Raw genomic sequence first — 72,089 nt, forward strand, 5'->3', positions numbered from 1 at the left:
CATTTAACATTCCATTCCCCATTCTATTTCACTTTCCATTCCATTCCATTCCTTTCCGTTCCACATTCCATTCCATTCTATTCCACATTCCATTCCATTCCATTCCACATTCCATTCCACATTCCATTCCACGTTCCATTCCATTTCATTCGAAATTCCATTCCATTCCATTGTTTTCCACACTGCATTCCATTCAATTCCACATTCCATTAGATTCCATTCCAATCCATTCCATATTTCATTCCTTTCCATTCCACTCCATTCCACATTTCATTCCATTGCATTCCGCATTCCATTCCATTTCATTCCATTACCTTCCACATTCCACTTTCCATGCCGTTCCATTCCACATTCCATTGCATTCCATTCCACATTCCTTTCCTCATTCCAATCCATTCCATTCCACATTGCATTACATTCCATTCCACATTCAATTCCATTCCATACCACATTCCATTCCATTTCATTCCACATTCCACTCCATTCCATTCAACATTACTTTCCATTCCATTCCATTCCACATTCCATACCATTCCATTCCACATTCCATTCCTTTCCTTTCCACATTCCATTACATTCCATTCCACATGCCATTCCGTTTCATTTCATTCCATTACACATTCCATTCCGCGTCCCATTCCCTTCCAATCCACATTCAATTGCATTCCATTCTTCGTTCCATTCCAAGTTCCATTTCACGTTCCATTACACGTTCCACTTCAGGTTTCATTCCATTACATTCCACGTTCCATTACACGTTCCATTTCACGTTTCATTCCATTCCATGCCACATTCCATTCCACATTCAATTCCATTCCTTTCCACATTCCATACTATTCAATTCTTTTCCAATCCACATTCCATTCCACATTCCAGTCCATTCCATTCCACATTGCATTCCACATTCTATTCCACATTCCATTGCATTCCACTTTTCATTCCACATTCCATTCAATTCCATCCCACATGCCTTCCACCTTCCATTCCATTCCTTTCCTCATTCCATTCCTTTCCCTTCCATGTAACATTCCATTCCATTACACAATCCACTCCATTCCTTTCCACGTTCCATTCTACATTCCTTACCACGTTCAATTCCACATTCCATTCCATTCCGTTCCACATTCCATACCATTCCTTTCCATTCCCTTTCACAAATCATTACTTTCCTTTCACATTCCATTCCACATTCCATTCAACTTTCCATTCCATTCCGTTACACATTCCATTCCACATTCCATACCGTTACATTTCACATTCCATTGTATTACATTCCACAATATTTTCCACTTTCCATTCACTCCCATTCCATGTTCCCTTCCACAATCTATTCGACATTCCATTGCACATTACATTACATTCCTTTCCACATTCTATTCCACATTCCTTTTCACTTTCCATACCACATTCCATTTCACTCCATTCCACATTCCATTCTCTTCCATTCCACATTCCATGCCACGTTCCATTAAACGTTACATTCCACTCTCAATTCCACGTCCATTCCATTCCATTCCACGTTCCATTCCACATCCCTTTGCATTCCATTCCACTTTACTTTGCACTTTCCATTCCACATTCCATTCCACATTACATTGCTTTGCATTCCACTTTCCATTCCACATTGCTTTCCACATTCCATTCCACATTGCATTGCATTCCATTCCATTTTCCATTTCATTCCACTCCACATTCTATTCCACATTCCATTCCATAACAAATTCCAGTGCACATTCCATTCCAAATTCTATTCCATTCCATTCCAGGATGATTTCCACGTTCAATTCCACGTTCCATTCCACATTCCATTCCACTATCCATTCCCCATTCCATTCCATTCTATTCCGCATTCAATTCCACTTTCCATTCCACGTTCCATTCCACGTTCCACACTATTCCATTCCATTCCTTTCCATGTTTCATTTCACTCCATTCCTCATTCCAGTCCACATTTCATTCCACATTACATTTCACATTCCAGTCCACGTTACACTTCACTTTCCATTCCATTCCCCTTTCTCTTCCATTCCAATCCACATTCTATTCCATTCCACCTTTCATTCCATTCCTTTCCACCTTCCATTGCATTCCATTTCACATTCCATTCCACAATACATTCCATTCCACATTCCATTCCTCATTCCATTCCTTTCCATTCTATTCCACATTCCATTCCATTCCATTCAACATTCCATTCCATTCCATTCAACATTCCATTCCTTTCCTTTCCAAATTCCATTCCACATTTCATTCCACATTCCATTCCATTCCATTCCACATTCCATTCCATTCAATTCCACATTTCATTCCATTGAATTGCATTCCACATTCCACTCCATTACATTCAGCATTCCATTCCATTCCACTCCATTCTATTCTACATTCCATTCCATTGCATTCCACATTCCATTCCACATTCCATTCCGTTGCATTCCTCATTTCATTCCACATTCCATTCCATTCAATTCCACATTCCGTTCCAAATTTCATTCCATTCCACATTCCATCACACGTTCCATTCCACCTTCCAATCCACGTTCCATTAGACCTTCCATTCCATTCTATTCCTCGTTTCATTCCACATTCTATTCTATTACTTTCTACTTTCCTTTCCACATTCCATTCCACATTCTATTCCACATTCCATTCCGTTCCATTCCACATTCCATTCCGCATTCCATTCCACATTCCATTCCTTTCCATTTCACATTCCATTCCACATTTCATTCCACATTCCATTCCATTCCATTCCACATTGAGTTGCACATTCCATTCAACATTCCATTCCGTATTCCACTCCATTCGATTCCAAATTACATTCCACTTTCCACTCCATTGCATTCCACATTGCATTAAACAATCCATTCGACATTTCATTCCATTTCATTCCACATTCCATTAAACTTTCCATTCCATTTTATTCCACATTCCATTCCCCGGTACATTCCACATTCCATTCCTCATTCACCTGCACATTCCATTACACATTCCATTTCATTCATATTCTATTCCACATTCAATTTGACATTCCGTTCGATTCCATTTCACATTCCATTCCACATTCCATTCCATTCCATTAAACATTCCATTCTACATTGCGTGCCACATTCCATTCCATTCCATTCCACATTCCATTCCATGGTCCATTCCATTCCATCCCAAATTCCATTCCACATTCCATACCATTCCATTCCACATTCGATACCATTCCATTCCATTCTATTTCACAATCTATTGAATTCCATTCCACTTTCGACTCCACATTCCATTCTAGATTCCATTCCACATTCCATTCCGTTCCATTCCACATTCCATTCCACTTTCCATTCCGTTCCATTCCACATTCCATTGCATTCCATTCCACAATCCTTTCCACTTTCCATTCCATTCCATTCCACATTCCATTGCATTCCATTCCACAATCCTTTCCACTTTTCATTCCATTCCATTCCACATTCAATTCCATTCAGTTCCACATTCAATTCCACATTGTATTCCACATTCAGTTCCACATTCTATTCCATATCATTCTACATTCCATTCCATTCCATTCCACGTTTGATTCCAGATACTATTCCACATTTCTTTCCACATTCCTTTCCATTACTTTCCACATTTCATTCCACATTCCGTTCCACTTTCCATTCCACATTCCATTCCATTCCGTTGAACATTCCATTCTATTTTATTCCACATAGCATTACACGTTCCCCTCCACATTTCATTGCATTACTTTCCACTTTAAATTCCACATTCTATTCCAATCCATTCCACTTTTTTTCAACATTGCATTCCACATTACATTCCACTATATATTCCGTTCTATTCCACATTCAATTCCAAATTCCCTTCTACATTCCATGCCATTCCATTCCACATTCCATTCCACGTTGCATTCCACATTCCATACCAAATTTCATTCCATTCCACTCCACATTCCATTGCATTACATACCACATTCCATTCCACATTCCATTCCATTCCTTTCCCCATTCCATTTCACATTCCATTCCACATTCCATTCCATTACATTCCACATTCCATTCCATTACATTCCACATTCCATTCCACATTCCATTAAAAGCTAATTTCCACATTCCATTCCATGTTCAATTCCATTATATTCCATGTTTCATTCCACAATACTTTCCATTCCATTCCAATTTCCATTGCAGTTTCCATTCCACATTCCATTCCACTTTACTTTCTTTTCCATTCCACATTCCATTCCACACTCCATTCCGCATTCCATTGCATTCCATTCCACATTCCATTCCAAATTCCATTGCATCCAAATCCATATTCCATTTCATTCCACTCCACATTCCATTCCACATTCCTTTCCATTCCATAACAAATTCCATTGAACTTTGCATTCCACATTCCATTGCATTCCTTTCCACATTCCATTACACATTCCATTCGACATTCCATTCCGCATTCCATTCCATTCCATTCCACATTCCATTCCACATTCCTTTGCATTCCAGTCCACATTACATTCCTCATTCCATTGCTTTCCATTCCAAATTCCATTCCATTCCAAACCACATACCATTCCACATTCCATTACACTTTCCATTCCACATTCCATTCCACATTCCATTCCATATTCCGTTCCATTCCGTTTTACATTCCATTCCATTCCAATCCTCATTCCATTCCATTCTGTTCCACATTCCATTCCTTTCCATTATACGTTCCAGTCGACGTTCCATTCCACGTTCCATGCCACGTTGCATTCAACTTTCCATTCCATTCCATTCCACGTTCCATTCCACTCCATTCCACGTTCCATTGCACATTCCATTTCACATTCCATTCCACCTTCCACTCCATTCCATTCCATTCCGTTCCACGTTCCATTCCATTCCCTTCCACGTCCCATTCCATTAAATTTCACATTCCATTACACATTCCATTCTATTCCGCTACTCTCCATTCCATTGAACTTTCCATTCCATTCCTTTCCATTCCACTTTCCATTCCATTCCATTCCATTCCACATTCCATAATTTACCATTCCATTCCGCATTCCTTTTCTTTCCATTCCACTTTCCATTCTATTTCATTGCACATTCCATTCCATTCCAGATTCCATTCCATTCCATTCCACATTCCATTCCACATTCCATTCCACATTCCATTCCTTTCCCTTCCCCATTACATTCCACAGTAGATTACACGTTCCATTTCAAATTCCGTTTCACATTACATTCCACGTTCCATTCCATTCCTTTACACGTTCCATTCCAAGTTCCATTCCATATTACATTCCACATTCCGTTCCACCTTCCATTCCATTGCATTCAACGTTCCATTCCACCTTCCATTCCATTCCATTCCACGTTTCATTCCACATTCCATTCCAAATTCCTTTCCACGCTCCATTCAACATTCCATTCCATGTTCCATTTCACGTTCCTTTCCAAGTTCCATTCCATGTTCATTTCCATTCCATTCCACGTTCCATTCGACATTCCATTGCATTCCATTCCAAGTTCCGTTCCACACTCCCTTCCACAGTCCATTTCACCTTCCATTCCATTCCATTCCATATTCCATTCCACAAACGATTCAACATTCCATTCCACTTTCCATTCGACACTCCATTAAAGTACTTTCCACATTCCATCCCATATTCCATCCCACATTCCATTCCACATTCCATTCCATTCCTTTCCACATTCCATTCCACATTCCATTCCACTTTCTATTCCACCTTCCATTCTATTTCATTCCATGTTCCATTCCTCATTCCATTCCATTCCATTGTATTCCACATTCCATTCCATTGCATTCCTCATAGTGTTCCAGATTCTATTAAAATCCATTGCACATTCAATTCCACATTCCGTTCCTTTCCATTCCACATTCCATTCCAATCCATTCCATTCTGCATTCCATTCCATTGCATTCCAGAATCTCTTCCTCATTCCAATCCATTCCATTCCACATTCAATTCCACATTCCATTCCATTCCATTCCACATTCCATACCATTCCATTCCATTCCATTCCACATTCCATACCATTCCATTCCAATCCATTCCACATTCCATTCCATTCCACTTCACATTCCAGTACACATTCCGTTCAACTTTCCATTCCATTGCATTCCACTTTCCTTTCAACATTCCATTCCATTCCATTCCACATTCCTTTGCACATTCCTGACCACATTCCATGCCATTCCATTACACATTCCTTTCCATTACATTCCACTTTCCATTCCACATTCCATTCCAATTTCCATTCCATTCTACGTTCCTTTCCAATCAATTCCACATTCCATTCCACATTCCATTCCATTATATTTCGGATTCCATAGCATTCCATTCCATTCCATTCTACCTCCGCTATATTCCATTCCATTCCACATTCCATTCCATTCCTTTCCACAATCCATTCCATTCCTTTCCACATTCCATCCCATTCCATTCCACTTTTCATTCCATGTTCCATTTCCTTCCATTCAACAATCCATTCCATTCCATTGCACTTTCCATTCCACGTTGAATTACACGTTTCGTTCTGCATTCCATTCCACGTTCCATTCCTTTCCACTCCAAATTCCATTCCATTGCCTTCCCTATTCCTTTCCTTTCCATTCCATTCCATTCCACATTGTATTCCATATTCCATTCCCTTCAATTAAAGATTCCATACCATTCCATTCCATATTCCATTGCACGTTCCATTCCACGTTCCATTCCACGTTCCATTCCATTGCATTCCACATTCCGTTCCACTTTGCATCCCATTCCGGTCCATATTCATATCCACATTCCATACCATTCCTTTTATACATTCCATTCCATTACATTCCACATTGCATTCCACTCCATGTTGCATTCCACATTCCATTACATTTAACACTCCATTCCGTTTTCCATTCCATATTCCATTCCATTATATTTCGCATTCCATAACATTCCATTCCATTCCATTCTACATTCCACTACGTTCCATTCCATTTCACATTCGATTCCATTCCACATTCCAATCCATTCCATTCCACCTTCCATTCCACATTCCATTCCACATTCCATTCCATTATATTCCACATTCCATTCCACATTCCATTCCATTCCACATTCCATTCCATTCCGCATTACATTCCACTATCCATTCCACGTTCCATTCCATTCAATTCCACGTTCCATTCCACATTGCATTCCATTCCTTTCCACATTTCTTTACACATTCCATTGCATTCCATTCCCTTCCATTCCACGTTCCATTCCACATTCCATTCCCTTCAATTGCACGTTTCATTCCACATTCCATTACATTCCATTCCACATTCCATTCCACATTCCATTCCAAGTTCCATTCTACATTCCATTCTACGTTTCATTCAATTCCATTCCATGTTCCATTCCAAATTCCATTCCACATTCCATTCCACATTCCGTTCCATTCCATTCCACATTCTGTTCCACATTACATTCCATTGCATTCCACATTCCATTCCATTCCACATTCCATTCCACATTCCTTTTCACATTCCATTTCATTGCATTGCACATTCCATTCCATTCCACATTCCATTCCATATTCCATTCCATTCCTTTCCACGTTCCTTTCCACATTCTATTCCACATTCCATTCCATTCCAATACAAGTTCCATTCCACGTTCCCTTCCATGTTCCATCCCACTTCATTCCACGTTCTATTCCGCATTCCATTACTTTCTATTTCACTTTGCCTTCTACATTCGATTCCACATTCCACTCCGTTCCATTACACATTCCACTCCACACTCCATTCCACATTCCATTCCGCATTCCATTCCATTCCATTACACATTCTATTCCACATTCCATTCCACAAGACATTCCACATTCCATTCCGTTCCATTTCACGTTACATTTCACGATCTATTCCACATTCCATTTCATTCGATTCCACATTCCTTTCCACACACTATTACACATTCCATTCCACTTTCCATTCTGTTCCATTCCACATTCTATTCCACTTCCCATTCCACAGTGTATTCCACATTCCCTTCCATTCCATTCCACTTTTCATTCCATTCCATTCCATTCCATTCCATTACACATTCCATTCCACATTCATTTAACAGTCCATTCCACATTGCATTTCACATTCCATTCCATTGCCTTCCACTTTCCATTCCATTCCATTCCACATTCCGTTCCACATTCAATTGCATTGCTTTCCACATTTCATTCCACATACCATTCCACGTTCCATTACACTTTCCATTCTACATTCCATTCCACATTGCATTTCATTCCTGTCCACATTCCATTCCACATTCCATTCAATTAGACTCCACATTCCGTTCCACATTCCATTCCAATACATTCAACATTCCATTCCACATTCCATTCCATTCCATTACACGTTCCATTCCACGTTCCATTCCACATTCAATTCCACCTTCCATTCCACATTGCATTCCATTCCATTTCACATTGCATTTCACCTTCCATTCCATTGCATTCTACATTCCATTCACGATTCCATTCCCTATTCCATTTCACTTTCCATTCTATTCCATTCCACAATCCATTCCATTCCATTCCACGTTCCAATTCATTCCATTCCGCTTTCCATTCCACATTCCATTCCACATTCCATTCCAGAGTTCATTGCAGATTCCAATTCACTTTCCATTCCATTCCTTTCGATTCCATTACACATTCCGTTCCATTCCAATCCACATTCCCCTCCATTCCATTCCACGTTCCATTCCTTTTCACATTCCATTCCATTCCATTCCACATTCCATTTTTTTATTCCACATTACATTCCATCACATTTCACATTCCATTCCACATTCCATTCTACATTCCATTTCCTTCCATTCAATTCCACTTTCCTTTCCATTCCTTTCCACATTCCATTCCATTCCATTCCACATTCCATTCGAATTTATTTCACATTCCGTTTGATTACATTGCATTCCACATTCCATTCTATTTGATTCCGCATTCCATTCAATTCCATTCAATTCCACTGCACATTCCATTCCATTCCATTCTATTACAGATTCCATTCCATTCCATTCCACATTCCATTCCATTCCATTCCGCATCCCATTCCACATTCCATTCCACTTTTCATTCCACATTCCATTCCACTTTCCATTCCATTCTATTCCACTTTCCACTCCATCCCATTCCACATTCCATTCCATTCTATTCCACTTTCCACTGCATCCCATTCCACATTCCATTCCATACCATTTCACATTCCACTCCGTTACATGGCTTTCCAAATTCCTTCCCATTGCATTCCGAATTCCATTACATTCAATTCCATTCTATTTCACGTTCCATTCCATCCCGTTCTATTCCACGTTCCATTCCTTTCCATTCCACATAACATTCAACTACATTCCACATTCCTTTCCACATTCCATTCCAAATTTTATTCCACGTTCCTTTTCACATTCCATTCCACATTCCATTCCATTGCATATGACCGTCCAGTACACGTTCCATTCCATTCCATTTCACATTCCATTCCACTTTCTATTCCATTCAATTCCACCTTCCTTTCCGCATTCCATTCCACGTTCCATTCCACGTTGCTTTCCACGTTCCATTCCACACTCCATTGCATTCTATTCCATAATCCATACCATTCCATTAAATTCCATTCCACAATCTAAATCACTCCATTGCACATTCCATTCCACATTCCATTCCACATTCCTTTCCGTTCCCTTCCACATTCCATTCCTTTCCATTCCACATTCCATTGCATTCCATTCCACATTCCTTTCCACATTCCATTCCATTCCATTCCACGTTCCACTACAAATTCTATTCCACATTCCATTCCACTTTCCTTTCCATTCCATTCCTCATTCCTTTCCACCATCTCTTCCACATTCAATTCCACATTCCATTCCATTCCGTTTCATGTTCCCTTCCACATTCCATTCCAGATTCCATTACACATTCCATTCCATATTCGTTTCCAATCCATTCAACATTCCATTCAACATTCCATTCCACATTCCATTTCACATTCCATTCCACATTCCATTCCATTCCATTCCACATTTCATTCCATTCCACGTTCCCTTCCACGTTCCATTCCACGTTCCACTCCACGTTCCATTCCATTCCAATCCACGTTCCATTCCACAGTCCATTCCATTCCATTCCGCTCTACATTCCGCATTCCATTCCACATTCCATTCCACATTACATTCCTTTCCATTCCAGATTCCATTCCACATTCCATTCCACATTCCACTGTACCTTCCATTGCACATTCCATTCCATTCCTTTCCGCATTCCATTCCATTGCATTCCATTATATTCCACATTCCATTCCACTACATTCTGTTCCACTTTCCATTCAGTTACATTCCAGATTCCATTCCACCTTCCTTTCCACATTCTATTCCTCTTTCCATTCCATTCCATTGCACATTCTATTCCACATTCCATTCCGTTCAATTTCACATTCCATTCCATTACATTGCATTCCACTTTGCATTCCATTCGATTCCGCATTCCTTTCTATTCCATTTCATTATATTCCACATTCCATTCCATTCAATTCTTTTACACATTCCATTCCATTCCATTGCACATTCCATTCAATTACATTCCTCATTCTATTCCACATTCCATTCCACATTCTCGTCCACATTCCATTCCATTCCATTCCATATACTATTCCCTTCCATACCACATTCCATTCCATTCAATTCTGCATTCCTTTCCATTCCATTGTATTCCATATTCCATTCCATTCCATTCCGCTTTCCATTCCATTCCTTTCTATTCCACATTCCATTCCATTACATTCCTCGTTCTATTTCATTCCATTGCACATTCCATTCCACATTCCATTCCACTTTCTATTCCACGTTCCATTTCATTCCGTTCCAAATTCCTTTCCATTCCATTCCACATTCCATTCCATTCCATTCCACTTTCCATCCAATTCCATTCCATTCCATTCCATATTCCAACTCATTCCATTCCACGTTCCATTCCATTCCATTCCCTTCCACATTCCGTACTATTCCATTGCATTCCACATTCCATTCCTTTCCATTACACATTCCATTCCTTTCCATTGCACGTTCCATTTCATTTCATTCCACTTTCCATTCCATTCCAATCTACGTTCCATTCCTCATTCCATTGCATCACATTCCACTTTCCATTCATCTTTCCATTCTATTCCATTCCACACTGAATTCCTTTCCTTTCCACGTTCCATTCTATGTTCCATTCCACGTTCCATTCCACATCCCATTCCATTCATTTCCATTTTCCATTCCTTAGCATTACACGTTCTAGTACATTCCATTCCACATCCCACTCCACATTCCATTTCACTTTCCATTCCACTTTCCATTTCACATGTCATCCCATTCCTTTCTATTACATTCCACTTTCGATTCGATTCCACTCCATTTTCCATTACATTCCATTCCAAAATCCATTCCATTGCATTCCACATTCCTTTCCACATTCAATCCCATTCCAGACCACATTCCATTCCATGTTCCAATCCACATTCCATTCCACGTTCCATTCCACTTTCCAATGCATGTTCCATTCCACGTTCCACGCCACGTTCCATTCCACGTTGCATTCCATATTCCATTCCACATTCCATTCCATTTCATTCCACGTTCCATTCCTTTCCATTCCACATTCCTTTCCACATTGCACTCCACGTTCCATTCCACATTCCATTGCATGTTTCATTCCATTCCATTCCATGTCCCATTCCATTGCATTCCCCAATTCATTCCATTACATTCTACGTTCCATTCCATCTTCCATTCCTTTCCACTCCACATTCCATTTCACATTCCATTTCATTCCATGCCACGTTCCATTCCGCATTCCATTCCACGTTGCATTACTCGTTCCATTGCATTGCACTCCATGTTCCACTACTTTCCATTCCACGTTCCAATTTATTCCATTCCACATTCCTTTTGACATTCCATTACACATTCCATTTCATATTCCGTTTCATTCCAATCTTTTCCATTCCACATTGCATTCAATTCCAATCCTCATTCCCTTCCATTCCATTCCACGTTCCATTTCGTTCCATATTCCATTCCATTCCATTTCCTTCCACATTCCATTCTGTTCCATTCAACATTCCATTCCTTTCCATTCCACATTCCATTCCACAATCCATTCAATTCCTTTGTATTCCACATTCCATTCCGTTCCAATCCACATTCCTTTCCATTTTATTGCACTTTCCATTTGACATTCCATTCGACTTTGCATTCCCCTTTCCATTCCATTCCATTCCACGTTCCATTCCATTCAGTTCTACATTACATTGCATTCCATTAAACATTCCTTTCCATTCTACTCCAAATTCGATTCCACATCACATTCCCTTCTATTCCGCAATCCATTCCATTCCATTCCACGTTCCATTGCACGTTCCTTTCACGATACTTTCCATTGAATACCGCATTTCGTTCCATTCCATTCCACATTCAATTCCATTTCGTTCCGAAATTCATTCCATTCCTATCCATATTCCATTCCGTTTATTTCCACATTACACTACATTCCGTTCCACGTTCCATTCCACATTCCATTCCGTTCCATTCCAAATTCCATTCCACATTCCATTCTATTGCATTCCACATTCCATTCCATTACATTACACGATGTGTTCCATTCCACAATCCATTCCACATCGCATTCCATTCCATTCCACATTCGATTCCACATTCCATTCTATTCCATTCTACATTCCATTCCACATTCTTTCGATTTCATTCCGTTAAACTTTTAATTCCATTCCATTCCACATTCCATTCCACTTTCCATTTCACGTTCCGTTCGACGTTCCATTCCACGTTCCATTCCATGTTGCATTCCACGTTCCATTCCACATTCCATTCCATTCCATTCCACATTCCATTCCACCTTCCATTCCAGGTTCCATTGCACCTTCGATTCCATGATCCAATTCAATTTCCATTCCATGTCACATTCCACGTCCCATAACATTCCATTCCATATTCCATTCCACGTTCCATTCCACGTTCCCTTGCCCATTCCATTCCAATTTCCATTCCTCGTTCCATTCCACGTCCCATTCCACGTCCAATTCCAACCCATTCCATAATCCTTTCAATTCCACATTCCTTTCCTTTCCATTCCATTCCATTACACATTGTATTGCATTCCATTCCATTCCACATTCGATTCCATTCCATTCCACATTCCATTGCATTCCCTTAAATATTCCATTCCATGCCATTAAACATTCCATGCCATTCCATACCTCATTCCATTCCACAACACATTCCCTTTTATTACGCATTCCATTCCATTCCATACCACTTTCTATTACACGTTCCATTCTACGTTCAATTTCACGTTGCATTGCAAGTTCCATTCCACTCCATGCCGTGATCCGTTGCATTCCAATCAATCTTCCTTGCCATTCTATTCGATGTTCCACTCCACTTTCCATTCTACTTTCATTCCACATTCCGTTCCTTTCCATTCCCCATTCCATAACATTCCATTCCATATTCTTTTCCACTTTCCATTCCATTGCAGTCCACATTCCATTCCACTTTCCATTCCACATTCCATTTCACATTCCATTCAGTTCTATTCTTCATTCGATTCCTTTCCTAATTTTCATTCCATTCCACATTCCATTCCATTCTATTTCATATTCCATTCCTCGTTCCTTTCCATTCCATTCCACATTCCATTCTATTCCATTCCACATTCCTCTCACATTCCATTCCACATTCCATTACGCATTCCATTCAATTGCATTCCACATTCCATTCCGTGTTCCATTCCACGTTAAATTCTATTGCATTCCATTCCATTCCATTTTCCCTTTCATTTCATTCCACATTGCATTTCACATTCATTTCCACCTTCCACTTCACATTCCATTCCATTCCACATTCCATTCCACAATCCATTTCACATTCCTTTCCACATTCCATTTGACATTCGATTCCATTCCATTCCATTCCACATTCCATTCCCCTTTCCAATCCATAACATTCCACATTCCACAAGGCATTCCATTCCATTCCATTCCACATTCCGTTCCACATTTCGTTCCACATTCCATTCCATGTTCCATTCTACGTTCCATTACACTTTGCATTCCCTTCCATTCCACGTTCCATTCCATTCCATTCCACGTTCCATTCCATTACACTCCACCTTCCATTCCATTACACATTCCATTCCACATTCCAATCCATTCCATTCCACATTCCTTTACATTCCATTCAACATTCCATTCCACATTCCATTCCATTCCACACCACATTCCGTTCCATTACACGTTCCATTACACATTCCTTTCAATTACATTCCACATTCCATTCCATTCCATTCCACATTCCATTCCATTCCATCCACGTGCCATTTCATTCCATTGTATATTCCATTCCATTCCATTCCACATTCGATTCCATTCCATTCCACATTGCATTCCATTCCATTTCACATTCCATTCCATTCCAATGCACATTCCATTCCATTCCATTCCATTCCATTCCACATTGCATTCCATTCCATTCCACTCAACTTCGAATTCCATTCTACGTTTGGTTTCGTTCCTTTCCACATTCCATTCCATTCTATTCCACATTGCATTCCATTCCTTTCCATTCGACATTGCATTCCAATCCAATTGATTCCACATTCCATTCCATTCCATGCCAAACTACCCTGCATTCCATTACATATTGCATTCCATTCCATTTCATTCCACTTTCCATTCCATTCCAGTGAATACCGTTCCACATTGCATTCCGCATACCATTCCATTCCATTCCACATTCCATTCCGTTCCTTTTCGCATTCCATTATATTCCAAATTCCATTCTATTCCTTTCGATTCAATTCCAAATTCCATTCAAAATTTCATTACATTCCATTCCACATTCAATTCCATTCCATTCCACATTGCATTCCATTCCATTCCATTCCATATTCCATTCCATTCCATTGAATACCATTCCACATTCCATTCCAGATTCCATTCCATTCCATTCCACATTCCTTTCCATTCCATTCCACATTCCATTCCATTCCATTTCACATTCCATTCCATTCCATTCTACATTCAATTCCGTTCCAATCCACATTCCATTCCATTCCAAATTCCATTCCCCCTTCCTTTCCATTCCATTCCACTTTCCATTCATTCCTTCCATATTCCATTCCATTCCATTCCACATTGCATTCCATTGCATTCCATTTTCCATTCAATTCCACATTCCATTCCATTCCATTCCACATTCCATTCCTTTCCATTATACATTCCATTCCATTCCACATTCCATTCCTTTCCATTATACATTCCATTCCGTTCCACTTTCCATTCCATTGCTTTCCATTCAAATCCAAATTCCATTCCACCTTCCAAACCATTCCATTCCACATTCCATTCCATTCCATTCCACATTTCATTCCATTCCTTTCCATTCAATTCCAAATTCCATTCCACATTCAATTCCATTGCATTCCACATTCCAATCCATTCCATTCAACATTCAATTCCATTCCAGTCCTCTTTCCTTTCTGTTCCATATTCCATCACATTCCATTCCAGATTCCAATCCATTCCATTCCAATACATTCCACATTCCGTTCCACATTCTGTTCCATTCCTTTGCACTTTCAATTCCATTCAATTTCACATTCCATTGCACTCCATTCCACATTGCATTCCATTCCATTCCATTCCACACCTCATTCCATTGCATTCAATTCCAATTTCAATTCCATTCAATTCCACATTGCATTGCATTCTATTCCTTTAAACATTCCATTTCAATCCATTCCAAATTACAGTACATTCCATACCGCATTCCATTCCATCTTTCATTTCATTCCATTGTCGATTCCATTCCAAGATCCATTCCATTTCACATTCCGTTCCACATTCCTTTCCTTTCCATTCCACATTCCATTCCATTCCACATTCCATTGCATTCCATTCCAAATTCCATTCAATTCCTTTCCTTTCCACTTTCAATTTCATTCCATTCCACAATCCATTCGTTTCCATTCCACATTCCATTCCATTCCGTTGTGCATTCCTTTATATTCCATTCCAAATTCAATTCCATTCCATTCCAAATTCCATTCCATTCCAAATTCCATTCGATTTATTCCACACTGTATTCCATTACCTTCCATATTCCATTCCATTCCATTCTATTCCACATTCAATCCATTCCATTCCCAATTCAATTCCATTCCATTACACCTTCCATTCCATTCCAGTCCACATTCCGTTCCATTCCATTCCACATTCCGTTCCATTCCATTCCATTCCATTCCACATTTCATTCCACATTCAATTGGATTCCATTCCACATTCCATTCCATTCCATTCCACAATGCATTTAATTCCTCTCCATTCCACATTTAATTCCATTCCATTTCTCATTCCATTCCATTCCATTCGACATTGCTTTCCATTCCGTTCCATTCCACATTCCTTTCCACATACATTTGCATTCCATTCTACATTCCATTCCATATTCCATTCCATTCCAATTCCACATTCTAATCCACAATCCATTCCATTCCACATTCCAATGCACATTCCAATCCTATCTATGCCACATTCCATTACAAATTACATTTCATTCCATTCCACATTCCATTCCACGATCAATTCCATTCCAAATAACTTTCCACTCCACTGCACATTCCATTTCACAATCCATTCCATTCCACATTCCACTCCATTCCATTCCATTTTTCTTCCACATTACATTCCACTTTCCATTCCATGTACCATTCCGCGTTCCATTCCACGTTCCATTGCATTGCATTCCATGTTCCATTCTATTCAGTTTCACATTACCTTCCACATTCCATTTCACATTCCATTCCACATTCCATTGCACATTCCATACCATTCCATTCCACAGTCCATTCCCTTCCAATCCACATTCCATTCCGTTCCTTCCCACATTCCGTTCCTTCCCGCCTTCCATTCCATTCCATTCCATTCCACATTCCATTCCATTCCATTCCACATTCCATTCCATTCCGTTCCACATTCCATTCCATTCCATTCCATTCCATACCTTTCCTATTGCATTCCACATTCCATACCATTCCATTGCCTTCCTAATTCCATTTGTTCAATTCCACATTCCATTGCATTCCATTCCACATTCCCTTGCATTCCTTTCCATTTCACATTCCATTCCACATTCCTTTGCCTTCCGTTCCACATTTTGTTCCATTCCATTCCATTCCATTCCACGTTCCAATCCACGTTCCATTCCACGTTCCATTCTACATTCCTTTCCACGTTGCATTCCACTTTCCATTCCATTCCATTACACATTCCATTCCACATTGCATTACATTGCATTACACTTTCCATTACACATTCCATTTGACATTTCATTCCGTTCTATTCCACATTGCATTCCACATTAGATTACACTTTCCATTCCATTGCATTCCACATTCCTTTCCAAATTCAATTCCACATTCCATTCCATTGCATTCCACCTTGGATTCCGCATTCCATTCCATTGCATTGCTCATTCCATTCCATTTTCCATTCTATTGTATTCCTCATTCCATTCCACATTGCATTCCATTCTATTCCACATTCAGATTCCATTCCACATTCCGTTCCATTCCATTGCATTCCACATTTCATTCCTTTCCATTCCTCATTCCATTCCGTTCAATTACATTTCATTCCACATTCCATTCCAAACCATTCCACATTCCATTTCTTTCCATTCCGCAATCAATTCCATTCCATTCCTAGTTCCATTCCATTCAATTCCACACTCCGTTCCATTTCATTCCATTCCTTTCCTCATTCCATAGCATTGCATTTAATTCCATATTCCAATAATTTCCATTCTGCTTTCCATTCCATTCCATTCCGCTTTCCTTTCCATTGCATTCCACATTCTATTCCACATCCCTTTCCCTTCCATTCCACATTCCATTCCGCGTTCTATTCCACGTTCCATTCCACATTCCATAACATATTTCTCTCCATTCCTTTCCACATTAGATACTATTCCATTGCATTCAATTCCACTTTCCATTGCATTCCAATCCACATTCCATTCCACATTCCATTCCATTCTATTTCACATTCCATTCCATTCCATTCCACTTTCCATTCCATTCCATTCAATTCCACATTCTATTCCATTCTATTCCATTCCACATTCCATTCGATTCCACATTCCATTCTATTCCACATTCCCTTCCATTCCTTTCCATTCAAATCCAAATTCCATTCCACATTCCATTCCACTCCATTCCACATTCAGTTCCATTGCATTCCACCTTCAATTCTACTCCATTAAATGTTCAATACCCTTCCGTTACATTCCACATTCTATTTCATTTTTTCCACATTGCATTCCATTCCATTCCACATTGCATGCAATTCAATTCCATTCCACATTCAATTCCGTTTCATTCCAAATTCCATTTCATTGCATTCCATTCCATTCCATATTACATTCCATTCAATTCCACATTCCATTCCATTCCATTACATACCATTCCACATTCTATTCCACATTCTATTGCTTTCCATTTCATTCGTTTACACGTTCCATTCCACTTTCCATTCCACATTCCATTCCATTCCATTCCATTCCATTCCACCTTCTATTCCATTCCATTCCATGTTTCTTTCCATTCCATTCCACTTTCCATTCTATTCCATTCCACGTTCCATTCAATTCGACATTCCATTCCATCCCATTCCATTCCATGTTCTATTCCATTCCATTCCATTCCATCTTCCATTCCATTCCATTCCACGTTCCATTCCATTCCATTCCAAGTTCCATTCCATTCCATTCCACTTTCCACTGCAAGTTCCATTCCATTCCAATCCATTCCATATTCCATTCCATGCCACATTCCACTCCGTTCCATTTCATTCAATGTTCCATTCCAGTCCATTCCATTCCATATTTCATTCCATTCCACATTCCATTCCATTCCACGTTCCATTCCATTCCATGTTCCATTCCATTCCACTTTCCATTCCACATTCCATTCCATTCCATATTTCACTACATTCCAGTTTCTATTCCATTCCATTGCTTTCCACATTCCTTTCCTTTCCACATTCCCTTCCTCTTTCCATTGCACTCCTTACCACATTCCATTCCATTCTATTCCACATTCCATTCCATATTGCATTCCACCTTCCATTCCATTGCATGCCACATTGCATTCCACTTTCCATTCCATTTCATTCCACATTCTTTTCCACATTCCATTACATTCTATTCCACATTCCATTCCATTCCATTCCACGTTCCATTCCATTCCGTAGCATTCCACATTTCATTCCATTCCATTGCGCATTCCATTCCATTCCATGCCATTCCACATTCCATTCCATTCCATTGTATTCCACATTTCTTTCATTTCATTCCATTGCACATTCCAATCCCTTCCATTCTAAGTTCCATTCCATTCCGTTCCACATTCCATTCCATTCCATTCCATTCCTTTGCACATCCCACAGCATTCCATTCCTTTCCACATTTCATTACCTTCTGATCCGCATTGCATTCCATTTCATTCCCTATTCCATTCCATTGTATTCCACATTCCATTCCACATCCCTTTCCATTCCATTCCACATTCCATTCCACGTCCATTCTACGTTCCATTCCACATTTCATTACATATTCCATTCCGTTCCTTTCCACGTTCCATGCCATCGTATTACATTCTATTCCACATTCCATTGCATTCCATTCCACATTCCATTCCAAATTTCATTCCATTCTATTCTACATTCTATTCCTTTCCACTTCATATTCCATTCCATTCAATTCCACGTTGCATTCCACGTTCCATTACATTCCATTCTACATTCCACTCCACTTTCCATTGCACATTCCATTCCGTGTTCCATTGCACATTCCGTTCCACATTCTATTCCACGTTCCATTCCACGTTGCTTTCCATTCCATTTCACGTTCCTTTCCACATTCCATTGCACATTCCATTCAATTGCACGTTCCATTCCACGTTCAATCACATTCCATTCTACTTTCCACTCCGCATTCCATTGCACATTCCATTCCATGTTCCATTGCACTTTCCAGTCCTCATTCCATTCCGAATTCCATTCCATTCTATTCCACATTCTATTCCATTCCATTCCAAATTCCATTCCATTCTATTCCACTTTCCATTCCTTTCCATTGCACATTTGATTCCACATTCCATTAAACTTTTCATTCCACATTCCATTACACCATCAATTCCAAGTTCCTTTCCATTCCATTCCTTGTTCCATTCTATTCGATTACACGTTGCATTCCACTTTCCATTCTACATTTCATTTCACATTCCATTCCATGTTCCATTCCTTTCCATTCCATTCCACATTTCATTCTAAGTTCTGTTCCATTGCATTCCACTTTCCATTCCACATTCCATACTATATTGCAGTACACGTTCCACTCCACGTTCCATTCCATTCAATTCCACGTTCCATTCCACGTTCCATTACATTCCGTTCTACGTTCCATTTCGCATTCCATTCCATTCCATTCCATTCCACATTCCATTCCATTCCAATCCATATTCCATTCCATTCCATTCCATTTTGCATTCCATTCCACATTCAATTGCATTCCACATCCCATTGCATTCCACATCCCATTCCACTCCATTCAATATTCCATTCCATTCCACATTCAATTGCATTCTACATCCCATTGCATTCCACATCCCGTTCCATTCCATTCCACATTCCATTCCATTCCACTCCACTTTCCATTCCACATGCCATTCCACATTCCATTCCATTCATTTCTATTCCCCATTCTATTCCACATTCCATTCAACATTCCATTCCATATTCCATTCCACGTTAAATTTCATATTTCATTTCATGTTCCATTCCGTTCCATTCCATTCCGAATTCCATTCCATTCTATTTCGTATACCACATTCCATTTCATTCCATTGCATTCCACATTCCATTCCATTCCATTCCACTTTCCAATCTATTACTTTCCTCTTTCCAATCCTTTCCACATTCCATTCCACGTTCCATTCCACATTCCATTCCATTCCATTTTTATTACATTCCACATTCCATTCCACATTCCATTAGACTTTCCATTCCTTTCTATTCCACATTCCATACCACAGTCCTCTCCTCATTCCATTCCACATTCCAATACTTTTCACTCCACATTCCATTCCACATTTCAACACATTTCATTCCACATTCCAGTCCATTCCATTCCGCATTCAATTCCACATTCCATTTCATTCCATTCCACTTTCCATTCCATTCCATTCCACATTCCATTCCATTAAGTTCCACATTACATTCCACGTTCCATTCTACATTCTACTCCAAATTCATTTCAATACCATTCCAAATTTCATTCCACATTCCATTCCATTCCACTTTCCTTTCCACATTCCTTTCCACATTCCATTGCTCATTACATTCCGTTCCAACGACATTCCATTCCACATTCTATGCCACATTCCATTCCAATCGATTCCACATTCCATTTAACATTCAATTCACATTCCATTCCATTCCACATTCCATTTAACATTCCATTAACATTCCATTCCATTCTATTCCATTCCACATTCTATTCCACATTCAATTCAACAATCTCTTCCACATTCCATTCCATTCCATTCCACATTCCATTGCCTTCCTTTCCACATTCCATTCCATTCCACTCCACATTCCATTCCACATACCATTCCATTCCATTCCACATTCCATTCTATTCCATTCCATTCCATCCCCAGGTTCCATTCCATTCCATTACACATTCCACTCCATTCCATTCCATTCCATATTTCATTTCATGGCATTCCACATTCCACTCCATTCCATTCTAACGTCCATTCCATTGCATTCCGCATTCCATTCCGTTCCATTCCACATTCCATTCCATTCCATTTCACTTTCCTTTCCATTCCATTCCACATTCCATTCTTCATTCCATTCCACATTCCATTCTTCATTCCATTCCACATTCCATTCCATTGCATTCCATATTACACTCCACATTCCATTCCATTCCATTCCACGTTCCATTCCACGTTCCATTCAACATTCCATTCAATTTTCCATTCCTCTTTCAATTCCATTCAATTCGACATTCCACTCCAAATACCATTCCATTCCAGTCCACATTCCATTCCAAATTCCATTGAATTCCATTCCACATTCCATTCCACATTCCATTCCACGTTCCATTCCACGTTCCATTCCATACCATTCCACTTTCCATTCCATTCCATTCAACGATCCATTTCATTCTATTCCACCTTCCTTTCCACATTCCATTCCACATTCCATTTCACATTCCTACTCGCATTCCATTGCATTCCATTCCATTCCATTCCACATTGCATTCCACTCCAATCCACATTGCATTCCACTCCAATCCACAATCCATTCCATTCTATTCCACGTTCCATTCCATTACACGTTCCATTCCATTCCATTTGACATTCCATTAAACATTCCCTTCCTTTCCGTTCCACATTCCCTTCCATTCCATTCCATAGCATTCCACATTCCATTCCGCGTTCCATTCCATTCCATTCCACATTCCATTCCACGTTCCCTTCCATTCCATTCCACATTCCATTCCACGTTCCCTTGCACATTCCATTCCACGTTCCAATCCACTTTCCATTTGACATTCCATTCCATTCAATTCCACGTTCCATTCCTTTTCATTCCACGTTCCATTCCATTCCATTTCATATTCCATTCCACATTGCATTTCACATTCCATTCTGCATTTCATTTTGCATTCCATTACATTCCATCTCTTTCCACATTCCATTCCATTCCAATCCATATTTCATTCCATTCTTTTCCACCTTGTACTCCATTCCACATTCCATTGCATTCCACGTCCAATTCAATTCCATTCCACACTCCATTCCATTCCATTCTATTCCACAGTCTTTTCCACATTCCATTCCACATTCCATTCCATATTCCATTCCACGTTCCACTCCATATTCCATTCCACGTTCCACTCCATTCCATTACATTCCATATTCCATTCCATTCCATTCGGCATTTGACATTCTATTCCATTCCATGCCACATTCCATTCCATTCCATTCCATTCCTTACCATACTCCATTCCATTCCATTCAACATTCAATTCCATTCCATTCCACATTGCATTCTGTTCGGTTCCACATTCCATTCCACGTTCCACTCCATTCCATTCCAGATTCCATTCAATTGCATTCCATTGCATTCCAAATTCCATTCCACATTCCATTCCTTTCCATTCAACAGTGCTTTCCATTCCAATAGATTGCACATTGAATTCAATCCCACATTCCATTACATTCCATTCCGTATTCCATTCCATTCCAATCCACATTGTATTCCTTTCCATTCCATTCAACATCGCTTTCCATTGAAAACCATTCCACATTGCATTCCATTCCATTCAACATTCCATTCTATTCCATTCCACTTTGAATTCCATTCCATTCCACTTTGCATTCCATTCCACTTTGCATTCCATTCCATTCCATTCCACATTCCATTCCATATTCGTTTCCATTCCAATACAAATTCCATTCCACATTCCATTCTATTCCATTTTTCATTCCATTCCACATTCCATTCCTTTCCTTTCCACATTCCATTCCATATTCCATTCCATTCCATTCTACATTCCATTCCACATTACATTCCGTTCCATTCCACATTGCTTTTCATTCCATTCCAATCCACATTGAATTCAATTTCACATTCCATTCCATTTCATTCCACATTCTGTTCCATATTCATTTCCATTCCAATCCACATTCCATTCCACATTCCATTCTATTCAATTTTACATTTCATTCCACATTCCATTCCTTTCCATTCTACATTCCATTCCACATACAATTCCATTCCATTCCAAATTCCGTTCCACATTCCATTCCATTCCGTTCCGCTTTGCTTTCCGTTCCATTCCATTCCACATTGCATTCCATTGCAAACCATTCCGGATTCCATTCCATTCCATTCTATTCCATTCAACTTTGCATTCCATTCCTTTCCATTCCACATTCCATTTCATATTTATTTCCATTCCAATCCACATTCCAATCCACATTCCATTCCATTCCATTCCACTTTCCATTCCATTCCACTTTCCATTCCATTGCATTCCACATTTCATTACATTCCATTACACATTCCATTCCATTACATTCCACAATCCATTCCACATTGCATTCCACATTCCATTCCATTCCATTCAATTCCACATTCCATTCCATTCCATTCCAGATTCCATTCCATTCCATTCTACTTTCCATTCCACATTCCACATTCCACTTTTTCCTTTACACATTCCATTACACGTTCCATTCCACGTTCCATTCCACATTCCATTCCACGTTCCATTCCATTCCATTCCACATTCCATTCCACATTACATTCTACATTCCTTTCCATTCCTCATTCCATTGCACATTCCATGCGACATTCCATTTCACATTCCAATCCTCATTCCTTTCCATTCCATTGCACCTTTCATTCCATTCCACATTCCATTCCATTCGACATTCCATTTCATCTTCCGTTCCACATTCCGTTGCATTCCTTTCCACATTCCATTCCAGATTCCACTCCATTCCATTCCACATTCCATTCCACTCCATTCCACATTCCTATCCATGTTCCATTCCCCTTTCCAGTCCATGTTCCATTCCATTCCATTGTACGATCCACTCCATTCCATTCCACATTCCACTCCATTCCAATCCACTTTCCTTTCCACATTCCATTCGATTCCTTTGCACATTGCATTCCACTTTCCTTTCCATTACATTCCACATTCAATTCCACAAACCATTCCATTCCATTGCACTTTCCATTCCATGATCCATTCCCCATTTCATTCCATATTCCATTACACGTTCCATTCCATTCCATTCCACGATCCATTCCACGTTCCATTATATTCCATTCCACACTGCAATCCGCATTCCTTTGTACATTCAATTCCAAGATCCATTCCACCTTCCATTCCAGGTCCAATTACCTTTCATTCCACGTTCCATTTCCTTCCATTCCACATTCCATTTCATTCAATTCCACATTCCATTCTACTTTCCTTGTCATATTCCATTCCGCATTCCATTCCACTTTCCATTCCACATTCTATTCCATTCCATTCTATTCCAAATTCCTTTCCATTAAATTCCACTTTCCATTCCATTCCACATTCCATTCCACATTCAATTCCACGTTCCATTCCTTTCCATTCCACATTTCATTCCATTCCATTCTGCATTCCATTCCATTCCGTTCCATTCCTATCCACATTCCAGTACATTCAATTCCATTCCACATTCCATTCCATTCCATTCCCCATCCCATTCCATTCCATTCCACATTCCACTCCATTCCCTTCAACATTCCTTTCAATTCCATTGCATTCCACATTCCATCCCATTCCTTTCTACATTCCATTCCTTTCCATTCCACATGCCATTCCATTCCATTGCACATTCCTTTCCACTCCATTACCCATTCCATTCCTGTTTCCATTCCCTTCCAATCCACATTCCCTTCAATTCCATTCCACGTTCCATTCCACGTTCCATTCCACGTTCCGTTCCAATTTACATTCCATTCCATTCCACATCAATTCCACTCCATTCCACATTCTGTTCAAATCATTTGCATTGCATTCCACATTCCATTAAATTCCATTCCACATTCCATTCCACATTCCGATTCATTCCATTTCTCATTGCATTGCAAATTCCATTCCACATTCCATTGCATTCCACTTTCCATTACATTCCATTTCATTACTTTCCACATTCAATTCCACATTGCATTCCACATTCCATTCTTTTCCATTCCAATTTCCATTCCACTTTCCATTCGACATTCCATTCCATTCCTTTCCCCTTTCCATTCCACTTTCCATTCGAAATTCCATTCCATTCCTTTCCCCTTTCCATTCCATTGCATTTCACCTTCCATTCCACATTCCATTGCATTGTATTCGACTTTCCATTCCACTATCCATTCTACTCCATTCCACATTCCATTCCTTTTTTTCCACTTTCTATTCAACATTCCATTGAACGTTCCATTCCACGTTCCTTTCCACGTCCCATTCCTTTCATTTAAACTTTCCATTCTGTACCATTACACGTTCCAGTTCATTCCATTCCACATTCCACTCCACTTTCCATTCCACATTCCATTCCACATTCCATTCCATGTTCCATTCCACGTTCCATTGCATTCCATTCCATGTTCCACAGCTTTCCATACCGCGTTCCAATTCATTCCATTCCACATTCCTTTCCACATTCCATAACACATTCTATTTCTTATTCCATTCCATTCCAATCTTTTCCATTCCACATTGCATTCAATTCCAATCTACATTCCCTTCCATTCCATTCCACGTTCCATTCCATTCCATATTCCATTCCATTCCATATCATTCCTCATTCCATTCTGTTCCATTCCACATTCCTTTCCATTCCATTCCACAATCCATGCAATTCCTTGGTATTCCACATCCAATTCCATTCCATTCCACATTCCTTTCCATTCTATTCCACTTTCCATTTGGCAATCCATTCCACATTCCATTCCACGTTCCATTCCATTCCATTCCACATTCTGTTCCTTTCTATTCCACATTGAATTCCATTTCATTCCACATTCCATTCCACATTCTGTTCCTTTCTATTCCACATTGAATTCCATTTCAATCCACATTCCATTCCACATTCCATTCAGTTCCATTCCACATTCCATTCCACTTTCCATTCTATTGCATCCCACATTCCATTCCATTCCATTACACGATCCGTTCCATTCCACATTCCTTTCCACATTCCATTCTATTCCATTGTAGATTCCATTCCACATTCCATTTCATTTCATTCCATTAAAATTTTCATTCCATTCCATTCCACATTCCATTCCACTTTCCATTCCACGTTCCATTCGACGTTCCATTACACGTTCCATTCCACGTTGCATTCCATGTTCCATTGCACATTCCTTTCCATTCCATTCCACGTTCCATTCCACGTTCCATTCCATGTTCCATTGCCAGTATGATTCCACTTTCCATTGCCAGTATGATTCCACGTTCCATTTCAATTTCCATTCCACGTCCCTTTGCACGTCCCTTACCATTCCATTCCATATTCAATTCCATGTTCCATTCTACGTTCCATTAGACTTCGAATTAAATACCATTCCACGTTGCATTCCATTCTATACCACGTTGCATTTCATTCCATTCGACATTGCATTTCACATTCCGTTTCATATTCAATTCCAAATTCCATTTCACACTACATTTCATATTCCATTCCTTTACATTCCATTACACTCCACTTTCCATTCCATTCCATTACAGTGCACATTCCATTCCATTCCATTACAGTGCACATTCCATTCCATTCCATTGCACATTCCATTCCTTTCCATTCGACGTTACATTCCATTACGCATTCCATTCCTTTGCATTCCACATTCCATTCCGTTACATTCCACATTCCTTTCCACATTCCATTACACATTCCATTCCACTTTCCATTCAATTCCATTCCACATTGCATTCCCTTCCATTCCACATTCCATTCTATTCAATTCCACATTCCATTCCATTCCCTTCCACCTTGCATGCCATTCCAGTCCATTCTGAGTTCCATTCCATGATCCATTCCACGTTCCTTTCCATTCCATTCCACGTTCCATTGCACGTTTCATTCCACGATACTTTCCATTGAATTCCACATTCCATTCTATTCCATTCCACATTCAATTCCATTTCGTTCCACATTCCATTCCATTCCATTGCATATTCCATTCCATTCCATTCCACATTACACTCCATTCCATTCCACTTTCCATTCCACAATTCATTCCGTTCCATTCCACGTTCCATTCTGCATTCCATTCTATTCCGTTCCTAATTTCATTCCATTCCACCTTCCATTTCATTCCTTTACATTGAATTCCAAATTCCATTCCACATTCCATTCTACATTCCATTCCATTCCATTCCACATTCCATTCTATTCCATTCCACATTCCATTTTATTCCATTTCATTCCAATTCACATTCCATTCCACATTCCATTCCAATCCATTCCACAATCCTTTCAACATTCCACTGAATTCCATTACATATTCCATTCCTTTCCATTCCACATTCCATTCCATTCCATTGCATTCCATTACACATTCCTTTCCACATTGCATTCCAATCCAATCCACCTTCCATTCCATGTTCCATTCCATTCCATTCCATGTTCCATTCCATTCCCTTCCATTCCAGTCCTGATTCCATTCCATTCCACATTCCATTCCTTTCGATTTCACATTAAATTCCACATTCCAATCCTTTCCATTCCACTTTCCATTCCATTATAATCCACATTGCACTCCATTCCACATTCCTTTCCAACTTCCATTTCATTCCATTCCACATTCCATTCCACATTGCACTCCATTCCATTCCACATTGCATTCCATTCCATTCCATATTCCATTCCATTCCATTCCATTCCATTTTGCATTCCAGTTTCCTTTCCATTGCATTCCACGTTCCTTTGCACGTTCCATTCTACGATGCTTTACATTGAATTCCAGATTCCATTCCATTCCATAAGACATTGAATAACATTCCATTCCACATTCCATTCCATTGCATTCCATATTTCCTTCCTTTCCATTTCGTATTCCATTCCATTAAATTAGGCATTCTATTCCATTCTATTTCGTATTCCATTGAATTCCATTCTACATTAAATTCCATTGCATTCCATTCCATTCCACGTTGCATTCCACATTCCATTGAATTCAATTCCACATTCCATTCCACATTTCATTGCATTCCATTCCACATTGCATTCCATTCCATTCCATTCCACATTGCATTCCAATCCATTCCATTCCATTCCACTTTCCATTCTATTACACATTCCATTCCGTTCCATATTGCATTCTGTTCCACACTGCATTCCATTCCACATTCCATTCCATACCTTTCCATTCAATTCGAAATGCCAGTCCACATTCCATTCCATTCTATTCCACATTCCTTTCCAATCCACTCCGCATTCAATTCCATTCTCTTCTACATTACTTTCCATCCCATTCCATTCCATTTTACATTCCATTCCATTCCAAATTCCATTCCATTCCATTCCATTCCACATTCCATTCCTTTCCATTCCACATTCCATTCAATTCCGTTCCACATTCCATTCCATTCCATTCTATTCCACATTCCATACCACATTCCAATCCGCCATCCATTCCATTCAAAATTCCATTCCACATTCCAATCCTTTCCATTCCACATTCCATTCCACATTCCATTCCATTCCATTCCACTTTCCATTCCATTCCAATCCATTCGACATTCCTTGCCACATTCCATTCCACATAGCATTCCATTCAATTCCACATTCCATTCCATTCCATTACAAATTCCATTCCATTCCATTCCACATTCCATTCCATTCCACATTCCATTCCAATCCATTCCACAATCCATTGCATTCCATTCCACATTCCATTCCACATTCTACTCCATTCCATTCCACAATCCATTCGATTCCATTCAATATTTCATTCCATTCCTATCCATTCCACATTGCATTCCATTCCATTCCTTGCCACATTCCATTCCATGTTCCATTCCATTCCATTCCACTCTGCATTGCAACTTCCATTCCATTCCATTCTAATCCATATTTCATTCCATTCCATTCCATATTTCATTCCATTCTATTCCATTCCACATTCCATTCCTTTCCATTCCACATTAAATTGCATTCCTTTCCACATTGCATTCCATTACATTCCGTTCCACATTCCATTCCTTTCCATTCCATTGCACTTTCCATTCCACACTCCATTACTTTTAATTCCACATTCAATTCCATTCCACATTCCATTCCATTCCACTTTCCTTTCCATTCCATTCCACATTGCATTCCATTCCATTTTATTCCACGTTGCATTCCATTCCATTCCATTCCACGTTGCATTCCATTCCATTCTATTCCATTCCGCATTCCATTCCATTCCCTTCCACATTACATTCTATTCAATTCCACATTGCATTCCATTCCATTCCATTGCACATTCCATTCCATTCCATTCCATTCCACGGTCCATTCCGTTCCATTCCACATTCCATTCCATTCCACATTCCGTTCGATTACACATTCCATTCCATTCCATATTCCATTCCATTGCACGTTCCATTCCATTCCACATTCCATTCCGTACCTTTCCATTCAATGTGAAATTCCACTCCACATTCCGTTCCATTCCATTCCACATTCCATTCCACCGTCCATTCCATTTCACATTTTAATCCATTCCATTCCATTCCACATTCCATTTCATTCTACATTTCATTTCATTCCATTACACATTTCATTCCATTCCGTTCCACATTCCATTCCACTCCATTCCATTCCACATTCCATTCCATTCCAGTTTCCTTTCCTTTCCATCCATTACAAATTCCATTCCACATTCTATTCCATTCCACATTCCATTGGACATTCCATTTCGTTCCATTCTACATTCCTTTACACATTCCATTCCATTCCATTCCACATTCCATTCCACATTCCATTTCATGATATTCCACATTCCATTACATTCCATTCCACTTTCCATTCCATTCCATTCCACTCCCTTCCATATTCCATTCCATTCCATTCCACATTCCATACCAGATTCCAACCCGCCATCCATTCCAATACAAATTCCATTCCACAGTCCATTCCTTTCCATTCCACATTCCATTCCACATTCAATTCCATTCCATTCCACATTCCATTCCATTCCAATCCATTCCACATTCCATGCCACATTCCATTCCACATAGCATTCCATTCTATTCCACATTCCATTCCATTCCATTCCACATTGCGTTCCAATCCATTCCACATTCCATTGCATTCCATTCCACATTCCAATCAACATTCTACTCCATTCCATTCCTCATTCAATTCGATTCCATTCCACATTCCATTCCATTCCATTCCATATTCCATTCCATTTCATTCCTTGCCACATTCCATTCCACGTTCCATTCCATTCCATTCCACTGTGCATTGCAACTTCCAATCCATTCAGTTGTATTCCATATTTCATTGCATTCCATTCCATTCCAAATTCCATTCCATTCCATTCCACATTACTTTGCATTCCTTTCCACATTGCATTGCATTACATACCATTCCCCATTCCATTCCATTCCATACCATTCCATTGCACTTTCCATTCCACATTCCATTACTTTTAATTCCAGATTCCATTCCGTTCCATTTCACTTTCCATTCCATTCCTCATTCCATTCCATTCCAAATTCCTTTCCTTTCTATTCCACATTGCATTCCATTCCATTCTATTCCATGTTGCATTCCATTCCTTTCCATTCCGCATTCCATTCCATTCCCTTCCCCTTTACATTCCATTCAATTGCACATTGCATTCCATTCCATTCAATTCTCCTTTCAATTCGTTTCCTTTCCATTCCATTCCACGTTCGATTCCATTCCATTCAACATTCCATTCCATGCCACATTCCATTCGATTACACATTCCATTCCATTCCATATTCCTTTCCATTGCACATTCCATTCCATTCCACACCTTTCCATTCATTTCGAAATTCCACTCCACATTCCATTCCATTCCATTCCGCATTCCTTTTCATTCCAGTCCAAATTCATTTCCTTTCCATACCAAATTCCATTCCATTCCATTAAATTCCGTATTCCATTCCATTCCCTTCCACATTTCATTTCATTCCATTCCATTCCATTCCACATTGCTTTCCATTCCATTCCATTCCACATTCCATTATTTTCCATTCCACATTGCATTCCATTCCATTCCAGATTGCATTCCATTCAAATCTATTCCACATTCCATTCCACTTTCCATTTCGTTGCATTCCACGTTGCATTCCACATTCCATTCCATTCCATTTCACATTCCATTCCATAATCGATTCCATTCCATTCCACATTCCATTCCAACATCCATTACATTCCACATTACACTGTCCATTCCTTTCCATTCCTCATTCCATTACACATTCCATTCCATTCTATTCCACATTCCATTCCATTCCATATTCCATTCCATTCCATTCCGCATTCCATTCCTTTCCATTCAATTCCACATTCCATTCCACATTCCAATCCACTATCCATTACATTCCAACTTCCATTCCACATTCCATTCCATTCCATTCCACATTGCATTCCATTCCTCTCCATTCCACATTCAATTCCACTGCCCATTCCTTTCCATTCCACATAGCGTTCCATTGCATTCCACATTGCATTGAAATCCATTCCACATTCCATTGCATTCCATTCCGCATTCCATTCCACATTCCAGTCCATTTCATTCCACATTCCATTCGATTAAATTCCACATTCCATTCCATTCTGTCCCACATTCCATTCCATTCCATTCCATTCCACATTCCAGACCTTTCCATTCCATTCCACATTCCATACCATAACATTCAATTCCACATTCCGTTTTTTCAATATCATATTCCATTCAATTCCATTCCCCATTCCATAGCGTTCCATTCCATTCCACATACCGTTCCACATTCCTTTACCTGCCATTCCACATTACATTCCATTCCATTCCATTCCATTCCACGTTCCATTCCACTTTCCTTTTCACTTTCCATTCCTCTTTCCATTCCACGTTCCATTCCATTCCATTCCACATTCCATTCCACATTCCATTCCATTCCATTACATTGTACTTTCCATTCCACATTCCATTCCACATTACATTCCGTTCTATTCCACATTGCTTTCCCCGTAACGTTCCACATTCCATTCCATTCCATTCCACATTCCATTCCATATTCCATTCCACATTGCATTCCATTGCATTCCTTTTTCCATTCCACATTGCTTTCCATTGTATTCCACATTCCATTCCATTCCATTCCACGTTCCACTGCATTCCATTGCATTCCATATTTCATTCCATTCCATTCCTCTTTCCATTCCATTCCATTCAATTCCATTCCACTTTGCATTCCAATCCATTCCACGTTGCATTTCATTCCAGTGTACATTCAATTGCATTCCATTCCAAGTTCCATTCCATTCCATTCCACATTCCATTCAATTATATTACATTCTACTCCTTTCCAAATTGCATTGCATTGAATTACATTCCACTTTCCATTCCATTCCATTCCACTCCTTTCCAAATTCCGTAGCATTGAATTCCATTTCACTTTACATTACTTTCCGCTCTGCATTCCATTCCATTCCATTCCTCCTTTTATTCCTTTGCATTCCACATTGCATTCCACATCCCTTTTTATTTCATTCCACATTCCACCACTCATTCCATTCCATTCCTTCTTTTATTCCTTTGCATTCCACATTGCATTCCACATCCCTTTTTATTTCATTCCACATTCCACCACTCATTCCATTCCACGTTCCATTTCATATTCTATTCTACGTTCCATTCCACCTTCCATTCCATTCCATTCCGCATTGCATTCCACATTCCATTTCACATTCCATTCCATTCCATTCCATATACATTCTACCTTCCATTCCTTTACATTCTACATTTCATTCCATTCCATTCCACCTTCCATTTCACATTGCATTCCACATTCCATTCCATTCCATTCCACATTCTATTCCACATTCCATTCCACATTCCATGCCACATTCCATTCAATTCCATTCCACATTCTGTTCCAGATTCCATTCGACATTCCATTCCATTCCATTCCACATCCCATTCCATTCCATTCCACATTCCATTCCACATTCCTTTCAACTTTCCAATCCATTCCATTCCACATTCCTTTCAACTTTCCATTCCATTCCATTCCACATTCCATTCCATTCCACATTCCATTCCACTCCATTACACTACCTATTCCATTCCTTTCCACATTCCATTTCACATTCCATTCCACGTTCCATTCCATTCCATTCCACATTCCTTACCACATTCCAATCCATTCTATTCCACATTCCATTCCACATTACATTCCAATAAATTTCTCATTCCATTTCAAATTCCATTCCACATTGCATCCCATTCCATTCCACATTGCATCCCATTCCATTCCATATTCCATACTACAATACTTCACATTCCATTTCACATTCCAGTACATTCCATTCCATTCCACATTACATACCATTCCACTCCACATTCCATTCCACTTTCCGTTCCATTCCATTCAACAATCTATTCAACATTCCATTCCATTATTTGAACATTCCATTCCACATTCCATTCCATTCCATTCCATTCCACTTACCATTCCATTTTCCATTCCACATTCCATTCAATTTCATTCCACATTCCTTTCCATTCCATTCAATTGCATTCCCTATTACATTCTACATTCCGTTCCATTCCAGTCCAAGTTACAGTCCACGTTCCATTCCATGTTACATTCCTTTCCATTCCACATGCCATTGCATTCCATTCCACATTCCCTTCCACATTAAATTCCACATTCCTTTCCACTTTCCATTCCACATTCCATACCACATTCCATTCCACATTTCTTTCCACGTTCCATTCCGTTCCATTCCAATCCATTCCATGTTCTACTCCACGTTCCATTTCACATTCCATTCCAAATTGCACTCAAACATCCATTCCATTCCATTCTGAGTTGCATTCCACGTTCCCCTCACTTCCATTCCACGTTCTGTTCCACATTCCATTCCTTTGCATTCCACGTTCCTTTCCACATTCCATTCCACATTAAATTCCATTCCATTGCATATTCCATTTTACATTCCATTCCGTTCCATTCCACATTCCATTCCTTTCCATTCCACATTCCATGCCACATTCCATTCCATTCCATTCCACAGTCCATTCAACATTCCTTTCCATTTCATTCCACATTCCATTCCACATTCCATTCCATTCCACTCAATTTCATTCCACATTCCTTTCCATTTTATTCCACAATCCATTCAATTTCATTCCACATTTCATTTCATACCTTTCCACATTCCATTCCATTCCATTCCATTCCACATTTCATTCCATTCCACATTCCATTCCACATTCCATTCAATTCCATTCCACATTCCATTCCATTGGATTCAACTTGCCATTCCACATCCCATTCCATTGCCTTCTTCATTCCATCCAACATTCCATTCCTTTCCATTCCACAATCAATTCCATTCTGTTCCATATTCCATTATATTCCATTCCATTCCACATTCCATTCCGATCGATTCCATTCCACATTGAATTAAGCATTCCATCCCCTTCCATTCCAAATTCCATTCAACGTTTCATTCCATTCAATTCCACATTAATTTCCATTCCATTCCACCTTCTTTTGCATTCCATTCCATTCCATTCCATTCCATTCCATTCCATTCCATTCTATTCCACATTCCATTCCATTCCATTCCATTCCATATTCCATTCCTTTCCATTCAGCTTTCCATTCCATTCCAATCCACATTCCATTCCTTTGCATTCCATTCCATTTCACAATCCATTTCATTCCTTTCCACATTCTATTCCATTCCATTCCACTTTCCATTCCCCATTCCATTCCATTCCAGTTTCCATTCCACATTCCATTCCACATTTCGTTCCATTCCATTCCATATTCCATTCGATTCCATTCCACATTCCATTGCATTCTATTCCTCTTTCCATTCCATGCAATTCCGTTCCACATTCCATTCCACATTACATTCCATTTCATTCCACTTTAGATTCCATTCCATTCCATTCCACATTCCATTCCATGCCATTCTGTTTTCCATTCCATTCCATTCCATTCCATATTCAATTCCCTTCCAATCCACATTCCATTCCATTCCATTCCACTTTTCATTCCAAGCTCCAATCCATTCTGTTCCACGTTCCATTCCATGCCATTCCGCATTCCATTCCATTCCATTCCATTCTACATTCAATTCCCTTCCAATCCACATTCCATTCCATTCCATTGCACTTTCCATTCCACTTACAATCCATTCAATTTATCATTCCAAACCACATTCCATTCAATTCCATCCCATATTCCATTAGACATTCCTTTCCATTGCTTTCCACGTGCCCTTCCCTGTTCCATTCCACGATACATTCCATTCCATTCCACAATCCATTCATTCCATTCCATATTCCACTCCATTCCATTCCATTCCTCATTCCTTTCCATTCAATTCCATTCCACATTCCATTTCATTCAACATTCCATTTCTCATTCCACTCCATTGCATTCCACTTTCCATTCCACATTCCCTTCCATTCAATTCCATTCCACAATCCTTTCCACATTCCATTCTATTCCATTCCATTCCACATTTCATTCCATTCCATTCCGTATTCCATTCCACTTTCCTTTCCACATTCCATTCCACAATCCATTCCACTTTCCATTCCATTCCATTCCACATTCAATTCCATTCAATTCCATATTCCATTTCATTCCATTCCATATTACATTCCATTCCACTGAATTCTACATTCCATTCCATTCCACATTCCTTTCCACATTCCATTCTTCATTCCAATCCAATCCATTCCATTCTAAATTCCATTCCATTCCATTCCACATTCCATTCCCCATTCCATTCCACATGCCATTCCACCTTCCGTTCCATTACATTACAAATTCAATTCTAGTCAATTCCACATTTCATTCCATTCCATTCCACTTTCCATTCCACATTCCATTCCATTCCATTACACATTCCATTCCATTCCATTCCATTCCACGTTCCATTCCACATTCCATTCCATTACATTCCACATTCTATTGCACACTCAATTACAAATTCCATTCCACATTACAATCCGTTGCATTCCACAATCCATTAAGCATTCCATACCACGTTCAGTTCCACAATGCATTCCACGTTGCATTCCACGTTCCATTCCACACTCAATTCCACATTCCATTCCAGTTTTCAATCCGTTCCATTCCACTTTCCATTCCACATTCCATCCCACTTTCCATTCCACATTCCATTGCCCATTGCATTCAACGTTCTATTCCATGTTCCATTTCACGTTCCATTCCACCTTCCATTCCACGATCCATTCAACGTTCCATTCCATTCCGCTACACGTTCCATTCCACGTTCCATTGCATTCAATTCCACGTTCCTTTGCACATTCCATTCCACATTCTCTTCCACATTGCATTTTGTTCCTTTCCACATTCCATTCCAAATTCCATTCCACATTCCTTTCCACATTCCTTTGCATTCCATTCCACATTCCATTCCACAGTCCATTCAACAATCCATAACACATTCTGTTACATTCCATTCCACATTCCATTCCACATTCCATTTCATTCCATTCCACGTTGCATTGCAGATTCCATTACACACGCCATTCCATTCCATTGCATTTTCCATTCCACATTCCATTCCATTCATTTCTACTTTCTATTCCACGTTCCATTCCACATTCCATTACACTTTCCTTTGCACTTTCCATTCCATTACATTCCACGTTCCATTCAATTTCATTTCACGTTGCATTCCATATTCCATTCCACGTTCCATTCCACGTTCCATTCCATGATGTATTCAACGTTCCATTCCATTTTACATTCCATTCCATTCTGCGTTCCTTTCCACATTCCATTCCAATACATTCCACGTTGCATTCCATTCCATTGCACATTCCATTCCACATTCCTTTGCATATTCCATTCCATTCCATTCCACATTCCCTTCAATATTGCCTTCCAATTTCCATTCCATTCCATTCCACATTCCATTCCACATTCCAATCCATTCCATTCCACATTCCATTTAACATTCCATTCCACTCCATTCCGTGTTCCATTCCATTCCATTCCTCGTTACATTTCACGTTCCATTCCATGTTCCATTCAATTCCCATGCACCTTCCATTCCATTCTATTCAACTTTCCATTTCATTCCATTCCTCATTCCATTTTATTCCATTACACATTCTATTCCGCTTTCCATTTCACATTCCATTCCATTCCATTCCATTGCATTCCACATTCGAAAGACATTCCAATCCGTATTCCATTCCATTGCACTATCCATTCCATTGCACATTCCATTCCTTTCCATTCCACATTCCATGAAATTCCATTCCATTTCACATTCCGTTCCTTTCCATTCCACATTCAATTCCATTTGCTTCCACATTCCATTCCATCCCATTCCATTCCATTCCATTCCACCTCCCATTCCACATTCCATTCCCTTCCATTCCACATTCCATTACTTTCCATTCCACATTCCATTCTACTTTCCATTCCACGTTCCATTCCACGTTCCATTCCATTCCATTCCACATTCCACACCATTGCATTCCATTCCATTCCGGTTTCCTTTCCATTCCAATGCACATTCTATTCCACATTCTATTCCTTTCCATTCCACTTTCTATTCCACGTTCCATTCCCCATGCCATTCCATGTTCCATTCGAAGATCCATTCCATTCCTTTCCACGTTCCATTCCACGTTCCATTCCACATTCCATTCCGCATTACGTTCCACAATCTATTCCATTCCATTCCATTCCGTGTTCCATTCCACATTTCATTCCCCTTTCCATTCCACGCTCCATTCCTGATTTCATTCCATGTTGCATTCCACTTTCCATTCCAATTATTTCCATTCCACTTTCCATTCCATTCCATTCCAATTTCCATTCGAGGTTCCTTTCCATTCCATTCCACATTCCATTCCATTCCACTTTCCATTACACATTCCATTCCATTCCATTCCATTCCACATTCCATTCCACATTGCATTCCATTCCATTCCACATCTCATTACATATTATATTCCATTCCTTTCCACATTCCATTCCATTCCATTACACATTCCACTCCACATTTCATTCCACTTGTCATTCGATTCCATTGCATATTCCATTCCACATTCCCTTCCACGTTCCATTCCATTTCATTCCACGTTCCATTCCACTTTCCATTCCATTACATTCCACGTTACATTCCACATTCCATTCTACTTTCTATTCCACTTTCCAATCCATTGCATTCCATGTTCCATTTGACATTCCATTCCATTCCATTCCACGTTCCATTCCACATTCCATTCCACATTCCATTCCATTCCATTCCATTCCATTACACATTCCATTTCACATTCATTACTTTCCATTCCACGTTCCATTCTAGGAACCTTTCCACCTTCCATTCCACATTCTATTCCATTCCTGTCCACATCCCATTCCACATTTCGTTCCATTCTTTTCCACATTCCATTCCATTCCATTATACTTTCCATTTCACATTTCGTTCCACATCCCGTTCCATTCCATTCCACATTCCATTCCACATTCCATTCCTTTCCATTCCACGTTCCATTCTAGGTACCATTCCACATTCGATTCCATATTCCATTCCACGATTCATTCCATTACATTCCACGTTCCATTCCACACTCAATTCCACATTCCGTTCCACATTCCATTCCATTCCATTCCACATACCATTCCATATTCCATCCCACGTTCAATTCCACATTCCATTAAACGTTCTATTCTAATTTATATTCCAAGTTCAATTCCATTCCATTTTGCGTTCCATTCCACATTCCATTCCAAGTTCCAGTCCACATTCCCTTGCATTCCATTCCATTCCATTCCACATTCCATTCCACAGTCCATTCCATTCCATTCCATTCCATTCCACGTTCCATTCCACTTTCAATTAAATTCTGTTCCACATTCCATTCCATTCCATTCCTTTCCATTCCATTCGACCTTCCATTCCATATTCCATTCCATTCCATTACACGTTCCATTCCACACTCAATTCCATTACATTCCACGTTCCATTCCACACTCAGTTCCACATTGCTTTCCACACTGCATTCCACATTCCATTCACATTCTATTCCACATTCCATTCCACATTGTATCCCAAGTTCCATTCCACACTCAAATCCACATTCCATTCCAGATTCAATTCCGTTCCATAACACTTTCCGTTCCACATTCTATCCCAGGTTCAATTTAACATTCCATTCCAGGTTGCATTCCCCTGTACATTCCACTTTCCTTTACATACCATTTCACGTTCCATTCTGCATTCTATTCCATTCCATTCAAAGTTGCATTCCACATTCCATTCCACGTTCCATTCCATTACATTCCATGTTCCATTCCACATTGCATTCCACGTTCAATTCCATTCCATTCCACATTCCATTCCACATTCCATTGCATTCCATTCCAAGTTCCATTCCACACTTCATTCCACATTGCATACCACATTCCAATCCGTTCCATTACACATTCCATTCTATAATGGGTACCACATTTCATTACACTTTCCATTCTATATTCCGTTAAATTCTATTCCACATTAAATTCCACATTCCATTAGATTCCATTCCACACTCAATTCCACATTCCATTCCACATTCCATTCAATTCCTTTCCACATTTCATTCCACATTCAATTACACATTCCATTCCACTTTCCTTTCCACGTTCCATTCAATTTCATTCCATGTTTTATTCCACATTCCATTCCATTCAATTCGAAATTCCATTCCACTTGCCATTCCACATTCCATTCCTCATTCCATTCCATTCCATTCCACATTCCATTCCACATTCCGTTCCATATTCCAATCCATTCCATTCCCTTCCTTTCCAAATTGATTTCCATTCAATTCCATTCCATATTTCATTGCATTCCATTCCTCATTCCATTCCTTTCCATTCCACGTTCCTTTCCATTCCATTCCACATTCCATTCCTCATTCCATTCCATTCCATTCCACATTCCATTCCACATTCCGTTCCGTATTCCAATCCATTCCATTCCACATTCCATTCCGTTCCATTCCACATTTCATTCTCATTCGTTTGCATTCCATTCCACCTTTCACACTGCATTCCATTCCAGTCCATTACACATTCCCTTCAACTTTTCATTCCACGTCCCATTCCATATTCCATTCTATGTTGCATTCCACGTTCCTTTCCATTCCATTCCATGTCCCATTCGATTCCTATCCACGTTCCATTTCAATCCATACCACATTCCATTGCACATTCTTTTTCACATTCCTTTCCACATTCTATTTCACTGTCCATTCCATTTCATTCCATTCCATTACACATTACATTCCATTCTTTCCACATTACATTCCATTACACATTACATACCATTCCTTTCCACATTTCATTCCATTCCATTCTACATTCCTTTACACATTCCATTCCACATTCCATTCCATTCCACTCTGTTCCACATTCCATTCCATTCCATTAAACAATCAATTCCACATTCCATTCCATTCCATTCTACATTCCTTTACACATTCCATTCCACATTCCATTCCATTCCACTCTGTTCCACATTCCATTCCATTCCATTACACAATCAATTCCACATTCCATTCCACATTCCATTCCACGTTCCATTCCATTCCATTCCACATTGAAATCCATTCCATTCCATTCCGTTCCACATTCCATTGCATTCCATTCCATATTGCATTCCATTGCATTCCACATTCCTTTCCATTCCATATTCCATTCCATTGCATTCCACGTTCCATTCCATTCCATTCCATTCCATTACATATTCCACTCCATTCCATTCCTTCTCACATTCGATTGCATTCCATTCAACATTCTGTTCCATTCCATTCAACTCCGCGTTCCATTCCACTCTCCATTGCACGTCACATTCCTTGTTCCATTCCACATCCCATTACACTTTCCATTCCTTTCCATTCCGCATTCCATTCCATTCATTTCCACATTCAATTTCATTCCATTCCACATTCCATTCCATGTTCCATTCTTTTCCATTCCACATTCCATTCTATTCCATTCCACTCTCCATCCCTTTCCATTCCTTTCCACATTCCATACCACATTCTATTCCACACTCCATTCCATATTCCATTCCATTCCATTCCACATTCCATACCACATTCCACTCAATTCCATTCCATATTCCAGCCCATTGTATTCCACATTCCGTTCCACTTTCCATTCTGTGTTCCATTCCAAGATCCTTTCAACGTTCCACTCCATGTTCCATTACATTCCATTCCACGATCTTTGTCCATGTTCCACTTCACATTCCATTCCATTCCGTTCCACCTTCCATTCCACATTACTTTCCATTGCATTATACATTCCATTCCATTCCATTCCAGGATCCATTCCACATTCTATTTCACATTCCGTACCACCTTCCGTTACATTCCATTCCTTTCCATTCCACATTCCTTTTCATTCTGTTACACTCCACATTCCATTCCATACCGTGCCACTTCCAATTCCTTTCATTTCCACATTCCTTTCCTTTCCATTCCATTCCATTCCACATCCATACCATTCCTTTCCTTTCCACATCCCATTACTTTCTCTTCCAAGTTCCATTCCATTCCATTCCACATTCCATTCAATTCCACTCCATTCCATTCCATTCCACATTCAATTCCACATTCAATTCCCTTCCATTCCACATTCCATTCCATTCCATTCAACATTGCATTCCACGTTCCATTCCTCATTTCATTCCATGTTCCATTGCATTCCATTCGACATTCCATACCATAACATTCCATTCCATTCTGGAATCAATTCCATTGCATTCCACATTCTATTCCACTTTCCATTCCATTCCATTCCACATTCCGTTCAATTCCATTCCACGTTCCATTCCACATTTCATTCCACATTGCATTCCATTCCATTCCACGTTCCATTCCACTTTCCATTCCACATTCATTCCACATTCCATTTCACATTCCATTCCATTGCATTCCATGTTCAATTCCACTTTCCATTCCACGTTATATTCCACTTTCCATTCCATTCAATTCCACTTTCCATTCCACTTTCCATTGTGCTTTGCATTCCTCCTTCCATTCCCGATTACATTTCACGTTCCATTCCTCATTCCATTCCTTTGTATTCCACGTGACTTTACACATTCCGTTCCATTCCATTCCACATTCCATTCCACATTGCTTTCCACATTCCATTCCACATTCAATTCCACATTCCATTCCACATTCCATTTGTCATACCATTCCACATTCTATTCCTCTCCATTCCACATTCCATTCCACATTTCATTTCACATTGCATTCCTAATTCTGTTCCATTCCATTCCACATTACATTCCACATTCTATTCCATTCCAATCCATTCCCTTCCACATTATAATCCACATTCTATTCCACATTCCATTCCACATTCCATTTCATTCCACTCCACATTCCATTCCATTCCATTTCACATTCCATTCCACATTACATTCCATTAAATTCCATTCCACCTTCCAATCCACATTCTATTCCACATTCCATTCCACAGTCAATTTCACGTCCCATTCCACGTTAGATTCCTTTCCATTCCACGTTCCAATGCACATTCCATTCTATTCCATTCCACATTGCATTCCAAATTGCTTTCCACATTCGATTCCGCATTCCATTCCGCATTCCATTCCACATTCAATTCCACATTCCATTCCACATTCCATTCCTCATTCCATTCCACTTTCCATTCCTTTCCACTCCATTCCTCATTTCATTCCACATTTCATTCCTTTCCATTCCAAATACCATACCATTCCATTCCACATTCCATTCCTTTCCATTCCAAACTGCATACCATTCCATTCCACATTCCATTCCATTCTATTACAAGTTACATTTCACATTGCATACCATTCCATTCCACTTTCCATTCCATTCCATTCCACGTTGAATTTCACATTCCATTCCACATTCCATTCCGTTCCATTCCACATTCCGTTACACATTCCTTTACACATTCCATACAGCATTTCATTACATTCCATTCCACATTCCATTCCCCTTCCCATACCATTACATTTAACATTCCATTCCAAATTGCATTACATTCCAATTCACATTATATTCCACATTCCATTCCATTTAATTCAGCGTTCCATTGCGTTCCGTTAGGCATCCCATTCCACGTTCCATTCCGCAATCCATTGCAATCCCTTAAACATTCCATTCCTCATTACATTCCATTCTGTTCCACGTTCCATTCCACTTTCTATTCCACATTCCATTCCACATTCCATTCTACGTTCCATGCCATTGCATTCCACGTTTCATTCCATTTCATTCCACGTTCCATTCCACATTCCATTGCCCATTCTTTTCCACGTTTCATTCCACATTCTATTCCACGTTCCATTCCATGTTCCGTTCCGTGTTCCATTCCATTCCATTCCACATTCCATTCCACATTACATTACAATCCTTTCCACCTTCAATTCCACAATGCATTCCACATTGCTTTCCTTTACATTCCACATTCCATTTCACTTTCTGTTCTTCATTCCTTTCCACATTCCATTCCGCTTTCCGTTCTTCATTCCTTTCCACATTCCATTCCGCATTCCATTACATTCCACTCCACTCCACATTCCATTCTGCATTTCATTCCACATTCCATTCCTCACTCCATTCTATTGCATTCAACATTCCATTACACATTCCATTCCATTCCATTCCATTCCATCCCACATTCCAATCCACATTCTATTCCACATTCAATTTCACATTCTTTTGCATTCTATTCCACATTCTTTTCCCCATTCGTTTCCGTTCCGTTCCACTTTCCTTTGCATTGCATTCCACATTCCATTCCACATTTCATTTCATTCCATTCCACATTCCATTCCATTCCATTCCACGTTGCATTCCACATTCCATTGCACATTAAATTCCATTCCACTCCATTCCACATTCCACTCCCCATTTCATTCCACATATCATACCTCATTCCATTCCTCATTCCATTTCACATTCTATTCCATTCCACTCCATTCCTCATACCATTCCACATTTCATTCCATTCCATTCCACTTTCCATTCCATTCCGCTTTCCATTCCACATTCCATTGCATTCATTTCCACATTCCATTCTACATTGCATTCCACATTCCTTTCCATTCCATTCCATCTACCATTCCACATTCCATTCTACATTCCATTCCATTGCATTACACATTCCATTTCACATTCCATTCCCTTCCATTCCATTGCATTCCAGATTCCATTCCACTTTCCATTCCCTTCCATTCCACATACCATTCCTTTGTATTCTATTCCACATTTCAATCCATTCCTTTCCATTACAAATTCCATTCCACTCCATTCCATTGCACATTTCACTCCATTCCTTTACAATTTCCATTCCATTCTTTCCATTCCATTCCACATTCCATTCCATTGAGTTCCACGTTCCATTCCATTCCATTTCATTCCATTACAAAATCCATTCCATTCCATTCCAGGCCACGTTCCATTCCAAATTCCATTCCACGTTCCATTCCGTTCCATTCCATGTTCCATTCAACTTTCCATTCCATTCCATTCCACGTTGCATTCCGCCTTCCTATATATTGCATTCGACTTTCCATTCCATATTCCATTCCATTCCATTCCGCTTTCCTTTCCACGTTCCATTCCATCCATTCAATTTTCCATTCCACGTACCATTCCGCATTCCATTCCAGAATCCATTCCATTCTCTTTAACATTGCATTCCACAATCCATTCCACATTCCATTCCACATTCCATTCCTTTCCATTCCTCTTTCCATTCCATATTCCATTCCATTCTCTTCCAAATTCCATTCCACATTCTATTCCACGTTCCATTCCACCTTCCATTCCTTTCTATTCCACATTCTATTCCATTACATTCTGCATTCCTGTCCGTATTCCATTACACATTCCATTCAATTCCTTTCCATTCCACATTCCATTTCACATCCCATTCCTGTTGCATTCCATTGAATTCCACATTCTGTTCCATTCCATTCCACATTCCATTCCACATTCCATTCCACATTCCATTCCCCATTAAATTCCACTCAATTCGGCGTTCCATTCCATTCCATTCCACATTCCATTCCATTCCATTTTATATTCCGTTCAATTCCATTCCAACTTCTGTTCCATTCCGTGTTCCATTCCATTCCATTCTATGTTTCATTCCATTCTATTCCACATTCCATTCCATTCCCTTCCACTTACCATTCCACTTTCCATGCCACTTTCCATACCATGTTCCATTCCATTCCATTCCACAGTCCAATCCATTGCATTCCACATTCTTTTACCTTCTATTCCACGTTCAATTTCATACCCTTCCATGAGCCATTCCAGGTTCCATGCCACGTTCCATTCCACGTTCCATTCCATTCCTTTCAACGTTCCATTCCATTCCATTCCACATTCCATTCCAGATTCCATTTCACTTTTCATTCCATTCCATTCAACATTCCATTCCATTCCATTCCATTCCACATTCCATTCCATTCCTTTCCAGATTCCCTTCCATTGCAACGCACATTCCATTCCATTCCACACTCCATTTCATTCCATTCCATTCCACATTCCATTCCATTCCACTTTCCATTTCGCATTATTTTCCATTCCATTCCACGTTCTATTCCATTCTATTCCAATCCACATTCCATTCCTTTCCATTCCACAATCCACTGAACATTCCATTTCATTCCACATTCCATTCCATTCCATTCCACATTCCATTCCATTCCATTCCATTCCACATTCAATTCCACATTTCATTCCGCTCCACGTTCCATTCCACATTTCATTCCGCGTTCCATTCCATTCCATTACACATTCAATTCCATTCCATTTCACATTCCTTTCCATTGCATTCCATTCCACATTCCATTCCTTTCTTCTACACATTCCATTCCATTACAACACACATTCCATTCCATTCCACACTCCATTCCATTCCATTCTGCTCCACATTTTATTCCATTCCACTTCACATCAGATTCCATTCAATTCAATTCCACATTCCCTTCAATTCCTTTCCATTCCACATTCCTTTCCATTCCATTCCATATTCCATTCCATTCCACTCCACATTCCATTCCATTCCATTCCACTTTCCATTGCGTTCCATTCCAAGTTCCACTCCACTTTCTGTTCCACATTCAATTCCATTCCGTTCCACATTCCATTACTATCCGTTCCACTTTCCGCTCCATTCCATTCCACGTTCCATTCCATTATATTCCACATTCCATTGCATTCCAATCCACATTCCATTCAATTCCTTTCCATTCCACATTCCCTTCTATTCAATTCCATTTAGCATTCCCTTCCTTTCCATTCCGTATACCATTGCATTCCATTCCTCATTGCATTCCATTCCATTCCACGATCCATTCCATGCTCCATTCCACGTTCCATTCCATTCTGCTCCACATTCCATTCAATTCCATTATATATTCCATTCCATTCCATTCCACATTCCATTTAATTCCATTCCACATACCATATAATTCCGTTACATATTCCATTGCATTAAATTCCATTACATTACTTTCCATGTTGCATTCCTCATTCCATTCCAATCCATTCCTCATTCAATTCCGTATTCCATTACACATTCCTTACCATTCCATTCCACATTCCATTCAATTCCATTCCATTCCACATTCCATTCCCTCCCATTCCATTCCACATTCTCTTCCATTCCATTCCTCATTCCCTTCCCTTCCATTCCACAGTCCATTCCATTCCATGCCACTTTCCATTCCACGTTCCATTCCACGTTGCATTTCCCATTCCATTCCATTCCATTCCACATTCCATTCTACCTTCCATTCCATATTCCTTTCTACAATCCATTCCATTCCATTCTACATTCCATTCCAATTTCCATTCAATTCCATTCTATATTCCATGCCATTCCAGTCCACATTGCATTCCATTCTATTCCACATTCCAATCAATTCCACATTCTATTCCATTCAACATTCCATTCCATTTTCCATTGCATTCCATTGCACAATCCATTAAACATTCCATTCCTTTCCATAGCATTGCATTCCACTTTCCCTTCCATTCCAATCCATTCCATTCCACTCAACAATCCATTACATTGAATTCCAAATTCCCTTGCACTTTCCATTCAACGTTCCATTCCACTTTCCATTCCACATTCCATTCCTTTCCATTCTGTTCCATTTCACATTCCATTCCATAACTTTCCACGTTCCAATCAACATTCCATTCCACATTCCATTCCACATTCCATTCCATTACATTCCACATTCCATTCCATATTACATTAAATTACATTCCACATTCCATTGAATTACATACCAGTTTCCATTCCATTCTGCTCCACATTTCATTCCATTCCACTCCACATCAGATTCCATTCCATTCCATTCCATTCCACATTCCATTCCATTCCATTCAACAATCCTTTCCACATTCCAGTGAAATGGAATGGAATCAAATTTGGAATGGAACGGAATGGAATGGAATGTGGAATGGAATGGAATTGTATGTGGAATTGAATGGAATGGAATGGAATGTCAAATGGAATTGAATGGAAAGGAATATAATGTTTAATGGAATATGGATTGGAATGGAATTAGTAATGAAATGCTGTCTGGAATGAAATACAATGGAATGTGGAATGGAATTGAGGGGAATGGAATGGAATTGAAAGTGGAATGAAATGGAATGTGGAATGCTTTTTAATATGTGCAATGAAATGTAATGCAATGGTAAGTGGAACGGAAAGGAATGGAATGGAAATTTGAATGGAATGTGGAAAGGAATGGAATTTGGAATGGAATGTGGAATGCAATGGAATGTGGAGCGGAATGGAGGTGAATGGGGTGTGGAATGGAATGAAATGGAATGTGGAATGCAATGTGGAATGGATTGGAGAGGAAAATTGTATAGAAAGTGGAATGTAATGTTTAATGGCACGTGAAATGGAACATGGAATGTAATGGAATGGAATGTGGAATATAATGGAATGGAATGTGAAATGGAATGGAATGGAATGTGGAATGGAATGTAAAATGGAATGTGGAATGGAATAGAATCGAAAGTGGAATGGAATGTTGAATGCAATGTTGAATGTAATGTAATTCAACTGGAATGTTGAATGGAATGGAGTGGAATGTGGAATGGAATGGAATGGAATATGGAATGGAATGGAATGGAAAGTGGAAAGGAATGGAATGAATTGGCAGATGGAATGGAATGGAATGGAATGTGGTATGGAATGTGCAATGGAATGTGGAATGGAAAGGGGAATGGAATGTAGTGGAATGTGGAATCAAATGGAATGGAATGTGGAATGCAATGGAATGGAATGCGGAATACAATGGAGTGGAAAGTGGAATGGAAATTGGAATCTAATGCAGTGGAGTGTGGAATGGAATGGAATGGAATCTTTAATGGCAAAGAGTGGAATGTGGACGGGAATGTTGACTGATATGGAATGGAATGAGGAATGGAATTTGGAATGGAATGGAATGGATCGTAGAATGGAACGTGGAATGGAAGGTGGAAAGGAATGTGGAACGGAATGGAATGGAATGTGGAATGGAATGGAATGGACTGTGGAATGGAATGTGGAATGGAATGGAATGAGGAACATAATGAAATGGAATGTGGAATGGAATGGAATGGGGTGAAATGTGTAATGGAATGGAATGGAATGTGAAATGGAATAGAGTGGAATGTGGAATAGAGTGGAATGTAGAGTGGAATAGAGTGGAATGTGGAATGGAATGGAATGGAATGTGGAATGGAATGGAACACAATGTGGAATGCAATGTGGAAAGGAATGTAATGGAATGTGGAATGGAATGTAATGGAAAGTGGAATGGAATGGAAGGGAACGGAACGGAATGGAATGTGGAATGAAATGGAACGGATTGCGGAATTGAATGGAAAGGAATGGAATGTGGAATTGAATGGAATGGAATGTGCAATACAATGGAATTGAAAGGAATGGAATGAAATTTGAAAAGGAATGAATGAAATGTGCAATGGAATTGAATGGAATGTGAAATGGAATGCAACGGAGTGGAATGTTTAAAAGAATGGAATGAAATGTGGAAAGGAATGTGGAATGGAATGTGCAATGGAATGTGGAATGGAATGGAGTGGAGTGTGGAATGGAATTTGACTCGGAATGGTGTGGAATGTGGAATGAAAGGGAGTGGAATGTGGAATGGAATGCAATGGAATGTGGAATGGAATGTGGAATGGAATGGAATGGAATGGAAGGGAATGTGGAATGGAATGTGAAATGGAAAGGAATGCAATGGAATAGAATGTGGAATAGAAAGTGGCATGGAAAGTAATGGAACATGGAATGGAATGTGGCCAGGAATGGGTTGGAATTTAAGGGAACGTGGAATGGAATGGTATGCAGAATGGAATGTGGAATGGAATGGAGTGGAATGTAAGGGAATGTGGAATGGAATGTGAAATGGAATGGAATGGAATAGAATGTGGAATCGAAGATGGAATGGAAAGGAATGGATCGTGGAAGGGAATATGGTATGGAATAGAATGGAATGTGAAATGGAATGTGTAATGGAACGTGGAATGGAACGTGGACTGGAACGTGGAATGAAATGGAATGGAATGTGGAATGGAATGGAATGGTATGGAATTTGGAATGGAATGGAAAAGGATGTGGAATGGAATGGAAAGGAATGGAATGGAATTTCAAATGTAATGGAATGGAATGTGCGACAGAATGGAATGCATTGTGGAATGGAATACGGAATGGAATGTGAAATGGAATGGAAAGGAATGTGAAATGGAATATGAAATGGAATGGTGAGAAATGTGGAATGGAACATGAAATGGAATGGTGTGAAATGTAGAATGGAACGTGGAATGAAATGAGGAATGGAACGTGGAATGGAATGGAATGGAATGGAATGGAACGTGGAATGGAATGGAATGGAATGGAAAGTGGAATGGAACGGAATGGAACGTGGAATGCAATGGAATGGAACGTAGAATGGAACGTGGAATGGAACCTGGAATGGAAGGTGGAATGGAACGGAATGGAAAGTGGTATGAAACGGAATGGAATGTCGAATGGATTGTGGAATGGGAAGGAATGGAATGAAGAGTGCAATGGAATGTTAAGTGGAATGGAAGTGAAAGGAACGGAATAGAATGTAGAATGGAATGGAATGGAATATGGAATGGAAGGGAATATGGAATGGAATATGGAATGTGGAATGGAATGGAATGGAGTTTGGAATGGAAAGTGGAATGGAATGGTAAGGAATGGAATGCGGAATGGAATGTGGAATGGAATGGAATGCAATGTCGAATGGAAAGTGGAATGGAATTTAATGGAACCTGGAAAGGAATGGAATGGAATGTGAAATGGAATGGAATGGAGTTTGGAATGGAACGTGGAGTGGCATGGAATGGAATATGGAATGGAAAGGAATGTGGAATGGAACATGGAATGGAATGGAATGGAACGTGGAATGAAATGTGGAATTGAATGGAATGGAATGTGGAATGGAATGGAATGGAACGTGGAATGCAATGTGGAATGGAATGGCATGGAATGTGGAATGGAATGGAAAGGAATGGAATGCAGAATGGAAAGTGGAATGGAATGGAATGGAATGTCAAATGGAAAGTGGAATGGAAAGGACAGGAATGTTTAATGGAATGCAGAATGGAATGGAATGTTGAACGCAAAGTGGAATGGAAAGGGCAGGAATGTTTAATGGAATGTGGAATGGAATGGAATGGAATGGAAGTTGGAATGGAATGGAAGTTGGAATGGAATGTGGAATGGAAAGAGGAAAGGAATGGAATCCAAAGGGGAATGGAAAGGAATGGCATGGAATGTGAAATGGAAAGAGGAATGGAAAGGAATGCAACGTGGAATGGAGGGTGAAATGGAACGTGGAATGGAACGTTGAATGGAATGGAATGAAACGTGGAATGGAACTGGGATTGGAACGTGGAAAGGATAGTGGAAAGGAACGTGGAATGGAACGTGGAATGTAATGTGAGACGGAGTGGAACGGAATGTGGAATGGAATGGAATGGAAAGGAAAGGAATGGAATGGAATGGTATTTGGAATGGAATGAAATGGAATGTGGAATGGAATGTGGAATGAAACGTGCATAGAAATGATGTTGAATGAGGAATGGAATGTGGAATGGAATGGAGTGGAAAGTGGAATGGTATGGAAAGCAGAGGAATGTGGAAAGGAATGGAATGGAATTTGGAATGGAATGTAGAATGGAATGGGATGGAATTTAATGTTGAATGGAAAGTGGAATGCAACGGAATTGAATCTGGAATGGAAGGTGGAATGGAATTTGGAATGAATGGCATGGAATGTGGAATGGAATGAGGAATGGAAAGGAAAGGAATGTGGAATGGAATGGAATGGCGTGGAATGTGGAATGGAATGTAGAATGGAATATGGAATATAATGTGGAATGGAATGGAATGTGGAATGGAATGGAATGGAATGTGGAATGGATTGCAATGGAATGGAATGGAATGTGGAATGGTATCTAATGTGGAAAGGAATGTGGAATCGAATAGAATGGAACGTGGAATGGATTGTGGAATGGACCATGGAATGGAATGTGGAATGGAATGGAATGGAATGAAATGGAATGTAAAACGGAATGGGATGGAATGTTAAATGGAATGTGGAATGGAAAGTAATGGAACGTGGAATGGAATGGAATGGAAAGTGGAATGCAATGTGAAATGGAATGGAATGGAATATAATGCAATGTGGAATGGGATGAAATGATATGTGGAATGGTACATAGAATTGAATGAAATGGAATGTGAAATGGAATGGAATGTAATGGATTGTGATGTGGAATGGAATGGAAAGGTATATGTATTGGAATGGAATGGAAGGTGGAATGGAATGGAATGGAGTGGAAAGTGGAATGGAATTGAATGGAATGTGGAATGGATGTAGCATGGAATGTGGAATGGAATGTGGAATGAAATGGAATGGAATGTGGAATGGAATGGAATGGAAAGTGGAACGGAAAGGAATGGATTGTGGAATGTAAAGAATGGAATGTGGACAGGAATTTAATGGAATGGAAAGTGGAATGGAATGGAAAGTGACGTGGAATGCCATTTGTAATGGAATGGAAAGGAATGTGGAATGGAATTTGGAATGGAATGGAAAGGAATGCGGAATGGAAAGTGGAATGAAATGGAATGGAATGTGGAATGGAATGGAATGGAATGTGGAATGGTATGCATTGGAAAGGAATGTGGAATGGAAAGGAATGGAAAGTGGAATGGAAACGAATGGAATGCGGAATGGAATGGAATGGAATATGGAATGAAATGGTATGGAATGCAATGTGGAATGGAATGGAGTGGAAAGGAATGTGGAAAGGAATCTAATGCAATATAACGGATTGAAATGGATTGGAATGGAATGTGGAATGGAACGGATGGGAATATGGAATGTAATGGAATAGAAACAAATGCAATGTGGAATGGAATGGAAGGCAATGTGGAAAGGAATGTGGAAAGGAATGGAATGGAATGTGGAATGGAATGGAATGCAATTTGGAATGGAATTGAAGGGAATGCAACGTTCAATGGAATGGAATGCAATTGAATGTGGAATGGAATGGAATAAGGAATGGAATGAAATGGAATGGAAAGGAATGGAATGTGGAATGAAATGGACGGGAATGTGGAATGGAATGTGGAATGGAACGGAATTGAAAGGAATGAAATGGAATATGGAATGGAATGGAATGCAAGGGACAGGAACGGAATGTGGAATTGAATGGAAGGGAATTTGGAAGGAAATGTGGAATGGAATGGAATGGAATGGATTGCAATGTGGAATGTCATGGAATGAAATTTGGAATGGAATGTGGAATAGAATGTGGAATTGAATGAAGTGGAAAGTGGAGTTGAATGGGGAATATAATGTGGAATGAAATAGAGTGGTATGTGGAATGGAATGGGATGGAGTGGAATGTGGAGTGGAATGGAATGTGGAATGGAATGTGGAATGGATTGGAAAGGAATGTGGAATGGAATGGAATGGAAAGTGGAATGGAATGTGGAATGGAATGGAATGGAAAGTGGAATGCAATGTGGAATGGAATGTGGAAAGGAATGGAATGGAAAGTGGAATGCAATGTGGAATGGGATGTGGAATGGAATGTGGAATAGAATGGAATAGAATGTTCAACGGAAGAGAATGTAGCGGAATGTGGAATGGATGGAAGAATGGAATGTGGAATGCAATGTGGAATGGAATGGAATATGGAATGGAATGTGGATCGGAATGGAATATAATGGAATGGAATGTGGAATGGATTGTGCAATGGAGTGGAATGGAATGGAATGGAATGTGGAATGGAATGGAATGGAATGGAATGTGGAATGGAATGGAATGGAAAGGATTGGAATGTGTAATGAAATGAAACGGAAAGTGGAAAGAAATGGAATGGAATGGAATGTGGAATGGAATTGAATGGAATGGAATGTAATGCAGATTGGAATGGAATGGAATGCGGAATGGAATGCAATTGAATGTGGAATGGAATCCAATGGAATGTGGAATGGAATGGAATGGAATGGAATGGAATGGAATGGAATGCGGAAAGGAATGCAATTTAATGTGGAATGGAATGCAGTGGAATGTGGAATGGAATGGAATGGAATGTGGAATGGAATGGAAAGGATTGTGGAAAGGAATGGAATGAAATTCGGGATGGAATGCAATGAAATGTGTAATGGAATGGATTTCAAAGTGGAATGGGTTGTAAAATGGTTAAAAATGGAATGCGGAATGCAATGCGGAATGCAATGGAATGGAATTTGGAATGGAATGAGGAATGGAATGTGGAATAGAATGTGGAATCGAATGCGGAAATGTATGGAATGGAATGTGGAATGGAAAGTAGAATGGATTCTGCAACGGAATGGAATACAATGTGGAATGGAATGGAATGGATTGTGCAATGGAATGGAGTGGAATGTGGAAAGGAAAGTGGAATGGAATGGCCTGGAATGTGGAATGGGATGGAATGGAATGTGGAATGGATTTGAAAGGAGCTTGGACTGGAATGGAAAGGAACGGAATGGAATGTGCAATGGAATGGAATTTGGAGAGGAATGCTGTATGGAACGGAATGGAATGTGGAATGGAATGGATTGGAATGGAATATGGAATGGAATGGAATGGAATTTGGAATGGAATGTGGAATGCAATGGATTGGAATGGAATGGAATGGAATGGAATGGAATAGAAGGGAATGCGGAATGGAAGGTGGAATGGATTGGAAACGAATGTGGAATGGAATGGAAAGGAATGGAATGTGGAATTGAATGCAATGGAATGTGGAATGGAATGTGCAAAGGAATGGAATGGAATGTGGAATGGAATGGAATGGAATTTGTAATGGATCATGGAATAGAACGTGGAATGGAAAGTGGAAAGGATTGTGGAATGGAACATGGAATGGACCGTGGAATGGAATGTGGAATGGAATGTGGAATGGAAGTCAATGGAATGGAATGGAAATTGAAATGAATTATAATGAAAGGTGTAATGGAATGGTATGAAGTGGAAAGTGGAATGGAATGCAATACGGAATGGAATGTGGAATGGAATGGAGTGGAATATGGAATGGAATGGAACGAAGTGGATTGTGAAATGGAATGTGGAATGGAATGGAATGGAATATGGAATGGAATGGAATGTGGAAAGGAATGGAAAGAAGTGTCAGATGGAATGGAATGGAATGGAATATGGAATGGAATGTGCAATGGAATGTGGAATGGAAAGGGGAATGGAATGTAGTGGAATGTGGAATTCAATTTAACGGATTGGAAAGTGGAATTGAATGTGGAATGGAATGGAATGGAATGGATTTGACTGGAATGTGGAATGGAATGGAGTGGAATGTGGAATGGAATGGAACGAAGTGGATTGTGAAATGGAATGTGGAATGGAATGGAATGGAATATGGAATGGAATGGAATGGAATGTGGAAAGGAATGGAATGAAGTGGCAGATGGAATGGAATGGAATGGAATGTGGAATTGAACGTGCAATGGAATGTGGAATGGAAAGGGGAATGGAATGTAGTGGAAAGTGGAATCAAATGGAATGGAAGGTAGAATGAAATGGAATGGAATGCGGAATGCAATGGAGTGGATTTTGGAATGGAATGTGGAAGGTAATGCAGTGGAGTGTGGAATGGAATGGAATGGAATCTGGAATGGCAAGGAGTGGAATGTGGACTGGAATGTGGACTGATATGGAACGGAATGAGGAATGGAATTTAGAATGGAATGGAATGGATCGTAGAGTGGAACGTGGAATGGAAGGTGGAAAGGAATGTGGAACGGAATGGAATGGAATGTGGAATGGAATGGAATGGACTGTGGAATGCAATGGAAAGGAATAAGGAATATAATGAAATGGAACATGGAATGGAATGGAAAGGGGTGGAATTTGTAATGGAATGGAATAGAATGTGAAACGGAATAGAGTGGAATGTGGAATAGAGTGGAATGTAGAGTGGAATAGAGTGTAATGTGGAATGTCGAATGGCGCAGAATGGAATGTGGAATGGAATGCAAGGGAACGCAGAATGGAACCTGGACTGCAAAATTTAATGGAAAGTGGAAAGGAACGTGGAAAAGAACGTGGAATGGAAGATGGAATGGAAAGTGGAATGGAAACTGGAATGCAATGTGGAATGGAATGGAATGGAATGTGGAGTGGAAAGGAATGGAATGTGGAATGCAATGTGGAAAGGAATATAATGGAATGTGGAATGGAATGTGGAATGGAATGGAATGGAAAGTGGAATGGAATGGAATGGAATGGAATGGAATGGAATGGAATGTGGAATGAAATGGAATGGATTGCGGAATGCAATGGAATGGAATGGAATGTGGAATGGAATGGAATGGAATGTGCAATAGAATGGAATTGAAAGGAATGGAATGGAAATTGAAATTGAATGAATGAAATATGCAATGGAATTGAATGGAATGTGGAATGGAATGCAATGGAAGGGAATGTGGAATGAATTGGAGTGGATTGCGGAATCGAATGGAATGGAATGGAATGTGGAAGGGAATGCAAAGGAATGTGCGATAGAATGGAAATGAAAGGAATGGAATGGAATTTGAAATGGAATGAATGAAATGTGCAATGGAATTGAATGGAATGTGGAATGGAATGCAAGGGAGTGGAATGTTTCAAAGAATGGAATGAAATGTGGAAAGGAATGAGGAATGGAATGTGCAATGGAATGTGGAATGGAATGGAGTGGTATGTGGAATGGAATTTGGCTCGGAATGGTGTGGAATGTGGAACGGAATGGAGTGGAATGTGGAATGGAATGCAATGGAATGTGGAATGGGATGTAGAAAGGAATGGAATGGAAGGGAAGGGAATCTGGAATGGAATGTGAAATGGAAAGGAATGGAATGGAATAGAATGTAAAATGGAAAGTGGAATGGAAAGTAATGGAACATGGAATGGAATGTAGAAAGGAATGGGATGGAATTTAAGGCAATGTGGAATGGAATGGAATGCGGAATGGAATGTTGAATGGAATGGAGTGGAAGGTTAGGGAATGTGGAATTGAATGTGAAATGGAATGGAATGGAATAGAATGTGGAATCGAAGATGCAATGGAAAGGAATGGAAAGTGGAAGGGAATGTGGTATGGAATAGAATGGAATGTGAAATGGAATGTGAAATGGAACGTGGAATGGAATGTGGAAAGGAACGTGGAATGAAATGGAATAGAATGTGGAATGGAATGGAATGGTATGGAAATTGGAATGGAATGGAAAGGGAAGTGGAATGGAATGGAAAGGAATGGAATGGAATTTCAAATCTAATGGAATGGAATGTGTGACGGAATGGAATGCATTGTGGAATGGAGTATGGAATGGAATGTGAAATGGAATGGAATGGAATGTGGAATGGAATATGTAATGCAATGGCGAGAAATGTGGGATGGAACATGAAATGGAATGGCGTGAAATGTGGAATGGAACGTGGAATGGAATGAGGAATGGAGCGTGGAATGGAATGGAATGGAACATGGAATGGAATGGAATGGAACTTGGAATGGAACGGAATGGAACGTGGAATGCAATGGAATGGAACGTAGAATGGAACGTGGAATGGAACCTGGAATGGAAAGTGGAATGGAACGGAAAGGAACATGGTATGCAACGGAATGGAATGTCGAATGGATTGTGGAATGGAAAGGAATGGAATGTGGAGTGCAATGGAAAGGAAGGGAATGGAACGGAATAGAATGCAGAATGGAATGGAATGGAATATGGAATTTAATGTGGAATGGAATTTAATGGAACCTGGAAAGGAATGGAATGAAATGTGGAATGGAATGGAATGGAGTTTGGAATGGAACGTGCAATGGCATGGAATGGAATATGGAATGGAATGGAATGTGGATTGGAACATGGAATGGAATGGAATGGAACGTGGAATGAAATGTGGAATCGAATGTAATGGAATGTGGAATGGAATGGAATGGAACGTGGAATGGAATGGAATGGTAAGGAATGGAATGCAGAATAGAATGTCGAATGGAATGGAATGGAATGTCGAATGAAAGTGGAATGGAAAGGACAGGAATGTTTAATGGAATGTGGAATGGAATGGATTGGAATGGAAGTTGGAAAGGAATGTGGAATGGAAAGAGGAATGGAATGGAATCCAAAGCGGAATGGAAAGGAATGGAACGGAATGTGGAATGGAAAGAGGAATGGAATGGAATGCAACGTGGAATGGAGGGTGAAATGGAATGTGGAATGGAACGTTGAATGGAATGGAATGAAACGTGGAATGGAACTGGGATTGGAACATGGAAAGGATAGTGGAAGGGAACGTGGAATGGAACTGGGATTGGAACATGGAAAGGATAGTGGAAGGGAACGTGGAATGGAACGTGGAATGTAATGTGAGATGGAATGGAACGGAATGTGGAATGGAATGGAATGGAAAGGAAAGGAATGGAATGGAATGGTATTTGGAATGGAATGAAATGGAATGTGGAATGGAATGTGGAATGAAACGTGGATAGAAATGATGTTGAATGAGGAATGGAATGTGGAATGGAATGGAGTGGAAAGTGGAATGGTATGGAAAGGAGAGGAATGTGGAAAGCAATGGAATGGAATTTGGAATGGAATGTAGAATGCAATGGAATGGAATTTAATGTTGAATGGAAAGTGGAATGCAACGGAATTGAACCTGGAATGGAAGGTGGAATGGAATTTGGAAAGAATGTAATGGAATATGGAATGGAATGTGGAATGGAATGGAAAGGATGAGGAATGGAATGGAATGGCGTGGAATGTGGAATGGAATGTACAATGGAATGTGGAATGTAATTTGGAATGGAATGGAATGTGGAATGGAATGGAATGGAATGGAATGTGGAATGGAATGTGCAATGGAATTCAATGGAACGGAATGGAATGTGGAATGGAATCTAATGTGGAAAGGAATGTGGAATCCAATAGAAAGGAACGTGGAATGGATTGTGGAATGGACCGTGGAATCGAATGTGGAATGGAATGGGATGGAAACAAACGGAATATAAAATGGAATGGAATGGAATGTGGAACGGAACGTAGTGGAATGTGGAATGGAATGGAATGAAATGTGGAATGCAATGTGAAATGGAATGGAATGGAATATAAAGCAAGGTGGAATGGGATGGAATGATATGTGGAATGGTACGTAGAACTGAATGAAATGGAATGTGAAATGGAATGGAATGGAATGGATTGTAATGTAGAATGGAATGGAAAGGTATATGTATTGGAGTGGAATGGAAGGTGGAATGGAATGGAATGGAGTGGAAAGTGGAATGGAATTGAATGGAATGTGGAATGGATGTAGAATGGAATGTGGAATGGAATGTGGAATGGAATGTGGAATGAATTGGAATGGAATGTGGAATGGAATGGAATGGAAAGTGGAACGGAATGGAATGGATTGTGGAATGTAAAGGAATGTAATGTGGACTGCAATTTAATGGAATGGAATGTGGAATGGAATGGAAAGTAATGTGGAATGCAATTTGGAATGGAATGGAAAGGAATGTGGAATGGAATTTGGAATGGAATGTAAAGGAATGTGGAACGGAAAGTGGAATGAAATGGAATGGAATGTACAATTGAATAGAATGGAAAATGGAACGGAATGGAATGGAATGTGGAGTGTAAAGGAATGGAATGTGGACTTGAATTTAATGGAATGGTAAGTGGAATGGAATTGAAAGTAATGTGGAATGCAATTTGGAATGGAATGGAAAGGAATGTGGAATGGAATTTGGAATGGAATGGAAAGGAATGTGGAATGGAAAGTGGAATGGAATGGAATGGAATGTGGAATGGAATGGAATGGAATGTGAGATGGAATGGAATGGAATGTGGAATGGAATGGAATGGAATGTGGAATGGAATGGAATGGAATGTGGAATGGAATGGAATGGAATGTGAGATGGAATGGAATGGAATGGAATGGAATGTGGAATGGAATGTGGAAAGGAATGGAGTGGAAAGTGGAGTAGAAAGGAATGGAATGTGGAATGGAATGGAAGAGAGTCGAATGTGGAATGGAATGAAATGTTGAATGGAATGTGCAATGGAATGTGGAATGGAATGGAATGGAATTAGAAATGTAATGAGTTGCTATGTGGAGTGGAATGGAATGGATTGGAAGGGAAAGTGCAATGGAATGGTATGGAATGTGGAATGAAATTGAATCCAACTTGGAATGTAATGGAATGGAATGTGGAAAGGAATTGAAAGTAGTGTGGAATGGAAAGAGGAATGGAATGGAATGGAATGTGGAATGGAATTTTATTGATTGCAGAATGGAATGGAATGGAATGGAATGTGGACGGGAATGGAATAGAAACGAAAGAAACGGAATGTGGGGTGGAATGCAATGGAATATGGAATAGAATGGAATTGAATTGAATGGAATGTGGAATGGAATGGAATTGAAAGGAATGGAATGTGGAATTGAATGGATGTGAATGTGGAATGGAATATGGAATGGAATGCAATTGAAAGCAATGTGGAATGGAAAGGAATGGAAAGGAATGGAAAGTGGAATGGAAAGGAATGGAATGAGGAATGGAATGGAATGGAATATGAAATGAAATGATGTGGAATGCAATGTGGAATGGAATGGTGTTGAAAGGAATGTGGAAAGGAATCTAATGCAATATAATGGAGTGAAATGGATTGGAATGGAATGTGCAATGGAATGGAATGGAATACAGAATGGAATAGAATAGAAAGAAATGCAATGTGGAATGGAATGGAAGGCAATGTGGAAAGGAATGCGGAAAGGAATGGAATGGAATGTGGAATGGAATTTGGAATGGAATGGAAGGGAATGCAATGTTCAAAGGAATGGAAAGCAATTGAATGTGGAATAAAATGGAATGGAAAGGAATGGAATGTGGAATGAAATGGACGGGAATGTGGAATGGAATGTGGAATGGAATGGAATTGAAAGGAATGGAGTGGAATATGGAATCGAAAGGAATGGAATGGAAAGGAACGGAATGTGGAATTGAATGCAAGGGAATTTGGAAGGGAATGTGGAATGGAATGGAATGGAATGAAGTGCAAAGTGGAATGTCATGGAATGGAATCTGGAATGGAATGTGGAATGGAATGCGGAATTGAATGAAGTGGAATGTGGAGTTGAATGGGGAATATAATGTGAAATGAAATAGAGTGGATTGTGGAATGGAATGGAATGGAGTGGAATGTGGAATGGAATGGAATGTGCGATGGAATTTGGAATGGAATGTGGAATGGAATGAAATGGAATATGGAATGGAATGTGGAATGGTTTGGAAAGGAATGTGGAATGGAATGGAATGGAAAGTGGAATGGAATGTGGCATGGAATGGAATGGAAAGTGGAATGGAATGTGGAATGGAACTTGGAATGTAATGGACTGCAACAAGGAATGGAATGGAATGGAATGTGTAATGGAATACAACGGATTGTGGAGTGGAATGGAATGGTTTGAAATGGAAATTGGAATGGAATGCAATGGAATGAAATTGAAATTGAAATGGAATGAAATGGAATGTGGAATGGAATGGAATGGAATGCGGAATGCAAAGGAATGGAATCGAAGGTGGAAGGGAGAGGAATGGAATGTGGAATTCAAATTGGAATGCAATGTCGAATGGCACGTGGAAAGGAATGAACTGGAATGTGGAATGGAATGAGGAATGGAATGGAGTGGAATGTGGTATGGAATGTGGAATGGAATGGAGTGGAATGTGGAATGGTATGGAATGCAGAGGAATGTGGAAAGCAATGGAATGGAATGCGGAATGGAATGTGGAATGGAATGGAATGCAATGTGGAATGGAATGTGGAAAGGAATGGAATGGAATGTGGAATGTGAAATGTAATGTGGAAGGGAATGTGAAATGGAATGTGGAATGGAATGTGGAATCGAATGTGGAGTGGAATGAAATGGAATGTGGAATGGAATGGAAAGTAATGTGCAGTGGAATGGAATGAAATGTGGAATCGAAAGTGAAATGCAATGGAATGGAATGTGGAATGGAATGGAAAGGAATTGTGTGGAAAGTAGAATGGAATGGAATGAAATGTGGAATTGAATGTGGAATGGAATGGAATGGAATGTAAAATGCAACGTGGAATGGAATGCGGAATTAAATGGACTGTAAAGTGCAATAGAACATGGAATGGAACATGGAACGGAATCTGAAATGGAAGGGAATGAAATACGGAATGGAATGTGGAATGGAATGTGGAATGGAATGGAATGGAACGTGGTATGTACTGGAATGGAACGTGGAATGGAATGGAATGGAATATTGAATCAAATGGAATGGAATGATGTATGGAATGGAATGGAATGTGGAATGGAATGGAATGGAATGGATTGGAATTTGGAGTGGAATGGAAAGGAATGTGGAATGGAATGGAATGGAATGGAATGTGGAATTGAATGGAATTGAATGTGGAATGGAATGGAATGGAACGTAAAATTCAACGTGGAATGGAATGTGGAATTATATGGAATGGAAAGTGCAATGGAACGTGGAATGGAACATGGAATGGAATGTGGAATGTAAGGGAATGAAATACGGAATGGAATGTGGAATGGAATGGAATGGAACGTGGTATGTATTGGAATGGAACGTGGAATGGAATTGAATGGAATGTCGAATCGAATGGAACGGAATGAGGTATGGAATGGAATGAAATGTGGAATGGAATGGAATGGAATGGATTGGAATTTGGAGTGGAATGGAATGGAATGTGGAATGGAATGGAATGGAATGTGGAATTGAATGGAATTTAATGTGGAATGGAATGGAATGGAACGTAGAATGGCAGGTTTAAAGGAATGTGGAATGGAATGTGTAACGGAATGGAATGGAATGAAAAGTGGAATGGAATGGAATGGGATGGAATGAAGAACGGCATGTGGAATGGAATGTGGAATGAAATGGAAAGTGGAATGCAATGGAATGGAATGGAATGTGAAATGGAATGGAATGGAATTTGGAATGGAATGGAATTGAATGTGGAATGGAATGGAAAGGAAGGTGGAATGTAATGGAATGGAATGTGGAATGGAATGTGGAATGGAATGTGGAACAGAATGTGGACTGCAATGTGGAATGCAATGTGGAATGTAAAGGAATGGAATGTGGAATGAGATGGAATGGAATGGAATGTGGAATGGAATGGAATGTGGAATGCAATGGAATGGAATCTGGATGGAATGGAATGGAATGCGGAAAGGAATGGAATGTGAAATGTAAGGTGGAATGCAATGTGAAATGCAATGTGGAATGGAATGTGGAATTGAATGAAATGAATCGTGGAATGCAATACAATGGAACGTGGAATGGAGTGGAAATGTAAGTGGAATGGAAAATGGAATATAACGTGGAATGGAATTGAATGGAATGTGGAATGCAATGGAGTGAAATGTGGAATGGAATGGAATGGAATGTGGATTGGAATGGAATGGATTTTGTAACAGAATGTGGAATGGAATGGAAGGGAATGTGGAATTGAATGTAATTTGGAATGGAATGGAAAGTGGAATGGAAAGGAATGGAATGGAATGGAATGGGGTATGGAATGGAATGGAATGGATTGTGGACTCGAATGGAATATGGAATGGAATGGAATGCAATTGTATGTGTAATGGATTGGAATGGAATGGAAAGTTGAATGGAATGGGAAATGGAAGGTGGAATGGAACGTGGAAGGGATTGGAATGGAAGGTGGAATAAAATGTGGAATGAAATGTGGAATGGAACGTGGAATGGAACTTCGAAAGTAATGTGGAATGGAATGGAATGGAATGGAACGTGGAATGGAATGAGTAATGGAATGGAATGGAATGTGGAATGGAAGTGAATGGAATGAGGAACGGAATTTGGAATGGAATGTGGAATGGAATGGAACGTGGAAAGGAATGGAATGGAAGGTGGAAAGGGATGGAATGGTATGTGGAATGCATTCCATTCCACATTCCATTCCATTCCATTGCATTCCATATTCCATTCCATACCATTCCACCCCATTGTACAATCCATTCCATTCCATTCCACATTCCATTCCATTCCATACGTCCTTTCATTCCACATTCCAGTCCATTCCATTCCATATTCCATTCTACATTCCATTCCATTCCATTACACATTCCATTCAATTCCATTGCACATTCCATTTCGCATTCCTTTCTACATTCCATTCCATTGCTTTGCACATTCCATTCAATTCCATTCCACATTCCATGCCCTTCCGTTTCACATTCAATTCCATTCCATTCCATTCCACATTCCATGCCCTTCCGTTTCACATTCCATTCCATTCCACACTCCATTCCATTCCATTCCACGTTCCATTCCTCATTCCACTCCATTCCATTCCGCATTCCATTTCATTCCAATCCACATCCCATTCCATTCCATTTAACTTTCCATTCCAAATTCCACTCCATTCCAAACCGCATTCCATTGCATTCTATTCCACATTGCCTTTCATTCCATTCCACATTCCATTACACATTCCATTCCACGTTCCATACCACATTCCTTTCAATTCCATTGTACATTACATTCCATTCCGTTCCATTCCACATTACATTAGATTTCATTCCACCTTCCATTCCATTCCACATTCCATTCCACTCCATTCCACATTCCATTCCACATTCCATTATTTTCCATTCTACATTCCATTCCATTCCATTCCATTCCACATTCCGTTCCATTCCATTCAACATTCCCTTCCATTCCATTCCACGTTCCATTCCATTCCATTCGACGTTCCATTCCACATTTCATTCCATTGCATTCCACATTCAATTCCATTGTATTCGACGTTCCATTCCATTCCATTTCACATTCCATTCCATTCCACATTCTATTCCATTACATTCCTCACTCCACTCCATTCCATTCCACATTCCATTCTGCATTCCTCTCCATTCCATTCCATATTCCATTGCATTCCATTCTACATTCCATTCAACACTGCATTTCATTCCATTCCACCTTCTATTCCACATTCCTTTCCATTCCATTCCTCACTCCACTCCATTCCATTCCACATTCCATTCTGCATTTCACTCCATTACATTCCACATTCCATTGCATTCCATTCTACATTCCATCCCTTTCCACATTCGATTCCACTTTCCATTCCACATTCCATTAAAAATTTAATTCCTTTCCATTCCATATTCCAATCCACATTCCATTCAATGCCATTTAAGATTACTATCCACATTCCACTCCATTCAATTCCACATTCAATTGCACTGCATTTCATTCCAATCCACATTCCATTCCATTGCATTCCATTCCATACCACATTCCATTCCATTCCATTCCTTTCCACATTCCATTTCATTCTATTACACATTCCCTTCCATTCAATTCCATTCAACGCCACAATCCATTCCATTCCATTCCATTCCACATTCCATTCCACATTCCTTTCCAAATTCCATACCATTCCACATTGCATTCCAAATTCCATTCAACATTCCTTTCCACATTCCACTGCATTCCATTCCATTCCATTACACATTCCATTCCATTGCATTCCACGTTCCATTCCATTCCATTCCTCATTCCATTCCACATACCATTCCATTCCATTCCACATTCCATTACACATTCCATTCCACGTTCCATTCCACATTAAATTCCATGCCATTCCCCATTGCAATCCATTCCATTCCATTCCACATTCCATTCCATTCCATTCCACGTTCCATTCCACATTCCATTTCACAATCCATTCCATGCCATTCCACATTGCACCCCATTCCTTTCCATTCCACATTCCACTCCATTCCTTTCAACGTTCTACTTCCTTCCAATCCACGTTCCATTCCACATTCGATTCCACATTCCATTCCACGTTCCATTCCATTCCATTCCACATTCCAATCCATTCCATTCCATATTCCATTCCACATTCCGTTTCATTCCATTCCACATTCCATTCTATATTCCATTCCATTCCATTCCACATTCCACTCCATTTCATTCCATTCCACATTCCACTCCATTCCGTTCCACATTCCATTCCACATTTCACTCTACATTCCACTTCATTCCATTCCACATTCTATTCCACATTCAGTTTCATGCCATTCCACATTGCACTCCATTCCTTTCCATTCCATATTCCATTCCATTCCATTCCACATTCCATTCCATTCCATTCCACATTCCATTCCATTCCATTCCATTCCACATTCTATTCCAGATTCCATTCCACATTCCATTCCACATTCCGTTCCATGTTCCATTCCTTTTCTTTCCACATTCCATTCCATTTCATTCCACATTCCTTTCCAAATTCCATTCCTTCCATTACACATTCCATTCCATGAAATCCAAATTTCGATTCAATTCCATTCCGTTCCATTCCATTCCAAATTCCATTCCATTACATTCCACCTTCAATTTCATTCCATTCCACATTGCATTCCAATCCATTAAAAGTTCCACTCGACGTTGCATTCCACTTTCCACTCCACATTCCATTCCATTCCATTCCACGTTCCATTCGACTTTCCATTCCACATTCTATTCCATTCCATTCAACATTCCATTGCATTCCATTCCATTTCACATTCCATTCCATTCCATTCAATTTCACATTCCATTCCACATTCCATTCCATTCCATTGCACATTCCATTCCATTAAATTACATTCCTTTCCACCTTCCATGCCATTCCATTCCATTCCACATTGCATTACTTTCCATTCCATTCCATATTCCATTCGATTCCATTCCTCATTCGATTCCTTTGCATTCCACATTTCATTCCATTCCATTCCACACTCCTCTCCACATTTCATTCCACGTTCCATTCCTTTCCATTACACATTCCATTCCCTTCCATTCCATTCCAGTAAAGATTCCATTCCATTCCATTTCACATTTCTTTCCATTCAATTGCATTACATTACTTTCCTTTCCACATTCCATTCCATTGAATTTCACATTCCGTTGCATTCCATGCCACCTTCCATTTCATTCCATTGTACGTTCCAGTCCACATTCCATTACATTATATTCCATTCCATTCCACATGCCATTCCATTCCATTCCACTTTCCTTTCCGTTGCATTCCACATTGCATTCCATTCCATTCCACCTTCCATTCCACGGTCCATTCCACCTTCCATGACAAGTTCCATTCCACTTTCCACTCCGCCTTACATTTCATTCCATTAAACGTTCCATTCCACTTTCCTTTGCAGTTTCCACTCCACATTCCATTCCATTCCATTCCACGTTCAAATCCACGCTCCATTCCACTTTTCATTCCCTCTGCATTCCACGTTTCATTCCTCATTCTATTCCATTCCATTCCACATTCCATTCCATTCCTTTTCACATTCCTTTCCATTCCATTCCACATTCCATTCTATTCCATTCCACATTCCATTCCATTCCACATTCCTTTCCATTCCATTCCACTCCACATTCCACTCCTCTTTCCTTTCAATTCCATTCCATTCCATTCCATTCCATTCAACATACCATTCCATTCCATAAAACATTCCATTCCACATTCCATTCCATTCCATTCCACATTCCATTCTACATCCCATTCCATTCCATTCCACTTTCCATTGAATTCCATTCAACATTCCATTCCACATTCCATTCTACATTCCATTCCATTCCATTCCACATTCCACTCCATTTCATTCCATTCCACATTCCACTCCATTCCGTTCCACATTCCATTCCACATTTCACTCCACATTCCACTTCATTCCATTCCACATTCCATTCCACATTCCATTCCACATTCCGTTTCATGCCATTCCACATTGCACTCCACATTCCACTCCATTCCATTCCATTCCATTCCAATTTACATTCCACTTTCCATTCCACATTCCATTCTACATATCATTCCGTTCCATTCCACATTACATTCTACGTCCCATTCCATTCCATTCCACTTTCGATTACACATTATATTCCACATTCCATTCCATTCCATATTCGATTCCAAATTCCATTGCATTCCTGTCAACATTCCAATCCACTTTCCATTCCTTTCCATTCCACATTCCACTCCATTCCAATCCACATTCCGTTCCGTAATCTGTTCGAATCATTTGCACATTCCATTCCACATTCCATTCCATTCCATTCCACGTTCCATTCCACGACCAATTCCACATTCCATTACACTTTCCAGTGCATTCCATTCCACGATCCATTCCACGTTCCATTCCATTCCATTCCATGTTGCATTCCGCATTCCATTGCACATTCCATTCCACGTTCCATTCCACCTTCCATTGCACATTCCATTCCACCTTCCATTCCACCTCCCATTTTATTCCATTCCACTTTCCATTCCATTGCATTCCACGTTCCATTTCATCCCATTCCACATTCCATTCTACATTCCATTTCACATTCCGTTCCACATTCCATTTCACATTCCATGCCATTCCATTCCATTCCATTCCAGATTGCATTACATTCCAATCCACATTCCCTTCCACATTCAGTTGCATTCCATTCCACATTCCATACAAACCAATTCCATTCCATTCCACATTCCATTCCATTCCATTCCACATTCCATTCCACTTTCCAATCCATTCCAATCAACATTTCATTACCTTCCACTTTCCATTCCACATTCCATTCCATTCCTTCTCACCTTGCATTCCACATACCGTTCCATTCCTTTCCACATTTCATTCCATTCCATTCCACTTTCCAATCCACATTCCATTCCACTTTCCATTCCATTCCATACAATTCCATTTCATTCCATTCCACATTCCATTCTATTACATTGCTCATTCCATTCCATTCCATGCCACAATCCGTACCATTCTATTCCAATCCATTCCACATTCCATTCCATTCCATTCCACTTTCCATTCCATTCTATTCCGCATTCCATTCCATTCAATTTCACATTCCGTTCCATTTCATTCCACATTCCATTCCATTCTGTTCCACATTCCATTCCATTCCTTTCCATTCAATTGCACATTCCATTCCATTCCATTCCACATTCCATTCCATTCCATTCTACATTCCATTGCATTGCATTCATTTCCACTTTCCTTTCCATTATATTCCACATGCCTTTCCACATTCCATTCCTCATTCCATTCTCTTTCATTTCACATTCGATTCCATTCCATTAGGCAATCCATTCCACTTCAAATTCCACGTTCCGTTGCACTTTCCATTACACGTTTCATTCCACGTTCCGTTCCATGTCACATCCCCTTTATTCCACATTCCATTCCACATTCCATTCCATTCTATTCCATTCCACATTCCATATCATTCCATTCCGCATTCCATTGCATTCCATTCCACATTCCATTCCACTTTCCATTCCATTCCATTCAACATTCCATTCCTTTCCATTCCACATCATATTCCATTCCTTTCGACATTCCGTTCCATTCCGTTCCACATTCCATTCCACATTCCATTCCACATTCAATTCCATTCCATTCCACATTCCATTCCACATTGCACTCCACATTCCACTCCATTCCATTCCATTCCATTCCAATTTACATTCCACTTTCCATTCCACATTCCATTCTACATACCATTCCGTTCCATTCCACATTACATTCCACGTCCCATTCCACTCCATTACACTTTCGATTACACATTACATTCCACATTCCATTCAAAATTCCATTGCATTCCTGTCAACATTCTATTCCACTTTCCATTCCATTCCATTCCACATTCCACTCCATTCCAACCCACATTCCGTTCCACATTCCGTTCGATTCCTTTGCACATTCCATTCCACATCCATTCCATTCCATTCCACATTCAATTCCACATTCCCTTCCATTCCATTCCACATTCAATTCCACATTCCATTCCATTCCATTCCACATTCCATTCCACGACCAATTCCACATTCCGTTACACTTTCCAGTCCATTCCATTCCACGATCCATTCCATGTTCCATTCCATTCCATTCCACATCCCACTCCACATTCCGTTCCATTCCATTCCACATTCGATACCTTTTCATTTCATTCCATTCCACATTCCATTCCATTCCACATTCCATTTCACATTCCATTCCATTCATTTCCACATTCCATACCATTCCATTCCATTCCATTCCAGATTCCATTCCATTCCATTCCACATTCCATTCCAAATTCCCTTCCATTCCATTCCACATTCCATTCCATTCCATTCCACATTCCACACCATTCCATTCCATTCCAATCCACAATCTATTCAATTCCGTTCCGCATTCCATTCAATTCCATTCCATTTATTCCACATTCCATTCCATTCCATTGAACACTCCATTCAATTACATTCTGCATTCCATTGCACATTCCATTCCACATTCTCTTCCACGTTCCATTGCATTCCTTTCCATTCCATATACTATTCTTTTTCATACGACATTCTATTCCATTCAATTCCACATTCGTTTCCATTCCATTGCATTGCACTTTCCATTCCATTGCATTTCGCTTTCCATTCCATTCCATTCTATTCCATATTCCGTTCCATTACATTACACATTCCATTCCATTCCATTCCAACTTCCATTCCACATTCCATTCCACGTTCTATTCCATGTTCCATGGCATTCCGTTCCACATTGCTTTCCATTCCATTCCACATTCCATTCTTTTCCATTCCACATTCCTTCCCATTCGATTCCACATTCCTTTCCATTGCATTCCAATCCATTTCAGATTCCATAGTATTCCTTTGCATTCCACATTCCTTACATTCCCATTACACATTCCATTCCTTTACATTGCACGTTCCATTCCATTCCATTCCACATTCCTTTCCATTCCATTCCACATCCCATTCCACGTTCCATTCCACGTTCCATTACACGTTAAATTCCACGATACATTCCATTCCATTGCTCATTCCATTCCATTCCATTCTACCCTCCATTGCACTTTCCATTCCACGTTCCATTCCTTGTTACATTCCATGTTCCATTCCACGTTTCATTCCTTTCCATTCCACGTTCCATTCCATTCCATTCCACATTCTATTCCACATTCCATTCCATGTTGCATTCCATTTCGTTCTACATTCCATTCCATGTTTCTTTCCATTTCATTCCACATTCCATTCAATTCCATTCCATACTCAATTCCACATTCCATTCCACGTTGCATTCAATTCCGTTACACGTTCCATTCCACGTTCCATTCCATTCGAGTTTCCATTCCACATTCCGTTGCACATTCCTTTCCACGTTCAATTCCACATTCCATTCTACGTTCCATTCAAATTTCCCTTCCACGTTCCATTGCGGGTTGTATTCCATACCATTCCAAGTTCCATTCCACATTCCATTACTTTCCATTGAACGACCCATTCCACATTCCATTCCACCTTCAATTCCGCATTCCATTCCGTTCCATTCCACATTCCTTTCCAAATTCCATTCCACATTAAATTCCATTTCATTACATTCTATTCCACATTCCACTCCAGAATCCATTCCACGTTCCATCCACATTCCATTCCATTCCATTACATACCACATTCCATT

Source organism: Pongo abelii, chromosome 16 (genome assembly GCF_028885655.2).
Source record: "Pongo abelii isolate AG06213 chromosome 16, NHGRI_mPonAbe1-v2.0_pri, whole genome shotgun sequence".
NCBI classification, from domain to species: domain Eukaryota; kingdom Metazoa; phylum Chordata; class Mammalia; order Primates; family Hominidae; genus Pongo; species Pongo abelii.